Here is a 66,994-nt window from a genome sequence, read left to right as displayed (position 1 = left end):
TTACGTGCACACCCTCTTACTCTTTCAAGCGATTCACTTGAATCCTGGTGTCTTGTAAAGAGTACATCCTGGGCTTTCCAATGATATATCATGTGACTAGGAGGGTTGCTGGGAAATTCCTAGTAAGGAAATCACAACAAAAGAGAAATTGAAAGACACATTTTTCTCTTGGTTCCCAGGAGGATATACAGAAGAGAATTCTGGTGAATTCTCTTTGGACAGTTTCCCATCCAGTGAGACTATAGGCCTCTGTTACTAGTTTCTTTGGGAATAACCTGGAAAACCTAGTATTAAGACAGAACAAATGGCCTATTTTTTTTTAACTACCCTGAAATTTTTTTTCTTACTACTCCATTTATACACTGTGGAATGGATATAGAAATAATACACACCCATGTTAAAATTGCAGGGCTTTGTGATGTAAAAAAAATGAAACCAAGCTAAATTTTGTCAGCTTTCAAGTGTAAAACAAATAGAAACCATTTAGGTAAAAATCACATAACATTAAAACTCATGTTCACGCTCAGAAAATAAAATACATTGTTGTACCTTTAGGGGTACAATGGCTTGTCACTGGAGCAGTACCCTCTAAGGTACTTATTTGTACCCTTTATATACTACTTGGGAACATATATGCATCTTTTTGGCCCCAGAAAGGTACAAATAGTTACCTTGAGGTCTAATAATGAGCCGTAGGGGGTACATTAGTGTAAATTGTACCTCGGGGGACAGAAATGGACTCCTCCTGTACCCCTATTTCTAACAGTGTTCAGAAGTAATTGTCATACACCTGTCATCACTGAAGTAATTCTGGTTAACCCACAGAAAATCAGGCATCACAGTGGCATTAGCAAGAACATGTTGTCCTTCCAAAATTGATGAAACAACAAGAAGAAAAGGCTGCCAAGAGACATACGACAACATTAAAGGAGCTGCAGGAATGTCTGACAAGTACTATTCACTCCCTGCATGTGATAACTGTCTCTCATATTCTTCACATGTGAGCTGTGGTGAGAGGATGGAAGCCCTTTCCCACTAAAAAAACCAAACCAAACAAAAACCCAAGCCCTAAGCCACCCTAAACCATGTGGCAAAATGTGTTATGGTCTGATGATACTAAAATAGAACTTTTTTGGCATAATTCTCCAATACGTTTAGTGAAAAAACAAGACAGCTTATCACCTAAAGCAACACCATCCTCATTCTGAAGCATGGTGGTGGCAGCATCATGCTATGAGGCTGTTTCTCTTCAGCTGGGACTGAAGGCCTAGTCAAGATAGAGGGAAATACCATAGATAGCTCCAAATACCAGTCTATGTTGAAACAAACCTTGCATGCCTCTGTTAGACCGCTAAAGATAAAAAAAAAAAAAAAAAAAATCACCTATCAGCACCATAATTACCCAAAACATAAACACAAGTTAACAACTGAATGGCTTCAGAAGAAGAACAGGAGGTCTCTTGCAACTTGATAGATCTGGAGCATTTTTTGCAAGGAAGAGTGGAATAAAATTTGCTAAATTAAGAATCAAAGTTGGTAGACAGTGTTGTATTACAAGAAAAAGGTGCCTTAACAAAAGTATTAGTTAAGGGGTGTGCAGACTTATGCAACCAGGTTATTACAAGTTTCTTCTTTGTTTTTTTTTCCCATGAAAGGAGAAATTTCACTTGAAATTTGTTGATCGCTATATCATATTAAAGGTGGAAAAATATTGGACATGATCTATCTTGGTTTAATTTTTCACATTGTAAAAACAGGGCTGTGTTTATGTGTACCTAAAACATGTATTCCAGCTAAGCTTTTGTATAGTGAAAAGCATATTATTATGCCTGACTTTAATTTAATTTAATTTAATTTAATTTAATCACAGATTCCACAAATACCCTCACTAGCCACTTTAATAGGAACACCTGTACACTTGCCATTTCATACAGTGATCAGACAGAGATTTTCACATTGTCTGGTCTTCAACTGCTCAGTTTCAGTGAGCCTGTGCCCACTGTAGCCTCAGATTTCTGTTCCTGTATACAGTATCTTCTTCTTTCGGCTGCTCCTGTTAGGGGTTGCCACAGTGGATCCTGATCCCCATATTCGATTTGGCATAGGTTTTTACATCAGATGCCCTTCCTGACACCACCCTCCCCGGTGAGTGTATATCATTATCTATTTATTCTCCCACATATGAAAAGCAACAATTATTCATATTTTGTTAAGATATTTATCCAATATATTATACAACACGGGCGGCATGGTGGTGTAGTGGTTAGCACTGTCGCCTCACAGCAAGAAGGTCCGGGTTCGGGCCCCGTGGCCGGCGAGGGCCTTTCTGTGTGGAGTTTGCATGTTCTCCCCGTGTCCGCGTGGGTTTCTTCCGGGTGCTCCAGTTTCCCCCACAGTCCAAAGACATGCAGGTTAGGTTAACTGGTGACTCTAAATTGACCGTAGGTGTGAATGTGAGTGTGAATGGTTGTCTGTGTCTATGTGTCAGCCCTGTGATGACCTGGCGACTTGTCCAGGGTGTACCCCGCCTTTCGCCCGTAGTCAGCTGGGATAGGCTCCAGCTTGCCTGTGACCCTGTAGAAGGATAAAGCGGCTAGAGATAATGAGATGAGATGAGATTATACAACACATCTTTGCAGGAACATCTTTTTAAATTCTTTAATAGTTTGTTATTTTGAAAGTTATTTTAAAGCTTATATATTATGACTTTTCTGTTTCTACCCATATGGAAAAGATGTAGATAAATCTTATCAAATTTGTATGTCCTTTGTCTGAAACTTGTATGTAAAGCATACAACACTGAAACCAGATATAAGATCCTTAGTAAATTTGAACAAAATGAAACTTGTACGATTTGCGTATTTATCAGAACAATATATGACAGTAATGCAAAAGTGGCCACTTTCAGAAGTAAATCATATTCCTTATATGATGCACAATACATGAAACATAAACTGAAGGTGATGGAAAGTTATATTTTTTTATAAGTTTCTTCTATTTCTTTTCCATATGGGTACTAAAACCACAACTGATCAATTGGTGCAACAAAATATAAAGAACATCTCGGCAGGCCCGGCGCCATGGGGGGGCGAAAGGGGGCGTCGCCCCCTCGTGGCTACAGCCCCGCCCCCTCAACGGAGACTCAGATCACTTAATTGTTTTCTTATGAAAATATAATGTATTATAGACGTATTAATAATTTGCATTTTCAAATACGAAATATTAAGTGGTTGCGCATTGCACAAAAATACATTTCACATAAATCACTACTAAAACTGGCACGGTAGAACAAATCTGATTGGTTGTTATGATTCTTACGTTGCAATCGTAGAATTCAACTGTATTAAGGTAGGATTATTTCAAAAAGCCTGAATTTAATATTAACCCTGTTTTAGACATGTGTATCAATCCTAACTACTGGGGACTACTAGTTATTGTGGGTGTATGTGTGAAATGCTGACACAGCCGCGCACACACAGACCTGTGATAAGGACAAGGGTCGTGCGGGCGGGGGTTTTACATGTACACTTACAAGTGCACTGTCTCTGCAATATCCTGCAATATGCAGTCAGTTTACGGGAGTAGTCTTTCCCCCACCGAATTAAACGAATTCAATCACAATATTGTGAATCCATTTTCTTTCTTTGTAGGCTAAGTTTATCTCCGTTTATGTTGGTGTATGTGTTCATTTTTGGTCCGCTTTGTGCGCAAATAGCGTAAGAATATGTGTCGTTGACGTCACCCCCCATGCAGCGGGGGTGAAAATTCATCACTTCAGAGTGTTTTGTCCCCTAAACGCCTAAACTGGGATCGCGGATTAAGTGGTTAGCGTTAACTCGGTGCGAGTCAGGAAGGCTATTACTGGTGCAGCCACGGAGTCTGTTGACTTTTTTTAAATTATGATTTTGGCCGCCGAGCCAAGTACCTTAGACTTGCATTGACGTTTTGTTTTCATGCCGCGGAGCTATTTGTATGTATTTTAAATGTAAAGGACTGTAGGTTTGTGTGTGTTGTTTTATGTTTGGCATCTTTCCGGTTGTAACGCGTGTCTGTGAGAAAATCGGTGGGGAGGGTTAACAGGTGGGCACGGGAGTTGATAAAGCGCAACTGCCCTGGTAATATGCCACATGATTTTCCCGCACTAAAGCAACCTTCGGGGCCGTGGTGGTTTTGTGGTTGGCGCAGTTAATTGTTTGAAACACGTTGTCAGACCGCCATCACTACTACACACTATATGAAAAAATATTTGCCCCCTTGCGATTTCTAATTGGCCCCTTAGCAAACTGTTCCTGGCGCCGGGCCTGCATCTCGGCAGAGCTACTGCTTTATATATTGGTGTCAGGAACTACAATACCCATCAGCCCCTACATGTCACATGACCCTGTCACATTCCTCATAGAGCTCCCTCACCTGTGACTCATTGTGTCTAATTTAGCACTCTATTTAAGCTCTGTTTAGGGTGGCTTGCTCTTGTTGTGTGTCATGCATGCTAAGGTTTGTTCTTTGTCTAGTGGGCCTGGGTGTGCTTATAGTATTGTTTTTCATTGTATTTAAAAATAAAAATCTGCACTTGTGTCTGCCTTTGCCTCATTATTGTGACACCTTTACTGTAATTACCTCCACCAACTGTTGGAGAAAGTTATGTTTTTGCCTCCGTTTGTTTGTTTCTAACACAATTCAAAAAGTAGTGAAAAGATTTTTATTAAATTTTGAGGAAAGGTGGGCCATGGGTCAAGGAACAATTGATTAGATTTTGCTGCAAATCTGAATGTGGCTTGGTGGAGGTATGCACTCTATCATGTTATCACTGAGCCTGCCCTGTACACCCATCTGATACACCTTTCATCAACGGATATAAAGACAAGATATAGTTGTAGCAATTAGACTGCAATAGTTCAATATATATATATTTTTTTCGCGGTCTGGTTTCCATCAAATCCTGCACTCTGATTGGCTGGCAAGCAGGTCCATATCCTACGATACGGACCCCAGTTATGGACCTCTGATGACTCGCTCATTCACAGCAACAACAAATATAGTAGCATTTTTTGTCAACATTTATCTTTTTTTTATAAGATTCATTTATAAGATTATCAAAAGTCTTAAATTTTTGCCAGCATTTCTCAGGAGAATAGCATTAATTTTACAGCCTGGATAGCGATAACGACAGTCTTCACAGCAAAAGCAAGTTTTACTACCCTGAGGAAGAAGAAATAAAATAAAACATTTCAGGAGAAAGCTAAAAACCTCTAACTGTTGCTAACGCCGAGCAAAAACATGGCTGAATCCTTTATGACTCAATTTTGTATAAATAGGGGACTACATAGGTGGCAAAATGTAGTTTCTTTTTTCCTGCCATGGAAGTGCACTTGTATACCGAGGAGGAAGCCATTTGCATTATAGCCGTGAATGAGGATTCAAAATGGCGTCTCGGCTCAGCTCGGTTTTCCCTTTCGGGCGCTCTTGTTTTCTGTTAGAATTTGGTAAAGAAAAAAATAAATATATTATTTACCAGTTTAAGGTCGGTCCATATGGTGAAATACCATGACATTGGCCTTGAATACTGACCTCAGCCCAGAGGGCCTCGGTCACGATATTTCATGATACTGACCTCCCAGCTGGTAAATAACACACACATATATATATATATATATATATATATATATATATATATATATATATATATATATAACCTTTTAAATCAGTTGAAAGGTATTTAAGTACAGACACGAGTGACACAAAGCCACTCCACTTTGGCTAAATTAGTCCCAAAATACTTTCAGGAAACAATGCATTGTTTATGATCATATATATGATTTACACAATATAAATGATTAAAAATTTTAAATTCCCTTTTTTTTTCTCACAGCATAACACCCACAAGATTTCATATGTAATTAATGATTGCCTGAAGTTAGCTGGGATTGGCTCCAGCTTCCCCCACAACCCTGATGGATAAGAGGTATAGATAATGGCTGGATGGATGGATGTATTCCAACGAGTGCAGAGAGTGCATTGTTACCATATAACTCCAGGGTCCCTGGTTTGATCCCAAGCTGTGTGGAGTTTCTCTCCACATTCTCACTGTGTCCATAATGAGTGTCCTTCAGGTTGTCCAGTTCTCTCTCACCTCCTAAAACATGCATGTAGATGGAATCATGTGAATAATTGTGCATGGTGTTCTGTGATTTATTGGTGTTTCATGCAGGGTGTATTCCTGCTGCAAGCCCAGTGTTCCTAGGATAGGCTGCTTGAACCTCCCAGGTTTCCTGACTAATGTTGGTCTTTTTCAATGTTTGTTTGAGCTGGTCTTTGTAGCCCCGTACTCTTCTTCCAACAGTGCTGCACTCACTGTAGAGCACCTGGCATGGAAGTCAAGAGTCATTCATTCGGCACACATGTCCAGTCCATCTGAGTTGGTGCTTAATGGTGGTTGCTTCTGTACTGGTGACTTGGTCCCTTTCAAGGACAGAGATGTTGGAGACATAGTCCTCTCATTTAATGTGCATTATTGCCTGGAGCTTCTGCTGATGGAAGTGTTCCAGTTTCTTTACATCACTTCAATATAAGGTCCAAGTTTCAGACACATATAAAAGAGTGGAAACAACAACTAAATTAAATATCTATATTTTTGTATTCTAGGTATGAAACTAACTTGGTAGATGCAAAGAACTTTGGAGTAAAAAAAAGCTGTTACCACAAATGTGTCATTGGGGCTAACACGGGTCTTCATATTAGGAACATATGCTCTGACATTTGGTATGGCACAAAGCTCTCTGTGGATGAACCAGGAAACTACTCTATTGGAAAAATCATCATTGTGAATTTGGAATGTGTCACATGTACTAGACATTTCTTCTTTACAATGTTCTATTATAATAGCATACAAGATGGATGAATCACATGGTAAAGCACATGTTGCTGGCATCTTATACATTTATCTTGTGTAAAAATGGTTTTTGTTTCTAGGTCTTCTACTCAGTGTTGATTGCTGTATTCTCTCTGGATCAGGGAGCTAAAGCCCGTGGTACTGCATATACCATCTACAACACCATCAATATGGTAACACATAAGTAGTAATTGTATATTGGTTTACAACAATCCGAGACTTACTAAGTTCTTCATTTGCTATCCTAGCCTCGTCACATTGACAGTAGTTCAAAGGAAGGCTACAAACCAGACAATGTGAAAGGTGACATTGAATTCAAAAACATTCATTTCAGTTACCCTTCCAAAAAGGATGCGAAGTTAATCAATGTGATATTTAATAGCTTTCTTATTGAAAACAGGAGTACTATTTATTATTATTATTCTTTACAGATATATTCTGTCCTGTCATCAATCCTGCAGGGAATGAGTCTGAAAGTGCCCTGTGGAAAGACAATTGCTCTGGTGGGGGCCAGCGGTTGTGGGAAGAGCACCACCATTCAACTGCTGCAAAGGTTTTATGATCCAAAACAAGGAGAGGTAAGGATGCTGAAATCAGAGTGCTACCAAATAAAAAAAAAGCTCTCTTGGAACTTGAGCTTTTAGGCCTCTGTGGTTGGTTACTTGTTTGTTTGCTTACTCTGATTAGGGCATCCATGCTTGCAGGTCACCCTGGATGGTCGAGATATCCGCACTCTAAATGTGCATTGGCTCAGAGAAAACATGGGCATTGTGAGCCAGGAGCCTGTGCTCTTTGGCACCACTATTGCTGAGAACATTCACTATGGTCGTGAGGACACTGAACTGGCTGTGAGAGAGCCCAATGCTTATGAATTCATCTCCAGACTACCACAGGTAAGATTGTGGATTTCTAATTCTGTGACCACAATTACATACAACATGATATGAGAAGGAGTAAAAATCTAGTACTTACATGATATTTTGTATTACCAAATACATATTGCTTGCGAGGCCTCTGTGTTCTGTTTCAAAACGTCAAAACAGAACAGGTAGCTATAACTTTATAATACTAAAAAGGCCACAAGCTTATAAATAATTAATCAAGTTTAATTTGAAGACCACATACACTACCGTTCAAAAGTTTGGGGTCACGTTGAAATTTCCTTATTTTTGAAAGAAAAGCACCGTTCTTTTCAATGAAGATCACTTTAAACTAATCAGAAATACACTCTATACATTGCTAATGTGGTAAATGACTATTCTAGCTAAATTCTACTAAATGTCTGGTTTTTGGTGCAATATCTCCATAGGTGTATAGAGGCCCATTTCCAGCAACTATCACTCCAGTGTTCTAATGGTACACTGTGTTTGCTAATTGCCTCAGAAGACTAATGGATGATTAGAAAACCCTTGTACAATCATGTTAGCATAGCTGAAAACAGTTTAGCTCTTTAGAGAAGCTATAAAACTGACCTTCCTTTGAGCAGATTGAGTTTCTGGAGCATCACATTTGTGGGGTCGATTAAATGCTCAAAATGGCCAGAAAAATGTCTTGACTATATTTTCTATTAATTTTACAACTTATGGTGGTAAATAAAAGTGTGACTTTTCATGGAAAACACAAAATTGTCTGGGTGACCCCAAACTTTTGAACGGTAGTGTAAATAATTTAATTTTCTGAGGAAAGAAGCACCATGGTGGGAGAGTGTGGGGCTCAACTGAGCAGTGGGCAGAAGCAGAGGATTGCCATTGCTTGTGTTTTGGTCAAAAAGCCGATCCTCTTGCTTGATGAAGCTACATCAGCCCTGGACACACAGAGTGAAGCTATTGTCCAGTCTGCTTTAGATCAGTGTTTCTCAACCATGAAGTGCCATCTAGTGGCCCGCAAATTTTTTTCCAAGTTTGAAGCCAAATACTAAATAGTTCAAGATGTCATTGTGTCCCAAATCCGGTAGCTGGTTTGCAGAACACTTTTCAAGTGGAATAAATACATTTGTGGGTAAATTAAGATGAATAAGCCTTTATTTTGTCACGTTCCTCCTCTACATTTAACCTGCGTGTGCACACGCACACACATGCACACACAGAGCTATCAATAAATAAATACATTTGTCGGTAAATTATATGGATCTGTGATGCCTGCTGGAAGAGAAGATCAGGGAGGATTGGGAATCGAGCAGCTATGGTTTGTTTACACCCGATACTAAAACTTGTAGTGTCCTACCAACCATCACAAAGACACGTACAAAAAGCCCAGAAACTCCTCCTTACCCAGGCAAAAATGATGCAAGATTTATCTTGTAGTGTTCTGATGCACAGATCTTTAACCCAGCCACATATAAAAAGTTGTACCCCTCCGTGCTCTTCCAGGTTTTCATCTGTGTGTGTCCGTGTAGAACTATGTTTGCAGTACCAGGTAGTTTGAGATGTCGGGGAACTCAACAGATGGATAATTTTCTAATTCATAATGAATGAATGAATAACTTTATTTAAACATGATAAGTTGATCAGCAGAGCTAGTGGGGTTGTGCATGTACAGATACAAATAATTACAAATACAAAAGACTAAAAATATATACAATTTTAAAAAACCCTTAAAATCTGTTGATTATCTGTTAATTCTCTTCACATTAAGTTAATTAATAGTATGCATAATTACTGTCTTTGTATTTAGTTACAGCTACAATAGAATCAAAATTTCTTCTACTAATGTCAAATTTAGCTAGAAAATTTTTCTTTCAGAGGAAAAATCCTTCTTTGTTAACATGTAAGGATCTAATCCCATTGAGCGGTTTCTATATCCACTTCTTTTGAGTGTACTTCTTGGTTGTAATAACTTGCTGTACACAAACATGGCAATAAGTTCTTGTGTTAATGGACCAGACTCCAATTTTGGATCATTAATCCCTTTTGACTGAGAATGACCTGCATGCATGGTTTGGGTTCTGGCACATCCGTACAGTTTTAAATACAATACCTACAATCTAAAAATTTGTTTTTATTGCATGTATTTACGTAATTCCCATCTGTAAAAGAGAGTGATGTTGCATCCCATTAATACAAAAATAGATTACTAGATTCTAATAGAATAGATGAGCCAAAATAATTGGGGATCTTTTTTAATGGGCCCTGACTAGTTACAAGTATGAATAGGTGGGCCTTAAGGTAGAAAAGATTGAGAACCCCTGCTTTAGATAACATAAGACAAATACAGGTACTCCCAAAATACGACATAAAACTTAGATAGATGTTTATGCATATAAATTATTCATGTTAAGTCACTAAGATCCTTGATTTCCTGATTAAATGATAGAGAAATAGCTGATGCACAACTTATCACATGATGTTGCTTCTCAGACAAGATCAGGCCGAACCACCATAGTGACTGCTCACTGGCTATCTACAATCCACTCTGCTGATATCGTTGCGGGCTTCAAAGATGGTCAGATGGTGGAATAAAGCACTCACAGGGAGCTCATGAGCAAGAAAGGATTCTATTGCTCTCGTCACCCAACAGGTACTCTTGCAGCTATGCCTCAATAGTCTGATTAGACAGTTGTTGCATAAGTGTAATCAATGTAAAGGAACCTGCAAACCTTTATCTTTGAACCTTTGTATATACAATGGTGCTTGAAAGTTTGTGAACCCTTTAGAATTTTCTATATTTCTGCAAAAATATGACCTAAAACATCATCAGATTTTCACACAAGTCCTAAAAGTAGATAAAGAGAACCCAGTTAAACAAATGAGACAAAAATATTATACTTGGTTATTTATTTATTGAGGAAAATGATCCAATATTGCATATCTGTGAGTGGCAAAAGTATGTGAACCTCTAGGATTAGCAGTTAATTTGAAGGTGAAATGAGAGTCAGGTGTTTTCAATCAGTGGGATGACAATCAGGTGTGAGTGGGCACCCTGTTTTATCTAAAGAACAGGGATCTATCAAAGTCTGATCTTCACAACACGTTTGTGGAAGTGTATCATGGCACGAACAAAGGAGATTTCTGAGGACCTCAGAAAAAGCGTTGTTGATGCTCATCAGGCTGGAAAGGGTTACAAAACCATCTCTAAAGAGTTTGGACTCCACCAATCCACAGTCAGACAGACTGTGTACAAATGGAGGAAATTCAAGACCATTGTTACCCTCCCCAGGAGTGGTCGACCAACAAAGATTACTCCAAGAGCAAGGCGTGTAATAGTCAGTGAGGTCACAAAGGACCCCAGGGTAACTTCTAAGCAACAGAAGGCCTCTCTCACATTGGCTAATGTTAATGTTCATGAGTCCACCATCAGGAGAACACTGAACAACAATGGTGTGCATGGCAGGGTTGCAAGGAGAAAGCCACTGCTCTCCAAAAAGAACATTGCTGCTCGTCTGCAGTTTGCTAAAGATCACATGGACAAGCCAGAAGGCTATTGGAAAAATGTTTTGTGGAAGGATGAGACCAAAATAGAACTTTTTGGTTTAAATGAGAAGCGTTATGTTTGGAGAAAGGAAAACACTGCATTCCAGCACAAGAACCTTATCCCATCTGTGAAACATGGTGGTGGTAGTATCATGGTTTGGGCCTGTTTTGCTGCATCTGGGCCAGGACGGCTTGCCATCATTGATGGAACAATGAATTCTGAATTATACCAGCGAATTCTAAAGGAAAATGTCAGGACATCTGTCCATGAACTGAATCTCAAAAGAAGGTGGGTCATGCAGCAAGACAACAACCCTAAGCACACAAGTCATTCTACCAAAGAATGGTTAAAGTTAAAGTTTTGGCATGGCCAAGTCAAAGTTCTGACCTTAATCCAATCAAAATGTTGTGGAAGGACCAGAAGCAAGCAGTTCATGTAAGGAAACCCACCAATATCCCAGAGTTGAAGCTGTTCTGTATGGAGGAATGGGCTAAAATTCCTCCAAACCGGTGTGCAGGACTGATCAACAGTTACCGGAAACGTTTAGTTGCAGTTACTGCTGCACAAGGGGGTCACACCAGACACTGAAAGCAAATGTTCACATACTTTTGCCACTCAGAGATATGTAATATTGGATCATTTTTCTCAATAAATAAATGACCAAGTATAATATTTTTGTCTTAACTGGGTTCTCTTTATCTACTTTTAGGACTTGTGTGAAAATCTGATGATGTTTTAGGCCATATTTATGCAGAAATATAGAAAATTCTAAAGGGTTCACAAACTTTCAAGCACCACTGTATCTATGGTATATAGTCACAGCAGAGTCCAGATGACAATTATTATTATTATTATTATAAGGGAGAGACATATGAGGAATCATTTGATAATCCTAATGACCTGATGGAAGTCACAACAGAAAATGGTGGATTTGAGAGAAATTCAATAAGACGTAGTGTAACTCTTCAAAGGAGATCATCAAATAGGAATTCAAAGCAGAAAAAGAAGTCAACAAAGTCCAAGTCTAAAAAAGAGATGGTAGAATGTATACAATAGCTCTGGATATTTAGATCGTGAAGTGCTACAAAGAAATCTCATTGTTAAACCACACTGTGTCATGTACTTGGTCATTTTATTGTCATTTTATTGTCGTACAGATACAGCGATCAAAATGAACTTACTGAATAAATGACTACATAATAACTTTAAATACCATCTAACCATACAAAGGCAGTTTTGTTTATTAAATATATTCATCTCTTTATCAGGAGAAAGAAAAGGTTACAGATGTCCCTTTCACTCGGATTCTGGCTCTGAACAAACCTGAGTGGCCCTACCTGATGGTGGGTATACTGGCCAGCATTGTGGGAGGAGCTGTCTACCCTTGTGTGGCTATCATCCTTGCCAAAATCATTGGTGTGAGTAGTTGTCTTTCCTTGTGCTTGCGACTTGTCAAACAGATTTGTCCTTTGTTTGCATCTGACTAATGCATAGTGAGTAGACTGGTCCAAGGGCACGTTTTTACCTTTTTAATTGTAGCTTTGGTTGCAAGCATTTTAAAGAATTTTTCATAAACTTAGTTTACATCTAGGTATTTGCTGAGATTGACCCTGAAGTGAAGTGACAGAAGGCTCTGATATTTTCTCTTCTGTTCCTCCTCCTTGGAGCTGTGTCTTGATCTATGTTAATGACATGCAGAGAGCTGTGTCTTGTAAGCTTTTGTTGCATGTTGATGATTCAGCTTTAGTAGTTTTGGGCAGATCAGTGGAGTACATTGAAAATCGATTGAATGGGGAGTTGGAAAAGATTAATGAATAGGTGGTTCTCAATAAACTTTCATTGTGTCTTGGCAAAATTGAATCGATTTTGTTTGGCACCAAAAGAAAAATTAGTAAAAGGTTTCAACTAAACATTACATGTAATGTAGCTGAAATGGTGGCCAAAGACTCTGTCAATCACTTGGGGTGTGCCCTGGACCAAATTCTTAATGGAGAAGATACTAGCAAGAAAATTGTACAGCTTGTGAATTCTCACTTAGAGACAAGCACGCTTTCTCAGTCAAAGTGTACTTTAGCTACAGCTTTAGCGCAGTGTCACTTCGACTATACCTCTTTCTCCTGGATTTTTGGCTTGGCCAGGAAATCAAAACACAACCTTCAGATTTGTCAAAATAAGCTGATACGCTTCATTCTTGGCTTGGATCCATGAGCACACCTCTCTGTATCTGACTATAGAAAGGTTGGGTGGTTACCTGTTGAGCAAAGGGTGTGGGATTCTGGTGTAACTCAACTATTTAAAGTCCTGAATGGCCCTTCACCTTCATACTTGCAGCATGGCATAACTAGAGTGATAGATATCCATACTCATTAAACTAGGTTTAGTCGATACTCTCTGGCAATACCCAAGTCTGGCAGCCAAGGTCAAAAAACTTTTGTGTTCAATGCCATTAAGTTGTGGAACAATCTGCCAAATGGCATTCGGTCAATCCAGTCTCTCTCTAGTTTTAAAGGTCATAGGCAAGGGTCGGAGGTGGAACATAGAATATCAACTTTATTTTATAGAAGAATGACCCAAAAAGTGAATTCAGTCTTCCTGGTGTCTAATTTGCACCCTAAAATTGAATAAAACGGTTAAAATATACTGGTTTGCGCAAGTTCCAAAGGTTTGTTTACATCTCACTTACGCGCACTTTTACCGCCAAGGGACAGTCGTCGTGACATCATTCAAGGCAAACAGACTGGGAGCAGTTCTGTGTTTACTTGCGAACCGAGCACGCGTGTACGGACTTTGGTCGTGAGAGGTTGTGTAAAATGTCTGATGGCGATTTTGAAGTACTCTCCAAATTGAATATCGAGAGGTGAAACCATATATGTATGACCCTATGGCCGTTGCGAAGCAATCGGTGAATGCAAATAAACTGAAGTGGACTCAACTCAAGCAATTTGTTTGCCTTGAATGACGCCACATGCCGAGTGGTCACAAAAATCGCTGAGCAGAAATTCGCCGTGATCCACGCTAACTTATTTTAATTATTACTTATTAACAATACTTCTTGGGACCAGAAGAAAATTACAGAGGGTTTTTTAACATATAAAGTTTCAAATGTGCATAAATTGAAAACCTTTGCCTATGACCTTTAAGCACAAAGTAAACAGGCATTTATTTAACTGTTTTCAGACAGCGGAGAGTGGGCAGTTTTAAATTATTCTGGTCAGTTTAATTTAACTGGTCTGCGGTTCGCCTTATGCATGTTCTGCCATAGGGTTCTTGATGTGATCCTTCTGTGGTGCTCAACTACATGGTGCTACTCTTGGGGGCATTATAATACTATTGTATCTTGCTTTTTATATCCATATTTAGCCAGCAATTTAGTTTTGGTTTTTTTTGTGCCTTTAAAGTTTTTTATTACTCTATTCAGTGCTATTTGTATAAATTTAGTATTGATAATACGCTTAATTCCATTATTAAACAGTCAACATAGTGCCATCCTGAAATTTTTCTTCGGACCACAATGGAAATAAGTGTTTTACACTTTGTTGTGCTATCCTTGGTTTAGTTTCATGTATTTAGTTCAATTGTACCTTAGTATATTGTCCTACTTGCATGCAATTTTACGTTAATAAATCTATCTATCTATTGATCTATCAATCTATCGATCTATCATTTCTCACCTATTTCTTTCAGGTGCACCATTTCACTTTTAACCCAATTTATTATTTCAAACCTGAGGTGTATTCTAATGTTTTAACTTGCTATTCACATTTTTAATTTTATCAATTTTAAATAATGAAGTCACTATTTCCAGGGCTACATGTTTGGCTTTTAACCATGAGGCTCCGAAATCAAGCATTTAAAGCTATTTTGAGACATGTATGCCAACACACTATTGCACTGTATTAGATATTACTAGAAGACAAAATGATCTTTGTCATACTCTTATTTAGTGAAGAGGCTTGCTAACTTGATGGCATTTTTGTAGGACATTGGGTAGTTTGATGACCACAACAATGCAGTGGGAGTCCTGACCACTAAATTAGCAACAGACACATCATTAGTCAAAGGGGTAATTGATTTCCCAACATCAGCACTCATTATTAACTCTTCGTAATCTTTGGGTGGTAGAAATGGGCAACTGGACTTGCTTGAAGATTTTTGAAAACGTTTCACCTCTCATCCAAAAGGCTTCCTCAGTTCTGTCTGACTAATAGGGAGTATCAGATATGTATCCTCTCCTGGATTAGAATCAGAATCAGAATTCTGATGACCAGCTCATCTAAGGTGTCATTTGCGTTTACATGCACATAGAGAGAATCGAATTTCTGCCGTTGCTCGACTGAAATCGAAGTTCAAAATGCCATGTATACACCTTAATTTGGCTGAAATTGAACCGAACTTGATTTCTCGGAATCGAGCTACACGACCTAGATTATGTGATTTCTGCCGAGCTACTTAGTGCATGTAAACCCTATTAAGCTACGTATTCGAGCTACTTACTTCAGCACTGTCCTTTCCGGAAGTGACGAGACCACAAGCGGGAAACACAGCAGCCTCGGTCGGCATGACAACGGCATGAATCTTTTTCTTTTTGTGGCATTGTTTGCACTGTTAAAATTTAGCTCACTTACTGTATCACCAAATACATCTGTACAGCTGTTGCATAGCTGTGAATTGTGTATATAAACAAGTCACTGTATTTGTGTGTGTGTGTATAGATGTCCAACATCTGAAGAATGTCAATAAAAACAAAACAATTTTACTTTTTGTGTGTTTATTAAGACAAGTTAAATTGTAAGCAAAAAAAAAAAAATTTTGTAAGCAAAAAATGGACTTTAGAAAAATATACAATTGTGCAAAATAAGTTGTCTTACAAAACAGTGGTCTGCGCAGGACAGTTTGTAGCCATACAGTCTGTTAGAGCAAGCCTAACAGCTTGAACACGGAACTGGCCCAATGTTGCCAGATTGGGGGGTTTTAAGTGCTTTTTGGCGGATTTGAACATGTTTTGGGCTGGAATATGTCAGCAGTATCTGGCAACAGTATAGCTCTTCTTCATGACGACAACCGGAAGTGTACCAACACGATGGGGCATGTAGCGCCACGTGTGGCTCGGGTGCACAATGCACCTTGCACAATAGCCCGATTTCACTTGTGCATGTAGGATTGGATTTCTCTGGCACCCCTGCTGGGACCCTTTGCTCGATTACCGACAGTAGCTCTATTTGGATGTGCATGTAAACGTACTGAGGCATCATGTTGGTGTGGGTCACTGGAGGCTGGGTGTGAATGGTGAGTCATTAGGGTGATCAAAGGATTGCCCGTTAGGGTGATCAATGGCAATCTGACTCTCTCTGTCCTCCTGTGAGTCACCAAAAACAGCTGGGTCCTGGCAGAGGTGATCTGATCCATTTAAATTAACTTTTTTTTTTCCGTTTCCGGTTGAGAGTACGTCGTGCGCATTCTGGCTGCCGCTTCTCACCAGAGCTTTTTTATTTTATTTTTATTTATTTTTTCTTTTTCTATTTTCATTTATTTATTTATTTTTTGTGTGTGTTTGTGTAGTTTGATGTTTGTTTGAGTGTTTTTGTCCGCCGGTTGCGGTGTAGCTCCAGACCCAGTTTGGGGCGTTGGTTCCCTCCAGGCCTTGGTTCGCTGTGGGTGATGCCTGTGCTCCCAGCTATGGACTGCAGTGAGCTCGCTGCTCATTTTACATTGTGGTTGTCCAGCGCTCTGCGCTTTAACGCTTGGCGTGATGTTCCGAGCGATGTTGCTCGGTGGTGTCGCGGCGGTTGTGCAGGCGGTTTGGGACACACCAGCGCTCTGCGTGGCGGAGCTTCTCTGCTCACTGTGTGGATCCATGCACAGCAAATTCCCCAGTGTTGAATTAACACTTTCAGAGTTCATTTGTGTCCAACTGGACACATATAAACACAGTATGGTGTTAAATCAACACTCTGGGTGTTAATTCAACACTGGGGATTTTGCTGTGTGGCGTGGTGTTCGAGCGATGTTGCTGGCGGCATCACGGCGGCTGTGCTGGAGATGTGGGACTCATTTTTATGCGCCTTTTGGTGGGACTGTGGCTGCTACACCACGGGAATTACATCCTGACCCCTACTTGGTGGACTTTTTATTTTATTTATTTATTTATTTATTTATTTATTTATTTATTTTTTTCCTTGTCTATATTGTAAAGCGTCCTTGGGTTTCTTGAAAGGCGCTATATAAATCTAACTTATTATTATTATTATTATTACACCCAGCCGTCTGGGAAGAGTGTCCAAGACCGCCTTGTAGATGGTTGACAAATGATGTCTTAGACCCCCACCTCTGTTCAGTGATGGCCGTTCCAGGTTGACAAAAATGGCTTCTTTAACTCCTCGCTCATACCAACGATCCTCTCTGGCTAAAATGCGTACGTTACAATCCTGAAATGAGTGTCCTTTGTTGTTAAGATGAATGTAGACAGCCGAGTCCTGGCCTGAGGAGCTGGCTCTCCTGTGTTGGGCCAAGCGCCTGTATAGCGGTTGTTTCGTCTCCCCAATATATGAATCCGTGCAATCCTCACTGCACTGAATTGCATACACTACGTTGTCCTGTTTGTGTCTGGGTATTCTGTCCTTAGGGTGGACCAGTTTCTGCTTCAGGGTGTTATTGGGTCTGAAATGTACTGGAATGTTGTGTTTGTAGAAGATCCTCCTGAGTTTCTCCAATAGACCAGAAATGTAGGGAATGACAATGTTCTTGCATTTGTTCCTGTTATCATCCTTGTCAGTTATGTTCCTTTTTATGCTCTTTAGGAAAGCCCAGTTGGGATAATCGCAATTCTGAAGTGCTTTCTTGATATGATTCTGCTCCTTCTCTTTTCCCTCTAATGTTGTAGGAATGTTCTGAGCCCTGTGTTGCAAGGTCCTAATGACCCCCAATTTATGTTCCAGTGGGTGGTGAGAGTCGAAAAGTAGGTACTGGTCTGTGTGTGTGGGTTTCCGGTAGACCTCGATACTAAGGCTTCTGTCTTGTCTAATGTGTACATCACAATCCAAGAAAGCTAGATTATTCCCACTGACATCCTCCCGAGTGAAGTTGATGTTGCTATCCACTGCATTGATGTGTTTCGAGAAAGCTTCCACCTCCTGGATTTTGATTTTAACCCAGGTATCATCCACGTATCTAAACCAATGGCTGGGAGCAACTCCTGCAAAAGTGGTCAAAGCTATATGTTCCACTTCCTCCATATATAAATTGGCCACAATAGGGGACACTGGTGATCTCATGGCGCATCCATGCTTCTGTCTGTAGAAACTTTCATTAAACTGGAAATAAGTGGTAGTCAGGCAGAGGTCAAGCAGGGTGCAAATCTGATCTGTGGTGAGTTTCATTCTATCCAGTAAGGAGCTATCCTGAAGGAGTCGTTTTCTTACAGATTCGACTGCTTCTGTGGTGGGAATGCAGGTGAACAGAGAATTGACATCGTAGGAAACCATGGTTTCATCTGAATCTAGTTTGAGGTCTGCAACTTTAGAAGCAAAATCTTGGGAATTTTTGACATGATATGGTGTATTCCCAACCAGGGGAGCCAAGATGGTGGCTAGGTGTTTAGCAATGTTATATGTGACCGAGTTTATACTGCTGATAATAGGTCTGAGAGGAGCTCCTTCTTTGTGAATCTTGGGGAGTCCGTATATGAGAGGCACGGCTTCCCCAGGGTACAATCTGTAGTAAAGAGATCGATTGATGGCTTGGTCCTTTTCTAGTTGTTGCAAACAGCTAACAATTTTCCTTTTGTAACCACTTGTGGGGTCCCTCCTCAATGTTTCATAAGTGGTTGTATCACTGAGGAGACTGGTCATCCTGGAGTGGTAGTCCGCTGTTTAGCACCACTGTGCATCTCCCTTTTGGAAGCCTTTTGGACGAGAGGTGAAACGTTTTCAAGAATCTTCAAGCAAGTCCAGTTGCCCATTTCTACCACCCACAGTTTACTATGACCTGGATGATTGAGAATATTCACAGACATCTTCGTAATCTTCTAAAATCCTGGCCTATTATTCAGAATAAGAAGAAAACTTTATTTGTCACATGTACACTCAAGCACAGCAAAATTCCTCCTCTGCCATCTGAAGATGGCAATTATTAACCCATCTGAAGCAGTGAACACATGCATGAGCACACACATACCCAGAGCAGTGGGCAGCTATGCTACAGTGCCCGGGGAGCAGTTGGGGTTAGGTGCCTTACTCAAAAGCACTTCAGCCATGATACAAAGGGAGGGGAAAGTGCTGTTCATTCATTCACTATCCCCACATTTTTCCTGCTGGTTCCACGAATCAAACCTGTGACACTTTGGGCCCAAGGTTGCTTCTCCAACCTTCAGTTTTCACTGGAAAAAAAAAAACAAGATGGCATTGATGAAGAAGAAGCTTAACCAGGAAGCATTATAAAACCAGTGCACTAGCACCTTTGTTGCCAAACACACACTTGCAGAACAAACAGTAGATTTGGTGGATAGCCACAGAACTAGTGCATCAAAAGTTGGTGGGGTGACAAAACCCCCAAGGCTTCCACAGGATTGTAAACACAAACATCCATAAAGCCTGTGTGCCATAAGCAAGGGCACAAACAACCTGACAACATGTTTCATTGTGACAATAAACACTTATAAAAACAAAGACACTAAAAAGCAAAATACTGGACATGTGGGGGTTTATTGGTATGCAAGTGAATGCACAATTTGAGAAGTCACAGTTATGCTACAGTATATGTTTAATCACTACTCAAAAATTAGCAAAACTGATTGACATCCGGGTGGCACGGTGGAGTAGTGGTTAGTACTGTCACCTCACAGCAAGAAGGTTCTGGGTTCGAGCCCAGTGGCTGACAGGGGCCTTTCTGTGTGGAGTTTGTATGTTTTCCCCGTGTCTGTGTGGGTTTCCGCCGGATGCTCTGGTTTCCCCCACAGTCCAAAGACATGCAGGTTAGGCTAATTGGTGGCTCTAAACTGGCCGTAGGTGTGAATGTGAGTGTGAATGGTTGTGTGTCTCTATGTGTCAGCCCTGTGATGGCCTGGTGACTTGTCCAGGGTGTACCCCGCCTTTCACCCATAGTCAGCTGGGATAGGCTCCCGCTTGCCCTGCAACCCTGCACAGGATAAGTGGTTATGGATAATGGATGGATGATTGACATTCCTTTGTATAAAACTACCAAAACCTCTCAAGGAGGACATAAGCAAGGGCACAAGCAAGGAGAATCATAATTGTTTAACTGTACATGTGCTAACCTACTGATTTATAAACTTAACACAGGAAGTACAATAGCGTAGCTTTTGCTATCTAATATATTCATGGACAAATAGGCCATTCACGTATGAACACAGTTATTATTATTATTATTATTATTATTATTATTATTATTATTATTATTATTATTTATAAATGCTATACTGATTTTTGAAAAAGAAATTTGCACAAAGTTTAGCGAAGAATTGCCAGAATTTCTGGCACAGTGGCACAGTACCTCTAGAGACAATTGGGGGTGGGAAGAAATCACTGATTTAGCTTACTTGGAACATTAATACAGTATTGTGATTATAATAATTATGCCTTGTGAATGTCCCCCCTTCTTGAATAAGGATAAATGTGTAGTGCAAGTGGAAAGAGTTCTTCTTTCAGTTCTTTGTCATTTATTTTTTGGTCATCATTCAGGGTGTTTATATTGTAAATTTTTTTTTTGTTCTGTGTGTTTATTTTGACTGCATACTTTAAATTACTGAATATCCATACATAGTTATTTAAGGGTTAGCGAAACAAGAACTGTAGCTGTTTAGGGACAGGTAAATTGCTAGTTCTGTAAGGTTCTGTATAATGTGTCAGAATTCAAATATTTACATCAATAATATGTGGCATCTTCAAAAGGTTAGTAGATCACTTTAATATGTGGTACTCTTTAGCAATTTGTCTATTCAAGATAATCAAGAATGCACTCTTTTGTAATAAAGTATATGCACTTAAAATAATTTTATTATTTCATCATGTGCATGATCACGGACTATATATTGAAATAAACATGAACATTATTTCTTTATCATTAATGCATAAATTTCTAGTCAAAGAAATTGACATTCAGATTCCAGCTGCAGTTAACACCATGTACAGTGGGGCAAAAAGGTATTTAGTCAGCCACCAATTGTGCAGGTTCTCCCACTTAAAAAGATGAGAGAGGCCTGTAATTTACACACTTCAACTATGAGAGACAGAATGGGGGGAAAGAATCCAGGAAATCACATTGTAGGATTTTTAATGAATTAATTGGTAAATTCCTCAGTAAAATAAGTATTTGGTCACCTACAAACAAGCAAGATTTCTGGCTCTCACAGACCTGTAACAACTTCTTTAAGAGGCTCCTCTGTCCTCCACTCGTTACCTGTATTAATGGCACCTGTTTGAACTCGTTATCAGTATAAAAGACACCTGTCCACAACCTCAAACAGTCACACTCCAAACGCCACTATGGCCAAGACCAAAGAGCTGTCAAAGGGCACCAGAAACAAAATTGTAGACCTGCACCAGGCTGGGAAGACTGAATCTGCAATAGGTAAGCAGCTTGGTGTGAAGAAATCAACTGTGGGAGCAATTATTAGAAAATGGAAGACATACAAGACCACTGATCATCTCCCTCGATCTGGGGCTCCACGCAAGATCTCACCCCGTGGGGTCAAAATGATCACAAGAACGGTGAGCAAAAATCCCAGAACCACGGGGGGGACCTAGTGAATGACCTGCAGAGAGCTGGGACCAAAGTAACAAAGGCTACCATCAGTAACACACTACGCCGCCAGGGACTCAAATCCTGCAGTGCCAGACGTGTCCCCCTGCTTAAGCCAGTACATGTTGAGGCCCGTCTGAAGTTTGCTAGAGAGCATTTGGATGATCCAGAAGAGGATTGGGAGAATGTCATATGGTCAGATGAAACCAAAATAGAACTTTTTGGTAAAAACTCAACTTGTCGTGTTTGGAGGAGAAATAGAATAGAATAGAATAGAATGCCTTTATTGTCATTATACACATGTACAATGAGATTAAAGCATCTCCAATAACAGTGCAAACAGCGTGTAGAGAGGGAGAGAGAGAGGAAGGGGGGGAAAGGGGGTGTAAGGGGGTAAGGTGCACAGTCTGAGGTGTATGTGTTGTGTTGCACATTATGGAGTGAGGTATTGCACATAATAGTATTGCACAGAGACAGTCACATTATAAATTATTGCATGAGAGAGTCATATTATAAGATAAAATATTACACATTATGAATTATTGCAAGGTAAGGTAAGGTGCACAGACTTGAGGTATATGTGCTGTGTGTAAGGTGCACAGTCCTGAGGTGTATGTGTTGTGTGTAAGGTGCACAGTCCTGAGGTGCATGTGTTGCGTTTCACATTATGGAGTGTGGTATTGCACATTATAAAAGTATTGCATAGAGAGAGTCACCTTATAAAGTACTGCACATTTATAAATTAGTAAAATAGTAAAATAAAATAGACTATAAAGTCAGAGCATATCCGAGTTCAGGGCGGTTATGGCTTTTGGAAAGAAGCTATTTTTTAATCTATTTGTCTTTGTTCTGATGCACCTGTAGCGCCTCCCTGAGGGCAACAGGTCGAACAGATCAAAGCCAGGGTGAGAGCTGTCCTTGATAATATTCTTAGCTCTGCTAAGGCAGCGGGAGGTGTAAATGTCCATCAGGGAGGGGAGAGGGCAGCCAATGATCTTCTGTGCTGCCTTAACTACCCTCTGGAGCCTCTCCCTGTCTACAGCAGTGCAGCTGCCGTACCATACTCTAATACAGTACGTCAGTATGCTCTCGATGGATGAGCGGTAGAAGGTCAGCAGCAGGTTGGAGTTTAAGTTGTACTTCCTGAGGACTCTCAGGAAGTGTAGCCGCTGCTGAACCTTCTTAATGACTGCTGTAATGTTTGCTGACCAGGAGATGTCAGTGGAGATGAGGACACCGAGAAACCGGAAGGTGTGGACCCTCTCCACATACATGTTGTTGATGTAGAGGGGGGCTAGGTCGGTGCTGTGCTTCCTGAAGTCAACAATGAGCTCTTTGGTTTTCTGGGTGTTCAGAGCGTGGTTATTTTCTGAACACCAGGCTGCCAACTTCAGGACCTCCTCTCTGTAGGCTGCCTCATCTCCCTTTGAGATGAGTCTGACCACTGTGGTGTTGTCAGCAAACTTGACGATAAGGTTGTTGTTGTTGTGGGTCGGACTACAGTCGTGGGTGTAGAGGCAGTACAGGAGGGGGCTCAGCACACAGCCCTGTGGAGGGCCGGTGCTCAACGTGCGGATGGAGGAGAAGTGGGGGCCAAGTCTCACAGTCTGGGGCCGGTTAGTAAGAAAGTCCTTTAACCAGGCACATGTGAGAGGGGGGAGGCCAAGAGTGTCCAGTTTTCTAGTAAGGATGTCCGGGATTAAAAGCTGAACTGTAATCCACAAAGAGTATGCGGACGTAGCTCTGCTGCTGCTCCAGGTGATTTAGCGCAGAGTGGAGAGCTACGACAATGGCGTCCTCTGTGGATCTGTTTGTGCGATATGCGAACTGGTAGGGGTCGAAGTCTGGGGGGAGGTGGTCCTTGATGTGCTGAAGAACTAGTCTCTTGAAGCACTTCATGATTACTGGGGTGAGGGCCACAGGACGGTAATCATTCAGGCTGGTGACGGGAGACTTCTTCGGCACTGGGATTATTGTTGCCAATTTTAGGCAGGGCGGGATGACTGCCTGAGCCAGGGAGAGGTTAAAGATCCTGGTGAAGGTAGGGGCGAGCTGGTGGGCGCACGCTCTGAGCACCTTACCAGGTACACCATCTGGGCCGGCAGCTTTCTTGGGGTTCACTGCCAGGAGCACCCGTCTGACATCGTGCTCCTGTACAGTGAAAGGAGTGGTGTAGGAACTGTGTGGTGGTGGGGGCAGGGCAGGAGCAGATGAGTGCTGCTGAGATGTTTCAAAGTGAGCAAAGAAGCGATTTAGCTCCTCTGCTAGCGGCGCACTCCAGTCTCCTGTTGGCGCATCACAGTCTCTGAAGTTTGTGATGTCCTGAATGCCCTGCCACACCTCCCGTGTGTTATTGCTGGACAGGTGGGACTTTATGCACAGCCTGTGGTCCGCCTTGGCTTTATTTATTCCTCTTTTCAGATCAGCTCGAGCAGCTCTGTACAGAGCTCTATCACCTGACCTGAAGGCAGCATCGCGAGCCCTGAGGAGTGAGTGGACATGGCTGGTCATCCAGGGTTTCTGGTTTGGGAAGACCCGGATGTTTTTATCCACCGTCACATTCCCGATGCAGAACTTGATATAGTCCAGCACTGTTCCTGTGAATGTCTCCAGCTCCTGATGTTCAAATAAGTCCCAATCTGTCTGTTTAAAGCAGTCCTGTAGTTTGGAGAGTGCGTTGTCAGGCCAGGTTGTGATAGTCCTTGTGGTGGTCCTGGCTCTGCATCTGAGGGGGCTGTAGGCTGGGGAGAGCAGGAGGGAAAGATGGTCTGACTGGCCAAGGTGGGGGAGGGGTATGGCTCTGTACCCATGCTTGATGTTGGAGTAAACATGATCCAGAGTGTTCTCCCCTCTAGTAGAACACTTAACATGTTGGTAAAACTTCGGCAGTACAGTCTTCAAGTTGGCCTTATTAAAGTCTCCTGCAATTATGTGAACACCGTCGGGGTGGGCCCGCTGCTGTTTGTTAACGGTGTTCAGCAGGAGAGAGAGCGCTGTGTTTACACAGGCGTCGGGTGGAATATACACAGCTGTGACAATCACTACAGTTAGCTCTCTCGGTAGAAAAAAAGGCCGGCATCTTACAGACATGTACTCGAGGTCTGGGGAACAGTGTTTATCTATAATTGTTCTGTTGTTACACCAATTATCATGCACGTAAATACAGAGCCCTCCCCCTCTGCTCTTACCAGAATTCTCAGTTCTGTCCCAGTGGAGTAGAGTGCGGCCTGCTAGCTGCAAGCTAGCATCAGGTATTTCCGGATGAAGCCAGGTTTACGTGATAATTAAAACACAGCAGTCCTGAGCATAGCAATTTCCAGCGAGTTGTAATTCCAGATCATCCGTTTTATGCACCAGGGATCTGGCATTAGAGAGATACAGGCTCGGTAGAGGTGGCTTGTGTGGTTGTTTTCTTAGCCTTAGCATAGCACCGGACCTGCAGCCCCGCTTCTGCTTCCTCTCCCTCCTCCGTCTGCGCCGCCTCCTAGACCCAACAACAATCCACGGAGAGCCCGGCGGTCTCGCTATGTCATCTGGGATGTTATGCGTGAAGAGAAAGTCGCTCGAAACAGATACCTGATGTTGATCACCGATGGCTAAAAGTGTCTGGCGGGTGTACTGGATGTTTGCAGAACTGATGTTGCACAAACAAGCAAGAAAGAAATACAAAAACAAACAAAAAAAAAGAGCACTGAAAAGGAGAGCCGTAAGCCGCTGCAACCACGCGTGCCGCCATCTTGGTATAAAGAAAGAATGCTGAGTTGCATCCAAAGAACACCATACCTACTGTGAAGCATGGGGGTGGAAACATCATGCTTTGGGGCTGTTTTTCTGCAAAGGGATCAGGATGACTGATCTGTGTAAAGGAAAGAATGAATGGGGCCATGTATCGTGAGATTTTGAGTGAAAACCTCCTTCCATCAGCAAGGGCATTGAAGATGAAACGTGGCTGGGTCTTTCAGCATGACAATGATCCCAAACACACCGCCCGGGCAACGAAGGAGTGGCTTCATAAGAAGCATTTCAAGGTCCTGGAGTGGCCTAGCCAGTCTCCAGATCTCAACCCCATAGAAAATCTTTGGAGGGAGTTGAAAGTCTGTGTTGCCCAGCGACAGCCCCAAAACATCACTGCTCTAGAGGAGACCTGCATGGAGGAATGGGCCAAAATACCAGCAACAGTGTGTGAAAACCTTGTGAAGACTTACAGAAAATGTTTGACCTCTGTCATTGCCAACTAAGGGTATATAACAAAGTATTGAGATGAACTTTTGTTATTGACCAAATACTTATTTTCCACCATAATTTGCAAATAAATTCTTTAAAAATCAGACAATGTGATTTTCTGGATTATTTTTCTCATTTTGTCTCTCATAGTTGAGGTATACCTATGATGAAAATTACAGGCCTCTCTCATCTTTTTAAGTGGGAGAACTTGCACAATTGGTGACTGACTAAATACTTTTTTGCCCCACTGTATGGGTAGTAATTGTTGCTAAAATCTGTATTATTGCACATATACTGTAGGTTGAAAGGATGGGGAAACCTGTCATTGTCTAATGATATAATTTCATTCGTGCTTTGTTCATATAAAATAGTGAGAGGGTGTACAGTATGTCATGTGGCAAAATCAGTGTGATACCAACAGTACTCAATTAACTCTGCAGTTTGATCAGTTTGTGGCAGGCTTGTAGTACTTGAGTCCAGGACTCGAGTCCGACTCCTGCCCTAACCTTAAGGACTTGTGACTTGACTTGGACTTAAGCACTGATGACTCGGACTCGTGCATTAACTGCATTCGGACTCGTAAATTGGAGACGAGGCCTTGGATTTTTTCTTTATTTTTTGTAACATGCCATAATAATTTGCCATAAGATATTTATATCTAAATTAATTTGTATACTAATTTTGTGCAAAAGAATGCACATTCACCTGTTCATACATTATATTTTGGAACAAACTAACATTAATGGCGCTAAAATGCCTGGAGAGAAGCCCCTAGGATTGTCTAATTTGCTTATACAGACTTCTCTAGCAGTGGGAAAAAATGCACTGCTACAGTATGTGTTCCATATGTAGAAGAACTATTGAGGAGACGATGGGGACAACCTCGAACTTCAATTGTCATTTGGTTAGACCGGAGAAGAAAGTAACGCGCTATGTTCATTGCCCTGTTGATAGTGGGATTTGCTTGCTGAGCGATGAACTAGCTAGTGTTAACCCTCTCATGTTATTTGCCCTGTTGATAGTAGGCGGGGCTTGCTGAGCGATGAACAAGCTTTTTATCTGTAGCCTATTAACTAAAATGTTGCAGTCAAGCAGTAACGTTAGTCCAACACAGTAGCAGAGACGCTTTCACATAAAGGCAGCAACAGCCACCATCAAATGGCGCGGTCGTAGTCTTGTTCTCGGACTCGACTCGGATCAATAGTGGACTCGACTCAAAATTTTCTTTAATGACTTGGACTTAACTCAGACTTGAACACTGGGAACTTGAGACTCGACTCAGACTTGAGGTTTAGTGACTCAGCTACAACACTGGTTTGTGGTCATATCAACTTGCATTAGTCATGCGTATGATTGGCCTACTTGATATATGTTTCAGAGGAAAAACACTTTCATAACAATATCAAATTAAGAAATTGTCCTAAAATAAGATCTTAAGTATTTGCTACTTAATAAACCACAAAGCCACACAGCTGTTCCTTCATTATACATCTGTTCTCCACAGTGGCCTTGTAGATAATTTAGCAGGTTTTATTAATGTCCAGACATCCATGATGAAAACCATTTTCTTATAACTGTCTCCTCTCTTTCCTGTGGTCTAGATTATGCAGAAAGCTCTGGATGATGCTCAACAGGGCCACACGTGCATCGTCATCGCTCACCGATTGACCACTGTCCAGAGTGCCAACATCACTGTAGTCATTCAGGAAGGCAAGGTGGTTGAGAAAGGTACACACAGCCAGCTAATGGCCAAATGAGGAGCGTACTATGCCCTTGTAAATGCCCAAATCTCCCACTAACTGCCACTGTATTTTCCTAAGCATCTGTGTCATGCAAAGTTATATGGAGCTGAATATCTATGTATAGAGTATTAGTTATTGCTATTATAATAATACAGAGGTGGCCACTTAGCTGCAGCATACAGACAGCAGTGGTGTATGCAGTTTCCACATCCTGTAACAAAGCATGAGGCACAATGGTAAACAATATCCAATTTCTTTTGGTACAAGTCAGATGCACTCATAAAAAGCAGATCACCATAATCCAGTAATGGTTAAAAAAAAAAGTAGCTGATATCAAGTGTTTCCTTGCCTGGAAGGAGAAACAGGATTTATTCCTAAGAAAGAAACTTAATTTAAGTTTCAGCCTGGAGACAAGGTTTTCAACATGTGGTTTACATGACAGATTTTGGTCAATAATAATACTTACATGTTGTGGTCCTCTCAATTTCAACCCCTTGAGCTGTTAAGATCTTAGGAAGATTAGATGTTAACTGTTTGCCAGTTCTAAGAACTATGAAAAAGTTTCTCTGGTCTAAAAGTGCCTTATGACATGAACTCTGAATGGAGGTCTTGTACCTGTTTTCTAGTGATGTTTTCTGCAATGGACAGGATTCTTAGTATCCATAAACACAAGACAGTCTAAGATCATATACAGTAGGCTTCCAAATCTAAAGAGCATTATATAAAATTAGTCAATATAACAAGCAAGAGTCAGAACACAGATCAGATAGAGATACCAAAACCAGAGGAATATCTAAAGAAAGGGTAAAGCCAAGGTGAGAAGCAAGGGTCATACATGATAAGCAGTCTGGAAAACGGGCTCAGGAATCACACAATAAGCAGATATTCTTGGGTTTCAGTCACATGACTTTTCTTAGCGATTTCACTTCCGGTAAAACAGCTGGTGGTCTAGCAAACCAAAACAGCTACTGTAGTGCAAACAACTAGCGATAATTTATCAGAGTATGCTCGTAATCTAGAAGCCACTGCTGGCTTTAGATATATTCAGGAGATTGCTATGTGCAATGGAATCGACCCCTACAGTCTGGGAAAGAAGGATTTGTCATACGATCTCGAAAACTATCCTTCAGTCGAGTTCCCCGAGATCTCGAACTATCTGGTGTTGCAGACATCCTTCTACACCGCAAAACAGATGAAAGTGTGGAAGAGTATGGAGGCTTACAACTTTTTTTGTATGTGGCTGGGTAAAGGACCTCGGTATCAAGTCGCTGCTGATTGAATCCTGTCTTGTTTTTGCCCGTGTAAGTATGTTTTTTTAAGCTTTTCATTTGCGTCTTTACAACGAAGCGCTGCAAGTTGAAGTGTAAACAAACAACAGTTCGCTTGATTCTCACTTGCGTTTGCTCTTATCTCTCAGGTAAATCATTCACAAAGGTCATCAGAAACCCCTTTAAAGACCTGGATCTTAGTTAAAAAAGACGGAGAAGTGATCACGGCGCATTGTAACTGTATGGCTGGGTAAGAATTTTGTCGCGACCTTCATGCATATGGACTTTGTGAGGAGTAAACAAAGAAACAGCTGGGGACTTTAGTCACGAAGGTGACTTTAAAAAAGTACTGTAAAATAACGACGCATAGCAAGAAAAGTACTTGGAAAACACTAAGGACATAGCTGAGAGGGAAATACAAACCTTTCACCAAGTGATCACTGCAAACTCGAGCATGTTTCGACTCGCCTCCCTTCGATTTCAGTGAGAGGTTCAAAAGCCACCTTTCTCGACATCTTTTTGTGAAACCCTGTGTTCATTCACCCTTTTTTATTAGTTCACGGGGAACCCTGAAGAAACTTTTATCAGTTTCACGGTTTGATCGATTTGAACAACCTAAAACAACGCAAGCGTAAAGCATTTTTCATGCGAGCAATGAACCTTCTCTGTACAGATGCTTTGTCAACTGAGCTTTGGTAGACCATCAGCTAAAGTTGTGAATAACTAAATGAGGCGGATGTGACGTCACATGAAACCCAAGAATTGGCAAACTTTCACAGTTATTATAAGTGTCTGTGTGCTTTATATAGTTGAAGGATAGAAAGTGTATGCAACAGCCAAGTAGAGCTCTAGAATTAAAGGGAGGGTGCCCTCTGGTGATGTGGTGGTGAATTGTCCCTGACAACAGAAAAAAAAAACATGAATTTCCCATGTATTTCACATGTGATCACGTTACCACATGTGGTAACATGTGGAATACATGGCATCAGATTTTGTAACGTGTTACCATGTAAAGCACATGTGGAAAACATGTTACTACATGTGTAAAACATTCCCACATGTGATTCACATAAAATTAGGCCAAAACCACGTTTCCCATGTGCAAATAACGTTTCCCATGTGCAAAACACATTTTCCACATATTTCACATGTGAGAAATCACATGTGAAGTTCATGTGGTTTTCTGTAAGGGAGATATTATGGGACTATTGAACCAAGTTTAATGCATGGACAATAATAATAATAATAATAATAATAATAATGAGTATGGCTATGCCATGGAAGACAAGTGGTACCAACATACACCTGAGAAAGTGCTGAATGAAGAGGGGAAGCCCAAGATCTTTTGGGACTTTGAGTTCCAAACTGACCATGTAATCAAAGCTTGAAAACCTGACTTGGTGGTCTTTAAGAAGGAGCAGAAGGAATGCCTGATAATTGATGTAGCAATAACAGGTGACCATAACATTTCACCAAACAGGCAGATAAGATTACCAAGTACACACTACTGAAAGTCGAAGTCTCAAAACTATGGGACCTGCCAGAATCAAAGATCAAGGTTGTTCCAGTTCTAGTTCTTATTGGAACCTTGGGTTCAATTCCAAGGACGTTAAAAACATAATTAGACAATTTGGATGTGAAGTATGACATTATGACCATACAAAAGTCAGTTCTGCTAGGAACTGCCCACATGTTGAGAAAGGTGCTGTCTGTCTGAGGTCCTTGTTCTGACTTGACAGATAGCTGAAAACTCCAGGACACTAATGTCACCATAATTTCATACTGTGCGACAATGTTATAATAATAATACAACCCCGATTCCAAAAAAGTTGGGACAAAGTACAAATTGTAAATAAAAATGGAATGCAATAATTTACAAATCTCAAAAACTGATATTGTATTCACAGTAGAACATAGACAACATATCAAATGTCGAAAGTGAGACATTTTGAAATTTCATGCCAAATATTGGCTCATTTGAAATTTCATGACAGCAACACATCTCAAAAAAGTTGGGACAGGGGCAATAAGAGGCTGGAAAAGTTAAAGGTACAAAAAAGGAACAGCTGGAGGACCAAATTGCAACTCATTAGGTCAATTGGCAATAGGTCATTAACATGACTGGGTATAAAAAGAGCATCTTGGAGTGGCAGCGGCTCTCAGAAGTAAAGATGGGAAGAGGATCACCAATCCCCCTAATTCTGCACTGACAAATAGTGGAGCAATATCAGAAAGGAGTTCGACAGTGTAAAATTGCAAAGAGTTTGAACATATAATCATCTGCAGTGCATAATATCATCAAAAGATTCAGAGAATCTGGAAGAATCTCTGTGTGTAAGGGTCAAGGCCGGAAAACCATACTGGGTGCCCGTGATCTTCGGGCCCTTAGATGGCACTGCATCACATACAGGCATGCTTCTGTATTGGAAATCACAAAATGGGCTCAGGAATATTTCCAGAGAACATTATCTGTGAACACAATTCACCGTGCCATCCGCCGTTGCCAGCTAAAACTCTATAGTTCAAAGAAGAAGCCGTATCTAAACATGATCCAGAAGCGCAGACGTCTTCTCTGGGCCAAGGCTCATTTAAAATGGACTGTGGCAAAGTGGAAAACTGTTCTGTGGTCAGACGAATCAAAATTTGAAGTTCTTTATGGAAATCAGGGACGCCGTGTCATTCGGACTAAAGAGGAGAAGGACGACCCAAGTTGTTATCAGTGCTCAGTTCAGAAGCCTGCATCTCTGATGGTATGGGGTTGCATTAGTGCGTGTGGCATGGGCAGCTTACACATCTGGAAAGACACCATCAATGCTGAAAGGTATATCCAGGTTCTAGAGCAACATATGCTCCCATCCAGATGACAACTCTTTCAGGGAAGACCTTGACATGACAATGTAAAACCACATACTGCATCAATTACAGCATCATGGCTGCGTAGAAGAAGGGTCCGGGTACTGAACTGGCCAGCCTGCAGTCCAGATCTTTCACCCAAAGAAAACATTTGGTGCATCATAAAACGGAAGATACGACAAAAAAGACCTAAGACAGTTGAGCAACTAGAATCCTACATTAGACAAGAATGGGTTAACATTCCTATCCCTAAACTTGAGCAACTTGTCTCCTCAGTCCCCAGACGTTTACAGACTGTTGTAAAGAGAAAAGGGGATGTCTCACAGTGGGAAACATGGCCTTGTCCCAACTTTTTTGAGATGTGTTGTTGTCATGAAATTTAAAATCACCTAATTTTTCTCTTTAAATGATACATTTTCTCAGTTTAAACATTTGATATGTCATCTATGTTCTATTCTGAATAAAATATGGAATTTTGAAACTTCCACATCATTGCATTCTGTTTTTATTTACAATTTGTACTTTGTCCCAACTTTTTTGGAATCGGGGTTATAATAATAATAATAATAATAATAATAATAATACAATTCTTCTACAAATACCTTTTGGTTTGACCTTTGGTTGGGTCCCATATAACATTTGTCTGGCTTCTCGAAACAAATTTCCAGCACCCTTAGACACAGATTTGTTTCTATGCATCTTTGATGACTAAAGGCCAGTGCTACTAAGAACCAATCTTATTTTTATTCAACGATTTAGACATTTGATGGGCTTATATTGTGCAACATGGAAAAAAGAACTGTTCTCACTGTATGTAATAGGTTTGTTCCTAAATTGGTCAAATAACGGTAAGCAATAATAATGATTTTAAGAATTTAAGAATTATAATTGTTTTAGCAATTATCATAAAGACCTATCAATATTCTATTTATGTTGCACAAAAGATCTTAACTATTTAGGTTTGTTTTATGAAGCACCTACTTATGGAATCGCCTTTCCCTTTGTTCAAGCCTTCCCCTCCATGACCAATGCCGCAATTGCTACACCAGATATCCAAATGTCTATCATTGATGTAAAAACAACAACAGTTGAGTTGACACTTTCAGCCTTACATAGACCTTCAGTTATTGCTCTCAGCTCAAGCTCCTTTTGGATGATCCAGAGAAAGCCAGTAGAAGGAGGATAAGTAGGAGTCATCATTGAAAAGCTAAATAGGACATTACTCCTGTTTAATTTTCTTGGTAGTCCAACAGGGTATCCTCAAAATTGGTACCAGATTTTGTCTAAGTTAAAAAAGAACCCAGGAGAATGCTAAACCTACTTGGAAAAAAACCCCAGGAAATTACCAGAGGACAAACCAGGAAGTGATCTCATCTCATTATCTCTAGCCGCTTTATCCTTCTACAGGGTCGCAGGCAAGCTGGAGCCTATCCCAGCTGACTACGGGCGAAAGGCGGGGTACACCCTGGACAAGTCGCCAGGTCATCACAGGGCTGACACATAGACACAGACAACCATTCACACTCACATTCACACCTACGGTCAATTTAGAGTCACCAGTTAGCCTAACCTGCATGTCTTTGGACTGTGGGGGAAACCGGAGCACCCGGAAGAAACCCACGCGGACACGGGGAGAACATGCAAACTCCACACAGAAAGGCCCTCGCCGGCCACGGGGCTCGAACCCGGACCTTCTTGCTGTGAGGCGACAGCGCTAACCACTACACCACCGTGCCACCCCCCAGGACGTGATATAAGTTTTTATTTTGGTCTCACAGTTGATCTAACAATAGAGTGGCTTTTCGCTGGAACACAGTAAAAGATATCATTTCCAGGAGCAGCTCTAGACCAGGCGGCACGGTGGTGTAGTGGTTAGCGCTGTCGCCTCACAGCAAGAAGGTCCTGGGTTCGAGCCCCGGGGCCGGCGAGGGCCTTTCTGTGCGGAGTTTGCATGTTCTCCCCGTGTCCGCGTGGGTTTCCTCCGGGTGCTCCGGTTTCCCCCACAGTCCAAAGACATGCAGGTTAGGTTAACTGGTGACTCTAAATTGACCGTAGGTGTGAATGTGAGTGTGAATGGTTGTCTGTGTCTATGTGTCAGCCCTGTGATGACCTGGCGACTTGTCCAGGGTGTACCCCGCCTTTCGCCCATAGTCAGCTGGGATAGGCTCCAGCTTGCCTGCGACCCTGTAGAAGGATAAAGCGGCTAGAGATAATGAGATGAGATGAGCTCTAGACCATAGCTGTTGAGGCAGGATAAAATTAATAATGACAAAGCCTCGAATAAATCAAATCAAGAGGCTATCATACTCAGCTTTTGATATAGGCTCTATATTTTTAGAGTATCCATATCATTGGCAGTTGAAAGCCAACAACATACAGTCATCGAGCATACAATCTAGATGCTTGTTTTGTGTGTTTTTAGATGTACCTTCAACTGTGTTTGATACAGCATGTATTCTTAGAGCTGTATTGCCTTTCAGATTTTTCAAGTGTAGGTCATAAAAATAATTTTCCCTGACACCCAATTATTTTTCTTTAGTGGACCAAAAGCTACTGAATTTGAATCACAGACTTCAAATTGTATTCGTTTTTCTTTTAAAGAGAACAATTAATGAGTTTAGAACCACGTGGCCCTAAATTCTTTGCTATTTTTTCCTGCTTCACCATGACCCAATTCAAGATACTACGTCATGCATCACGTGGTGGGCTTTCCCCGTTTGTGCAAGGCATTGTGGGATACAAAATTGAAACAGGAGAGAAAAATAGAGGATGTGAGTGTGCAAATGAAACGTGAAAGACCGACTACAGTAACGAAAAGCGAGAAGAAAAGATGTTATGTTGCCAAGGAAAGGAAACACAGGACCAAACTAATAAATATCAGCGGTCAGGGAGCACCTCGGTGTGATCAGCTGTTCGTTTAGTGACAGAATGATGTAACTGTCAGTGCACGGTCAAAGGTAAACCTGCACATGCGCACATGGACTTCCTCTGTCTGCTGACTGCGTGAAGCAAGCAATTTCATGCACATTATTTGTTAGGGAATCCCCTCAAATTAAATAACTTCCCAGCTACAGAATGGCCTGTTTTTTTTTTTTTTAAAGATATTACAGAAATAAACATTTATCACAATGACCAAATTTCAGAGGGAACTAAATTTCACAGATTTTATGAAATTGAAAGGCCGTCTACTTTTAATGTTCTGAAATGACCTTAAATTAGCCCCAAACAATTCAGGTGGTTTTGGCAATCATAGTATTTGACTGTACCATCAAGCAGGCAGTTAATGATATTTGCAGTAAAAGCAGTATACGGTACATCCAGGATAGTGAAAAATACCATGTGGTCAGTCAGGAAGAGATCGAGGAAGCTGGTAAGAAAGCTAATCTCCAAAAATTTATTCTAAGCCTGCTAAAGATACACACTGTTGTTGTCAGACCATTTTTAAACATAGTTACTGGTCTCCCAGTGGCCAGATTTGGTCTCCTAGTCAATGCCAAACCAGCTTCACTGGGAGACCAAATTTTAAACCAAGTTATGTCTTATCATTTGGTTCAATCAGTTGCAATTAATTAACCAAGTACCATGTAAGTATACATTTAACAAGGAAAATGAAGATCTATGTTATAAGATATACACACAAGATCACGTTAGTTAAGAAAAACAAAACTAAAATTTGGTTACTGAGATGGCTGATGTCAGAATCCGATGTCATTACTATGTAACTTGGAGTGTCTTTGACATAACATTTGTGCTTGGTAATTGCTCTTGATAGCTGTGTAGTCACTGTAGTGTGTTTGTCTGTATGGTGATTGGTGAACCATTTTGCGTCACAGAATATGGTGCAGCCGCATGGACTCTGGGGGCCTGTGATTGTATTGCCCAGACCAGTTGGTCTCCTAGTGGAAAATCCTTAAAAAATGCTCTGGTTGTTGTCTTCATTGTTACCTGTGAATATGTAATTTTTTTTTAATACAGGTGTACAGGTGTTCCTAATAAAGTGTGCAGTAAGTTTATATCAATATATTATTAATTTTAAGACTGGTCCTCTTAAATCATAGACATCTACATACTAATATTAATACAGTGTGTGTGTGTGTGTGTGTGTGTGTGTGTGTGTGTGTATATATATATATATATATATATATATATATATATATATATATATATATATATATATATATATATAAACCACTAGCTGGCTCTGACTGCACTAAAAAAAAGTTGATTCACTTTGCTTTTCCTGATATGTGTGTACAGTGTACGTACACACAAAGTAAAATAAGTCTACTTTTATCCAAGTCTTTAAGGTTCATGTTACATATAGCATTTTTTAATTTGTAATACCTCTCTCTATATATTGATGTAGTGGTTAGCACTGTCGCCTTACAGCAAGAAGGTTCTGGGTTCGAGCCCAGCAGCTGATGGGGACCTTTCTGTGTGGAGTTTGCATGTTCTCCCCGTGTCCGCATGGGTTTCCTCCGGGTGCTCCGGTTTCCCCCACAGTCCAAAGACATGCAGGTTAGGCTAACTGGTGGCTCTAAATTGACCGTAGGTGTGAATGTGAGTGTGAATGGTTGTCTGTGTCTATGTGTCAGCCCTGCAATGATCTGGCGACTTGTCCAGGGTGTACCCCGCCTCTCGCCCATAGTCAGCTGGGAGAAGCTCCAGCTTGCCTGCGATCCTGCAGAACAGGATAAGCGCTTACGGATAACGGATGGATGTCTCTCTATATAGTATTTATTTAAAGATTCTTTACAGCAGGCTGATAATCTACTCTCTTTGCTGTGGCCTAGATTGCGCAGAAAGCTCTGAATGCCCCTCTGCATGGCTGCACGTGTATCATCTTTGGTCACCACTTGACCATGATCCAGAATGCTGACATAATTGCAGTCTTTCAGGATGGCAAGGTGATTGAGAAGGACAGCCACAACCAACTAATGGCCAAACAAGTAGTGTACCATGCTTGCAAATATCTGTCACTGTATGTAGCAGCATGTAGCAGAATGCAATTATGTTAGGTTCTGTCAAATAAATATAACATGTTCTTCTAGACTGTATTTTCTAACGTGTTCTTTCCCAGTACTTTTGGCTCTAAGATTTGCTCTTTAGCATTGTTCTCATTAAAGGTTGATCGATTATCTGATGAGATAAGATCTTGTTATATTATATGAGTAGTTGCACAGGGAATCAGCTCTTGAGTGCAGAGACTCCAAAGGACCCTGAATTGTGAATATGGAATAGACGTATTTCTAGTTTTGTTTCTGCCATTTGTGGAAGAAATAATCCCAAGTGATAGAAAGCACCACTGGGATGAACAGCATCTCAGAGCTAATGCTCTTTGTGGGGAATGAAAGCACTCACATTTTTCTACATAGCTTCACAACTAAAACCACCTGAAAATCTTTTCTGCTTTTCCATTTGTCATGTCAGGACTTTGGCTAAGGTAGACTGATATATTAAATATTTTGTAAAGCGTTTGAAGGTTTAATAATTTTCTTAACCTTCTCTTATACCATGTTACCTCCATGTAACAGACCCGTTTTAACCCACTGCACTAAAACTAAACATCAAACATTATGATTCAGCATATTAAAAGAGGAACAGTGTCCTAAGAACTCTCCTATGGCCATTTCAAATTGCTTTTGCTTCATGCTTTGGTTTTGTCAACTGTATTGCCCTCAAAATACCTTTTACTGCTCTTCTCTAACCAGGAAAAATTGGATTCACAACTAGAAATGTATTGAAGTTGAATTGTTAATCATTTCATGTAATTTATTTCGTAATCATATTATGACAATTGTGAAAATACAATTGCAAAACGTCGATCATAGCTATAAGACAGGTAGATAGGTAGAGAGGTTGTTTGAAGCTCACCGAATGGGTTGATGAGTATACATATGATTAAGATTACATGCTATGGGATACTGAGTGAATATCTTTTAGATGAATGGTGTTCATCCCTCCAGTACTCTTCCAGAGACTTGTAGAACCTACGCCAAGCCAAATGTTCTGGGATTTAGTGTTGGCCCTCCACTATACTTTGTTGTTTTTCCTTTAATTTGTCACCTATCTGTACATCATATTGTATACTATAAAGGCTAAAAATTCAAGCCAGTAGATTGATACAGGTGTTTGTTGAGATCAATGGCAAATGCAACTTTTAAATGTAGAAACTCTGTACATAACAAGGCTACCATAAACCATTCAGATTTACTCAAAATTTACATTCAAAACTAAATCAACAAAAGTCTTTAAAAAAAATAGTAGGAGAACTTGGGGAGACTTGGGACAGTTTGTATTCCCATAAATTAATTTCAACCAATCAGGTTTTAGATGGCATCAGAAGTTAAATGTTGCTCCTTAGAGTAACTGACTTCCTTTGGAGCCACGAAGCTGGACACTGCAGTAAGGTCTATGCAGTTCAATATTTCTGTCAACCAAAACATATTTTAAAACATATTTTCTACTTCGCCTCCACCTCCATTCTATTAAACTTAAATTCTGGGGGAAACATTTAAGGATTTTTTTTTTTTCAAAATGGTCAGATGGGGAGAGTTGGGACAGTTCATCATGTTACAGGTCTTTTCTTGTGGTTTACAAAAATACAATTGTTTAAAATATTTTGTTCAAAATGTGGGCATGTACCTGCATGAGGATTAAACTTATTTCATTCCTTCTTGAGAATGGAACTGTTTTGTCTCACCAGGTTTTGGGTAAACTGATATTTTTCTATCGCTGTACAGCATGTTACAGGTTTTGATAATAAATAAAAATTAAACACGGAGGCCTAGGGATTTTATTAATGTCCCATGTCTTCCCTCAAAAAATAATGACAGAAAAGGTGAAGTCTGAAGGCCAGTATATGTGACAAGCTGAGAAACTAATGTTGTGGTAAGAGGGTAGAGTAAATCCTCTCTAATGCAATATGAATGTGACGCGACCTGCAAAGAATTTCACACAATCTGCAAAAGCTGAAAACTTGTCCCAAGTCTCACCACTGTCCCTGAATAACAATTTCACTCATTGTTCCTATTTTCACTGATGTTGTGCACTGTATGGAATAGACTGGCATTACATACTCAAAAATACATGGGCTAAAAATAACCAATTTGGGGTCCATTTGTAAACCCAGTGCTGAGTGCAATACGGTTAAACCAGTATGGGTTGTAACCCAGTGAGGTTGGATAAGCAAAATGCTGACCCAGCAGAATGGGTGGGTTTCTAAACCCAACTTATTGGTAAAAATGACTACATTGTTGGGTTGTAAGAAGAAGAAGAAGAAGAAAAACAACAACAACAACAACAACTTTATTCATCATGCTAACAGCACCCAGGGAGCAGTTAGGGGATAGGTGCCTCGTTCAAGGGCACCTCAGCCTAAGGCTGCCCCATGTTAACCTAACCTGCATGTTTTTGAACTGAGGGGGAAACTGGAGCACACCCACGCAGACAACATGCAAACTCCACACAGAAAGGCCCCCGTCAGCCACTGGGCTCAAACCCAGAACCTTCTTGCTGAGGCGACAGGGCTAACCACTACACCACTGTGCCGCCCTGTAGACCAGGAATATCCAATATCTGATAAATGTAATATTACAAAGGTAGCATGAAGTAATTTTCCTGAGCTAGAAGTAACTATAGTAACAGTACAGCAGCCCCAAATTAGGTAACTTAATGCTAACTGTAAATATAATGATGTAGAAATGTATTATAGCAGTTGTTTTATGTAATCTACTCTAATCTGTTTCATGTTATCTATTTTCCTTACACTGTTAGAAATAGGGATACAGTAGGACTCCATTTCTGTCCCCCAAGGTACAATCTACACTAATGTACCCCCTATGGCTCATTATTAGATCTCAAGGTGACTACGTGTCCCTTTTTAGGGCCCAAAAGGTACATATATATTCCCAAGCAGTATATAAAGGGTACAAATAAGTACTTTCGAGGGTACTGCCCCAGTGACAAGCCATTGTACCCCTAAAGGTACAACAATGTACTTTATTTTCTGAGAGGGTACAAAAGAGAGGGAGAGAAATGCCTTATTTATCACAATAATCCAACTTCAGCTCAGCTATTAATTAGCAAGTTAGCACACTTTTTGTTCGCAGACTTCTGGCGATCAAATTAAACTCATCTCATCTCATCTCATTATCTCTAGCCGCTTTATCCTTCTACAGGGTCGCAGGCAAGCTGGCGCCTATCCCAGCTGACTACGGGCGAAAGGCGGGGTACACCCTGGACAAGTCACCAGGTCATCACAGGGCTGACACATAGACACAAACAACCATTCACACTCACATTCACACCTACGGTCAATTTAGAGCCACCAATTAACCTAACCTGCATGTCTTTAGACTGTGGGGGAAACCGGAGCACCCGGAGGAAACCCACGTGGACACGGGGAGAACATGCAAACTCTACACAGAATGGCCCTCGTCGGCCACTGGGCTCGAACCCGGACCTTCTTGCTGTGAGGCGACAGCGCCAACCACTACACCACCTTCCTTCTTTGTACGGAAATATAATTTCAAAAGGTTCAAGAAAATCATAAATTTAGTTAAATGTGGACAAAAAACGTACATTCCTCAGACCTTTTCTGGTTGACGCAGTGTGTATCCCAAACCTAGCATTCAAACCACCTTGCCCTTTCTTTATCAACCCGATTTACCCGCCTGCGTGTTTTTTTTCTTCTGTTTCTTCACTTTTAGTCAATGTGACTTTCTTTCTAGTAGTGTAGCCTCTGACATATTGCACAGTGTGAGTGCAATAGCTGTGTGTGACCGCTGCGGGGCGCTGCTGCTTCACTGTACCGCATTTCCAACATATTTCCTTCACACCTTCACACACTCATCAACTGAACCATTACACGTAAATCTTAACTTCGAACAAACAAACATAAGGAAACAGGATAAACCGGTGAAAGACTCATAAACAGTCCACTATAGCAGAAAAAAATTCTGGGCAAGTTTTGGTTGTCTTATTATTTCCTGCATGTTTTGAAAACTCAAAGGTGTTTTTTTTTTTAAATATACGAATAAACTACTGTGACTTTTACACGCAGCTCCAAGTGACGATTTATTTTCAACACTTACAGTATATCCACGAACAAACGCGAATATTCAGATTATTCGTTACAAACTAATCATTATAGCCTGTCATACCGAATATTTTCGCAAGATGAAAATACGCAGTAATTTCTTTTTAGTGTTTTGCTTTTATTATTGTCGTTGTTCACGTTTATGAAGAAAATGTTTAGTTTCAAAGTGATGATGATCAGGTGAAATGAGTCGATCAGGTGGAATGAATCGACACGTCGTCAAACGATTCAATCTTTTTTTTTTTTTTACAGACTCTGAATTGATTAAACGGGACAGAATATCCTTCTGTAATTAATGCTCAACCAAAAAACTATAATTAACAACGCAAATATAAAGTAAAAAAATTATATTTAAAAAATAAAAAATATAAGGCAACGCCATATCAATTTGCAAAAATAAAAGAAAATGTCAGTTTTTACCCTGAAAGAAAAAAAAATCTCCAGTTTTTAATTTATGATTTAAGATTAATAACCCAATAAATAACCTGTAACGGATTGCTCCAAAGTTAGTGAGGAAATAGAGCAGTCCAGAGAAAAGAGGGAAGATTAGAAATATTTGTTTTTAACAGAAATATTCCTGGTTCATGGATTACAGAATATATATATATATATATATATATATATATATATATATATATATATATATATATATATATATTTGAAGCTACTCCATATTTTATATGGGACATCTTTCCTTTGAATGTGACAAGACTGTGGTGTTTTAGAAAAGGAAAGGTTAAATATCCTCTTATCTCCTGGTGTTTTTATCTAACTGAAACAACTTTTTTTTTCTTTACGCAGGGAGTCAAAGAAACTGAGATAACGTGCAAATTAATAGTAAACTTAACTCATGTTGCCTTTATTGAGGGGCTTTGAGAGAGAGAGAGAGAGAGAGAGAGAGAGAGAGAGAGAGAGATTTATGTGAGGTGGGGTGTTATAGAAATGAGCGTTTCTCTCACATGTGCATGCTGACATACTGTAAATGATAAAATCCGATTTAACACCGAATTAAGCTAATTTCGTTTTTTTTTTCCAGTTTTACAGTTTAAAGATGCGACTCTGTTAGATCGCAGAATAAAGGATCAGCTATTAAAGAAAAGAAAAGAAAAGAAAAGAAAAGAAAAGAAAAGAAAAGAAAAGAAAAGAAAAGAAAAGTCCAATTTCTGGATAAATATGACGTCTTGACAAAAATGCACTCTCATACAATTTAATATATTTACTAGAGTCAATATGCAACTAAAAATAGCTACTATACAAAATTGAATCTTGGACAATACGTTACCAAAACTTTTACACATGTATGTAATAATCCTCTAAACTATTCTATACAGTTTCAGTATGTACACTGGATTTTCAGCAATAGCAAATAAGTAGCCTAAATTTCATACAAATATTGTCAGCTTTTTCAAGATTCTTCCTGAATAAAGACCAATGTGCGACATTATATGCTATGCTTTTTTTCCCCCAATATTAAAGAAATTAATTTGAACAAAAGACTCGGCAACATTACAACGTATTTTTAATTTTTGTTGCCACACAAGTGAATATTCAGGAGTGTTTATGAATAAAGTGCCACTGTTTTATTTTGAGGAAACAGAACAGAAGTGAACATTGCTGGCCCTTTCAGTGAATTCACTTTTCAAAACTTGGATTTAACGAATTCAACTGGATCCGATACGAATCCGTTAAAACGGGCCTCTGGAGCAAATTCGTCTTATGCCCAGATTCTCCTCAAAAGTTTTCTCTTCTTTCCTGCAACTGCGTCACAGGGTTTGTCCGGGACAAAGCTGACTTTTTTTTTCTTTTTTTTCTTTTCTTTTTTTTTGCGTTATCATCAAGTTTATGTCTTGATAACGTCGAGGTGAATCTGGCTCCTCGATGATTTCTTAGTAAACGTCAGGACCTTGTGTGTGAAGGTCACGAACCCTGCCGCTTCCGATCCAGTGTCATTTTAAGCACTTTAATCGAGGGAGTTGGCGCGGCTGGTCAGACTCGGCGGAAGTGCTTCGGCGGGCCGGAGCAGTTCGGGGGAGTTGCATGAAGGGCTGCCAGGCCCACTGTGCTCGCTGTCGGTGTCACTGCCCCTTTTTCCGCCGCTGCCGCCCGAACCAGAGCCCGCGGAGCCGCCTGCGCTGTGGGTCTTCACGTGTTTGCTCAGGTGGTCACTGCGCATGAAGCGCTTGTTGCACACGGGGCACGCAAAGCGCTTCTCTCCTGTGTGCGTGCGCAGGTGCCGCTGGAGCTCATCGGAGCGCGTAAAGCGCTTGCCGCAGAAGAGCCAGTTGCATACGAAAGGCCGCTCGCCCGTGTGCCACCGCAGATGCGCTTTCAGGTGCGACGTCTTGCCGTACACCTTGCCGCAACCGGGGATGTGGCAGCTGTGAAGGCCTTTACGGCGCAAACTCGCACCTGCAGGTCCGAGGCGTTCTGCCTCCTGGCAGTTAGGGCAGTCGCACGTGGCGCGGCCCGAGTAGCGGCGCGCAGATGACCTGGGTGAGCCAGCCAGTGAAGCAGACGGGGCCGCGCTCAGCATGGCACCTCCTGCGCCGCCCAGAGGAGATGGGCTCGAGTCCGGGTAGGAAGAGAGTACAGGCTTAAAGCCGTCCATGATGTGCTGTCCGCTGGTCAGCAGGTGCGGTGACGCACTGGTGCTGAAAGCAGAGTGACTCAAACCGGAGTAGTCCGAGTTGTAGCCTCCGAGCGGCGAATGCAAAGACGATTGGAGTCCTCCTGAGTGCAGCGGCGTCTGGAGCGCAGCGGCGCCGTTGGCGTTCTGAACGTCAATCCATCCTGCGCCAACGTCCCACCAGGCGGAAGCGCTCGTGGCACCGACATCGCCCGTCGGCAGCCCTGTGTGCGACGACTTGAACCACGATTCGTACGGGTGCGCAACGCTCATGCGCGGATAGATGCCTTGTAAGCCGTCCACACTGGCGTGCACTTTGGAGATGAACACGGGCTGGTGTCCGGCTTCCTGCGAGGCGCTCGACGCCGGCGGTTGGAACACGGGGTAGTCGTTGCCGAGATGCGAGTTGGAGGAGGTACCTGGTGTCAGTGAGAAAGCGCTGGACGCCGTTGTGCCACTCGCACCGAACGAGTCCGCCAGAGCGCCGCCGTTTCTGGTCACGCCAAAGCTGGAGGATAAACCCGAGCCCAGACTGCAGCTGCTCGCCGCGGCGCGCTTCCACGGGTGAAATCCCTTACCGAAGCTCGACGTATTATCCGAGATCGCGGATGGAGAAGGGCATCCGATCTTGTTGCACGTCGCAGCCAGCATAGCTAAAGGTGTCGAACCTAATCGCGGCTCCTCCTGGAATAAAAACAAGTTAAAAGGTGAGTTTATCTCAAAACGGTCAGGGTTTATTTTTAACAGCAAGTGCAAATCTGTTTGTATGGGGTGCTTTTTTTTTCTTTCTTTCTCGCAAACCAGTTGCAACAGGCAAATGTTAAACTATACTGGGTAACTGGGTTAGAACACATACCTGTAGGATGGATGGTTTAAAAAAAAAAGGTTAAAACAAGCACTAAGTTTAGGCGCCGGCCAAATATATATATATGGATATAGATCATAAATATTCCAGCATGGACGTACTCTGAACATGAGAAGAATAAAAACCGGGTCACAGCTGAGAAACGAACCTCCGCTTGAATTCGTCAAAACATTATCAAGTGACTGTCTTTCCCTCGCTGCCCGAAGTAATTTTAGTCCCTCGGCAGAACAATGGTACGACTAATTAAACCAGCAAGAAACTCCTTAGACTCACCCCTAGAAGTGAAGTTGCCATCACAAAAGTGCCCTCCTCAGAGGATCTTTTTTATATTTATGAATTAGAGCGGTGTTTTTTTAGAGGTGTGCAATACAATGATGTGGTCCGCCCATTCCAGCACAATTGTAGGCTCTGCTCCGGCTTTGAAGTGCCGCTGTGACCTGGGCGTCCAATCAGAGCAGCCGTGCTTTCACGCGGCCACTTTCAAGCGTGAGGTCATCAATAGCGCGCTCCAGACACGTTCCTCCGCCCCCTTCAGCCGCGAGCGGAAGCGCGCAACTTTAATGAGAGGCAGCCGAATTGTTTTGAAAAGTTGAACTTTATTTTGTGGTGAACAATGCGTTCAGCTGGAGCGATTACTCATCATCATCATCATCATTATTATTATTATTATTATTATTATTATTATTATTATTATTATTATTATTATCGTTTTTGCTGCTGTGCTGCATGATTGAAGATAATATTTGATTACTTTTATTGATCAGGTGTTTTTTTCTTCTCTTTATGATTATTATCATTCTTGTATTATCATTTAATACACCTAAAACATAAAATAGACGATTTTTCTTCTTCAGACATACAGATTTCATTTTGCACTGCTAATCAAAGAATATAATATTTAATCCAAGTAATAAAAGTGTGCTAATATTTCTGATAATAAACCAAAAAAAAAAAATGGACTCGATTGCTGGTCATCTTACTCCAAGTCAAATTCATATAGCCAAGGTAAAATAAGGCTAGCTTTCATTTTGAATCTAACGTTTTATATATATATATATATATATATATATATATATATATATATATATAATTTGTTTTTATAGAAAATCTCGTCTGTCATAAACGCAGTAAATAATAAATCGTGTTTAACTGAATGCAGTAACTCTTCGGGAATTGTTTTACACATTTATATTAAAATGAACATGATATAGCCTGGGCTAAAGATGCAGCTCTGGACTTCACTGCGGGATGTAAATCTGGCTGAAAGCGCCCAGGATGTAAACTATTTCTTGGTTTCTATCTGAGATGACATGCCGAGCCTATAATACATTATGTCGCCGATGAGGTTGCTGAACACCGGGATCCTCTCAGGATAATGAGGCAGGATAGGAAAGACTATTTACATGCAGTGTAGCATGCACGGCATAAATTTCATTTGAATTTCAAATTTAATAAAGCAGGAGGTTTTAATCATGAGAAGTTTTATTTGTTTGATATTAACATTCTTATTGACCGGCTCCGTTGACCAGCCTGGTCATTATAGGACAGCAGAAAAAAGTTAATTAAAACGACCGAGGAGGATTCATCACATCATGGGCTTGAGCCTTGTCGCCTCTTTTATTGCGCTCGGTGATAGATGGCCGATCACATTCATTTCTGTGTTTCTTCGATTTGCACAACAGTTTGGTTGATTCCCTCTCTAACGATAACGCTAATAGCCAAAGCCCAAAAACAGAGGGAGAGCTGGATGATTTAAGAGATAATCACACAAAAAAATAATCATGTAACACACCAACAGACAGCATATATATATATATATATATATATATATATATATATATATATATATATATATATATATATATATATATATATATATATATATATAAAACACTTAATACCAACCGCTATCTAATGTCACTCACCTTCAAAAATAAATGCACCAAACTTTACTTCTCCCTGTAGCTGGGGGTGTTTTCTTTTGTGCCTTTGTACCTTTAAAAAAATTTTAAAGTCCACAACTTGACATTACAGACCACTGATGTAACTTTTGGCTCACACTAACGGCTAATTAACGGTACACCACATGCACGTCCAGATAAAATCTACATGGACCTTTAATTGGTTGCACCCCAGAGACAAGGAGAGGTACAGTCTGGTACCTTTATTTCTCAGAATTAAAATAGCATCCGAGTAAAATGCACAGCGTTACAGGTTATGTGCGTGTTCTTATCGAGTCCCTTAATGTAAACATCATAAATATCTCACTTCCTCCACCCCACCCCACCACCACACCCCACCTGTCCCCCCCCCCAAAAAAAAAAAAAAAAATTGTTATAATCTATAAATTAAGCTTTCAGGTTAAAAGCGAGTCCAGTGTGAGGCTGAATTTGCGGAAGGAATAATAATAATAATAATAATAATAATAATAATAATAATACAGACAGTGTACAGTTCAGCCCAGAACTCATCAGATCGCCTGCATCAGGAGAACATTACAGATGAATAGAGTGTTGGAGTGCAACAGGGTGTGTGCAGGACAGGACAGGACAGGACAGGACAGGACAGGACAGGACAGGACAGTCGTACCGTGTTTCCGCCTGCAGGCTGCGTCACCTGGTCCGAGTGCGAAAGCGCGAGCTCAGATAGCCTCATAAACATTAAGTGTAGAAAAGCGAGTTTAATTACAGCTAACGGAGTCAGAAGCGCTCGGTCACTGCTGGACTAATCACAACATGTGCTGGAGTCCTCTGGAGACTTCATACACCCCGCGAGAGGCGCAGAGTGACCCGAACACAGCTCTGCTCTGAAGGTACTATGTTTCTTCCCTCCTGCTGCTGTTTTTGTTATCAGACTATAGACACCTCATAAAACTCTGGTCTAAAAAACTTTCAATCAGTTTCAAGGGTTGGACTTAAATTAAGCCTATCAGATATGTATGACAGAAAATGTGGGGAAAAAAAAAGACGCAAGCTCCCATCACATGTTGTAAGTAGACTATGAGGAGTGGGACGGAGGGTGCTCAGGTTCCTGTTGGACTGATTGAACAGATGTCCCCGTCTCGCTCTTTCTTCTGTCGTGTATGGGCTATGCATTACCGTCACGAAATGGAGCTAAAGACAGACACGGCCCATTCGGTGGCCGCAATCATCGCGTTAGTTCTGGCCCAGTGCGCGCGAACAAAACCCGCTTCATAACGCGCGCTCCCGCATCATTCCGCGCGCACACACAAGAGGAAGGAAAACAAGTGGCCGAGATCCTGTGAGCACTTTTTCCTCCCCTCCCTCTCTCTCTCCCTCTCTCTCTCTCTCTCTCTCTCTGCGCTTTAATCTGATCCTCTCTCTCTCTCTCTCTCTCTCTCTCTGTGAGTAAAGCAACGGTTCACCTGTTCAGGCCATGCTGTGGTCTGATTATGGTCTGATTCGACAAGCAGGTTATCAAGTCAAATAATGACAGAATGGTCGTCCACGTCCTTCTCTTCTTCATAGTGTATTAGTTTAATATTTGTTCAGCAACTAATAGAGTCTGATTTCTTAGGAGATGCCCTAAGGAATCCTTTTCCAAGTTTGAGTTCCTGACATCAGAAGAAAGCGTTTTAAACAAGGCTAAACCTGTGTGATGTGTGAATTGTTTGTTTGTCTGAAACGATCATAATCTGATTAAAAAAAAAAAAAAAGTTTATAAAGGGATCATCTTTTGTATCCGGACATAACAACATAGTCAGTGGCGTGCACAGACATTTTGGGGGGGCAAGTGCTCTGGGGGGAAAAAAGAGCACTTTTTTTGCGCATGTGGAACACTTTATTATAAAAGTCTGAGATTTAACCCTCCTCTTGTGTTCGGGTCGCCACTGACCCGTTTTAGTTTTTAAAGGTGTAAAACAACCACTTAATGTTAATTTATTACATCAAGGCTTTTTGACTTTGCCAGGAATCTCTAGTTGAACAAAATAGAAAAATAAATTTTTGTTTTCCTAAATCTGAAAATGGTCTAGCGAAAAATATAATACTTATGTGCAGTTGTTTCTGTATGCGACGGGCTACTTCACGACAAAATAATTACAGCTTGGGCTTAGAGGGCAAACAATACATTTTCACTCGATTCATGTGTTACCTGGCTGGTGGGGCAGGGGAAGAGCTGACTGACTGCACGATGTGTTGTCTGCGCTACGACAAGGCCGTGGCTTCCAGGACGCTATGCTGCTGCAACCTCACATTGAATGCACTGCACGCTTGTTCACGTGACAGAGCAAGAGAGACAGAGGTCCGGTGTGTGTGCGGAGGGGGCACACGTCGGGACATTATTTTCACACACGCTTTTAATGCCGCGGCTTTTCTAAAAGATCATGTCGACATTGGCCTCAGTAAACTGTAAAAAAAAAAAAAAATTCAAAAGGGCACTTTTTTGGACAGAGGGCAGAGGGGCAGGTGCTTGAGCACCACCTCGTGTCTATCTGTGCACGCCACTGAACACAGTCATACCATAAACATAAAAGCTCTTCCCAGAACAGAAAACCTGTTCTTATATTTAGCGTACCAGTATTGTGATAATGTGCAGTTTTATATTTATATTTCATATTCATCCCATGGGTGTGCTCAGAGATATTCTGTATAACTCAGTATAATACCCAGCTTTGTGACTTTGTTAACCGTCATATGGTTATACCAGTTTTCATTGCAACACAGCACGGTTGTGGCCCCAGCTCTGTCTGTTCAGTAGGAGGTCACAGAGAGAGCGAGCAGATGTCTGTGTGTATGGAGCTGCCAAGTGAGGCCAGGGCAGTGGAGCCTCAGACACAAGAGCCCAAATGGTGTGACAAAGGAGGAGCAGGAAGCATGGCTGTGCCTGGTTGAGCCTCAGAGAGGGCCAGTCCACTGCCAGACACACAGCCCACAGACCCGGAACTGAAACCCACTGGAGGAGAGCCACAGGCCAGGTGATCACTTATAGCTGGGTCACAAACACACAATGGTAAATATGGATGTATAGACATGCACTAATGATCACAGATATACACACAAGTACCATACACAGTGATTCTTTGTTGGTATTTATATTTAGCATACCAGTATTGTGATAATGTGCAGTTTTATATTTATATTTAATATTCATCCCATGGATGTGCTCAGAGATATTCTGTATAACTCAGTATAATACCCAGCTTTGTGACTTTGTTAACCGTCTTATGGTTATACCAGTTTTCATTGCAACACAGCACGGTTGTGCTGTGTTAATGCACTAATGATCACAGATATACACACAAGTACCATATGTGCACATTTACGAGTTATGATATTTAACTTACTCCTTTAGAAGTACTGATTTATGTGATCTAGCCACAAGCATTGTTGCAAAGCATAACCAGTACAAAACTATGTTGCTGTTCAACACATATACTTTTGGTTAAAATGGTATTATTCTCAGTACTATAGTTGTGCCTTAACTATAATAATAATAATAATAATAATAATAATAATAATAATAATAATAATAATAATAAATCAAACCCTTGATATAGTATTGAACCAATTTGTGAATTATAGTCTTTTAGCATCAATGCTGAAAGTCATAATCTCATTTTCCCAGTACATAGCCTACTGTAAATACCCTACCTCCCTTTAAAGGTTTTGCTATGAATCCTGCAACCACAGGATTCGTAAGACTGCATGCATTGCTTATTAATTTTCAGTTTCAGTTCATTTTTTTTCTGGATGTTGAAAATAGCTACCTGCTATTCATGCTAGAAATTTTGGCAACATTTAAAACAACAACAACTGATGCTGCTCTTACCGTAAGTGAACCAAGAAGCAATGTTTTTTATACAAATGTGTGTGTGTGGTTTTTTTTATTTTACACACACACACACACACACACACACACACACACACACACACACACACACATATATATATATATATATATATATATATATATATATATATATATATATATATATATATATATATATATATACGGTTTAACACTTAATTCACAAAACATACATCATATGTGCAAGATGATTTACAGGACGGTCTCAACCTGTTTGCCATCATGTTCAATACACAAAAACCAGCGAGCAACAGTGCCATTTAATCTGTCACCCATAGCATGCGTCTATCTGCAGGAGAAAAAATGTCCATTAGTGTTAACATAATTTTGACTAACCCTATACTGTACACACACACACACACACACACACACAGAATATTTGTTATTTAAAATACACAACTTATCATTTTGGTATTAACAAATCATTGTCAATTTAATTTTTTCCCACTACTTTTCACACCCTCTTCTGCAATAAAAATAAATATCTGGAAAATAAAATAATGATATCATAAAGCCTAAATTAAATTAAGTAAAACCTTTTGTTGGATGGTTTTGATGCCATCCCCATAACATGTAACAGAATAAAAGTATGTTGTATAATGCTTTAATACAGCCACATGGATGAAAGAAAAATGAAAAGAAGAACCTGAAGCTGTCCAAACTCAAACAACTGGATGTCACATAACTTCACTGACTTTACAATCACAGAATGTGGTCTTATAATTGTGGAATGAGACTGAGGATCTGAGTGTTGTACAATATTTTATGATTACAGAGTACAGTGCGTGCACTAACAAGTCTAACAAGGTGATATTTGTCATGTAAGAATACGCTCCACTTCCAGGTAACCTGTGAACAATATATCATTCATCCTGATTCAATCAGTAGTATGTGGACACTGGATGGGGGAGGAGGCTAATCACCGTACCTAAGCACCTGGAAGAGGGTGCATCATGGTCTTCAGAGTGTGGTGATGAACATTAACATAAGCCCTGTAATTAAGCAGCAAATGAGATGCTAGTCTAAGATAGCATGAGAGACAATACCCTCATGTGAACAGGACATACGGAAGTAGGCTACTGAGGTTTTATGTACACCAGCAGGTTTCTGGATTAGATGGTATCTGTAGAATAATGTTTTGCTAAATCCTCTTATTGTTAGGTTGACAAGGAGGTTTCAGTGGCTCACGGGATTCATGCTGGGAACTTGGTTGGTTGCCAGTTCCAAAATGAGGTAATGTTCAAGGGTTGTTCAGAAGCAATGGAGACACAGGGAAAACGACTGAGCAATTTTTCCAGAGTTAAAAGTATTTTCCTCAAAAATATTTCATTTTGCTCTATTTTGAGTTTAGAGAGTAAAATTACGGAGTATTTGATAGAGTTGGTTGTGGCTCTGAACTGAGTAAAATAGTACAAGAGTTAATTTCAAGACACACTAGAGTCAGATACCACCACAAAGAGTAAAATATTAACACTGAATTGAGGAGAATTGACTCTGGAGAAACAGCTTCGTCAAAAGAGTAACTTTTACCCTTTTTAGAGAGGGGCCAACTGTTATCTGGCGTAGAGGAAAAATCTCTTCAATTTGAGTAAATTGTACTGAGGCAAATTTCCTGTACAGGTTAAATGCATGAATGTTTTGTGACATAACCCTGAATTAATATATCGGTGCATACATACATATTTACATGTTTCGAAAAGCAGGCCATCAAGGGTCCTTCAAAGGGCTCTACACTCTAAAAAATAAAGGTGCTTCAGTGGTTCTTCAAATCTCTGGATGGTTCCATGGAGAGTCAAAACTCTGTGATGAACCATTACATTATGCGAAAGGTTCTTCACATTGGAAATGGTTCTTCAGAGCCTGGCATTCTCTTCCCATTTGCTGGCCAATGCACATAGGCTATGTTTACACAAATCTGTCTTCACTGCTCAAACAAATGGTTTAAATGGTTCTTTAAAGAACTGTTGCATGAACGGTTCTTTGAAGCCCTGAAAAAGGTTCTTCTATGGCATCGCCCTGAAGAACCGGTACTGGCCCCATTATTTTTTAGAGTGTATGTATGATTAAGGGTTTCTGGCCACTTCCAAGGGTTGTATCAGAAACGTTCTGTAGTAGGGTACATTTATAATTCGATACTTCTTGGGAAATTGTCTAGTATTGTCTGTATGTTACTTGTCCATTCACCAAGACAAATTCATTGTATTTCTAACATTTTTAAATAAAACTAACCAAAGCACTTGACTTGAATCTGTGTGATTTTATGCGTCATGCTGCTGCCACGTGACTGGCTGATTGGACGACTGCATCACTGAAACAGGTGTATAGGTGCTCCTGTTAAAGTGTGCAAAAAGTTAAAGTGTCCTGTGCAAAAGTCTTAGGCACCGTTTATCTGGTTTTGCCCGGATATTTCAAACTATGACCTATATATCATGGAATCTATATTGCGTACTCTCAGATCATGGCATTGCCAAAAAATCTCCAGATAGGCTCTAGATTCTTGCAGGAATTTAAAAAGATATCTCCTGAATCTTGGGGTTTTGGTGCAGTGCTTTGTTATAGATTTTTATTTAATGACTTCTACGTTATTGAGTCAGTACAAAACATTTTAGATTCCCAGAAATTAGTTTTCCACAAAATTAAATGTTACAGAAAAATATATGTATGTCAGTAAAGAAATTACAGAAGAGACCACTTTTCAGGCAAAAAAAAAAACAACCAAAAAAACCCCCCCACAAACTTACCAGCTAAGTTCCTTAAAAAACTGCACAAGTAGTGCCTGGGAGAACTATTTTTTAAAGTAGATCTATTTAATTTTATTATTTTTGAAGTCAGCTGTGCTCTATAACATGTCTTTGCATGTGTCTAAGACTTTTGCACAGGACTGTATATATTGATAGTAACTGATAGCACTTTTGATGACAGAAGTTTTCTTGTATCTTGTGTCTTTTTATAACTTAGACATGTCTCTTGTGTTTGGGGAACATTTTCCTGTCGTACCATATAACGCTATGAATTTAGACTGTACAGTATGGTTTGTTCTTCCTTATTCATGCATGAAAGGCATCTGTCAAACAGGATGCATTGTAAGGAGTCGCACATTTGTGCGAGAGGGTGTGGCTGGCTTATTTGCTGCTGAGCGAGGTTGACAGAAGTGGGCAAGCAAGCTTTAAAAAGGGCCTGGCACAGGTGTAGCAGTGGCACTCGCTGAAGGAAGGCAATGAAGCGCAAACAATCATCTAAATGTCTGTGAGATGAAATGGCTAGTTAACAATCTTTTGACTGCCTTAACCTCTTTGTCAAGGATCGATCGACCAGCTGCCACCTATTGTCAGCCTGGGTGGAGACCCCTTTTTGTGGGAGGGAGGTGTGTGTGTGTGTGTGTGTGTGTGTGTGTGTGTGTGTGTGTGTGTGTGTGTGTGTGTGTGTGTGTGTGTGTGTGTGTGAGAGAGAGAGAGAGAGAGAGAGAGAGAGAGAGAGTGTCCTCTCTGAAAAGATGTTCTTCTCTCAGTCTTTGAGTTTTTAAGAAGTACAGTACTGTGCAAAACTCTTAGGCACATGTAAAGAAATGCTGGAGACCAACCCCCCCCCCCCCCCCCCCCCCCAAACAGCAGTAAGCCATAATAAATTAAACAAAGTCAATATTTGCTGTGAGATGATCCTTCGCTTAAAAAAATAGTCGTCTCGGGTAAAATGAGTGCAGTTTTATAAGGAAATGTGCTGTAGGTTTTATTGACCATCTTACAGAACCAGCCACAGTTCTTCTGGACACTTTGACTATCATACTCGCTTCTTCATTTTGCACCAAAACCCAGTAGCCTTCATTATGCTTTCTTTTTATCTGAAAAGCGCACTCTTATATGCTGAATATGCTGTTCAGATACAAACATTTTTTTTTCTGTAACATTTAACTTTGTGCTGGAAAACGTACATTTGGACTCTAAAATGTTCTTGTTCTGACTCGATAATGTAGAAGTCATAAAATAGAAATCTATTACAAAGTTTATATGAAAGAAAAATAGGGGGCCTAAGACTTTTGCACATTACTGCACGTGTCTATAAAACACAGTCTACAAACAGTGTACAGCTTTGAAAAAGGAAACTTGGAAACATTTCTTCAAAGAAGATATCTTTTTAGGATTAAAGGAGAACTGAAGGCAATTTTTTATTATCAAAATTCTATTTATCTCATTTTATTAAATATCGGAATGCATTTTTGATAGCTATTTTGTCACTGCTATAGCAAGTTATGAGTGTTTGAAATATGCTCTGGAATATATCAGTCCATATGTCAAAGCAATGGCCGTAAACGAGATTCGTTGAGACCTGTGCAAGACATCGTAGGATGGAAATAAAACGTACAGCGGAAATCATAGTGACCAACATCTGCCAATGTTATCAAAAGATGCGTGCGCCCTCTTTCGAATGCTGATGTAATCAAGCCGGAAGTTTTGTTTGTTTTGATAGCAATCAGGAAAGTTTGAAAAAAGTAGGCAGTAATCGTCATTTAAACTCGTTTTTGTGCAACATTTCGTTTGGAACAGTTTGCAAAATGGCGGCACTGACACCTGGCTGACACTTCACGTTTCAAAGTCTCGCACAAGCCTCGTGAAGATCGCACGGATAAGCGACGCCTGCCGTGGACCAAACGAACTAAATTCAACATGGCTAAAACTGAATAAGCCGATAAGTCTAATATTTAATTGCAATTAGCTGCCAATACGAGTCACGATATAAGGTTACTAAAACCGAAAATGTAATTGAATAACATGTTAATTAAGAAATTAAGCAAGTTTAAAAATGACTTCAGTTCTCCTTTAAGTGAAGCTTGAAAAAAAATGGAGTAAATTTGAAAATCACATCATTTTAGCCAGCCAGATCAATTCTAACCTTACTTATTTATAGCTTAATTGTGTAGAAAAACACAACTTACAAGCTCTCTAAAATATATTTAATTTCACAACATGTCCCTTAAATATACACTTTATCAACACAATATTACATGATAATAAATAAAATAATAGAGGATGATATAGAACCTCGACTGACAGTGAAAAGTTTTTATTTTTGCTGAAATACTATTGTAAAATATTCATCAAGGAATAGATTTAAGTGAATTGAGGAATGTTTCTTATTGCACGTTTAGTGAAATTGAGAAATGGTTTTATATTAATGGAACAATGTAGCTGTAGCTGTAGAAAAGGCTCTAATTAGACAGCTGTAGCACACTGTATTTATGTTTTATAAAAAAAAATGCACTGTTTAGGAGTTTTTCATCTACAGGCACAGTAAAGTTGACCTTCCAAGTGTACAATCCATTAATAATTTCCTATTAGGATCTGAGAATTAGCAGTTAATAACTTCCACAGAAATGTACCTTCCGTCATTTAAATGCTGTTCTGTACTTTTGTTTGTTTGGTTTGTGACAATAACAATAAAAAGGTTTAAACCTGAATTAAACATCAAATCCAGGTGTTCAAAAACTTTTGACTGATCTGCAGAAATGCTTAATTGTGATCTGGATAATGTTAGATACATTTGTGTCAGGTTTTTAAAAAGCATTCGCCACCCTGTCCTCTGTGTCACCTTGTGTGAGTCTTTGGACTTTGTCCGTGGTGAGGGACGTCCTCAATGAGTGACAGTAAGTGAGGAGAGAGGCAGGGATCGGAACTGCCTTCTCCAACCTCACTAATTATCTCATACTGGCCTTTCTTTCCATCAGCAGGCATAATGGAGACCTCGGTATCATGAATGTGGAGGGAGAAAAAATTTCTCCTTTTCATTCTACTTGTAAAGTAGACACTTCACTCCTGTGGAGGACGGCCCCATATGGACGGTTGAAGGTCACACTTGGAAGACGCTCTGGACACTTAAGGCCAATTTATGCTGACAACGTAGTCCTCGCAGATGGCGTCGCAGATGGCGTCTGCGTAGCCCCCCTCTTCGCAGACGCTCTGCGCGCACCTCCCAAAAATTGTGACCCCCACAGAAACCTCACAGACAGCATCGCAGACAAGAGGGCTCTGATTGGTCCACTCTACATCCGCTGTACACACACTTCCGCTTCCCTACTTTCCCGGTTTGGTTTGTTTTCACTACCGCCATTTTTAAAAACACGAGCGAAGATGGAGCAGCACGAAGAGCGGTTGATCGAGGAAGTGAGGAAGTACGTACATCTATACGACTCCAGTTCTAGTCATTATAAGTAACCGGAGGATAAACACTCCACTAACCACACCCACCAACTACTCCTAGCGATTTCGCGACTTCGCGCCCCCTTGCGTTGTCGCGGTGAATAACATTGCGCACGCCTATTACTCCCCGCTCAACGATAAATTACAACTGTCTGCGAAAAGCTATCTGCGAAAGCCTTGTCACAAGAGCATGCAGAGGCCCTTACAGTAATGCTTTTATGGCTGAGGACTACAGTTGACTTGCTAACTTTAGGACTGCAGTTGTCATGAACAGTTTTGCACTCAAGTTTCCATCAATGAAGAGTTATAACATCAATGAAACTGACTTCATGTTAAAACTGTTAAAGTTATAGTCATGTTGTCTGTTGTTGTCCAGGTGAGGATGGGTTCCCTTTTGGGTCTGGTTCCTCTCAAGGTTTCTTCCTCGTGTCGTCTGGGGGAGTTTTCCCTTGCCACCATCGCCATGGGCTTGCTCATTGGGGATAGATTAGGGATAAAATTGGCTCATATCTTGGGTCATTCAGATTCTGTAAAGCTGCTTTGGGACAATATTGTTAAAAGCGCTATACAAACAAACTTGACTTGACTTGACTACACACCATATTACTAACACAACAGCTTTTAAATTGTGCAATAAAGTTATCTATCTATCTATCTATCTATCTATCTATCTATCTATCTATCTATCTATCTATCTATCTATCTATCTATCTATCTATCTATCTATCTATCTATCTATGTGAATGTTGTGAACTTGCATCAAGCTTGTTTTTGGCTAATTTGTTTGCACATCATTGATGAAAAGGTACTTTAGATGAATGTCTGTATGTTTCAGATTTGTGTATATTCACTATTTTTTAACTATACATTTAGCACTACAGGAAAAATCCTTCTGAAATGATACAGGTTGTAATCTCCTGCTTTCCTCTCACAGGTTTCTTTCAAGAAGCGGTTCAGATAATAGATGCCCTTGCATCAACAGTTCACTTTAATTACTGCTAAACAGCCATTTCCCTCTGGAGGGACTGTCTGGACCAATTAAGTTGCTATATTGTACAATAAAGATGCTCCGTTGTCCTTCACTACCCTGACAGTTGTTTTTGCTTTTAATCAGTCAGCTTGTGTCCCTTATTTGAGTTATGCTTAATCTGCATGGATGGGATGTAGATATCACACAGAAAATCATTATGACTGGGTTGAGGTCATCGTCCAGACTTGTTAATGAGAGCTGTATTTCTTTTGCATGTGGCGAGAAAGTGTGGACAGTGGCATCATGAGAACATTCAAGTAGTTTTCCCTGATTTACTTTTTATGATTGTAAACAGAAACACCTTTCTTTTTGACTGTATGCTTTAGGTGATGTAATGATGCTCATTAGGCATCATTCTGAAATGTATAAAAAAAAATTTTTTTTTGCAAGATTTCATAGCTCTCTTTTTGACAGCACTGCAGAAGTCAGAAGAGTCCTAATCCAAGCTCTACTTCAGTGGAAATGTAGTGGGTGGTTGTACATAGTCTTATAGCATTGCATCATTTCAGTCCAATTCAAGCAATGTGATTGGGAGGATATGGATAAAAAATAGGATATGTAAATAAAACTTAATATGAGAAAGAAATACAAATTCTCAGCAAAGTACACCAGAATCTCAAATGTATATATTTGTATGTGTGCAGGAACCAGTCTTTTTTTCTCCAGAAAAACAGATCATTTCCACAATATGCTGTCATTCTGGTTGGTCGGAAAGTGTTGATTAATTTTCTGTAACAGCAGCTCTGGTAATAGTTCTGGCTGTAATTCAAATGATAATGATAATGATAAGGCTAATAATAAAGTTTTCGTTAATGTGCTGTTCAACAAAGAAAACATGATCATTGATCTTGTGAATCTTTCTGTAATTTTGTCACAGTCTGGTCCAATCCATCCATGCCTTAGATTGTGGGACTTCCGTGCCGGGCCCAGGCCGGATCCAGGACAGGAATTCAGTCCTGCCTTGCTGAAGGCTATTTCCTGAAGCGGCACTCCCACACCTGCTACCACTCCTCTCCCATCAGCCAGAGCTTTTTAAGAACTGTTTGGAGCTACTCCAATTGCCAGACTGTAGACTTTCCTCGCCTCGCTACAGCTCATTGGTATTGTGTCTTCTTGATTCCCCCTGCCTGAATTTTTCCTTGTTTTTTTGTCTAGTTTTTCTGTCCAGTTTTTTGTCCCTGTTTTTGCCTGCCTGTTCTTTTGGATTGTGTCTTTTGCTACCTCTGCCTGGATTTCCCTTGTCCCTGTGCTCATCAGTTTTTGTGAATATTTTTCTGCCCTGTTTTTTGTCCCTGATCGTGTCTACCTGCTCCTCTGTGTTTTTGACCTCCTGGCCTGTTTTTTGACTACTGATTTTTGCCTGAGCCCTACTGTACCTTTGCCTTTCTGCCATCTACTTCATTAAAGTTTTCTCTTTACACTGCCTAATTTTTGAGTCTGCTCTTGGGTCCTCACTTCACCTCAGCTCGCCACTTGTGACAGCACAGTCTGGCCAACATGGACCCAGCAGATTTCACCCAGCTAAGAGCAGCGGTGCAGAAACAGGGAGCTCTTCTTCGGACCCACCAACAGGACATCCAACAGGTGAATCAAAACCTTTTTGCCATCTCTGACACTCTCAATCTTCTTGCCACTCAGCTACAACAGCTTCAAGTAACGTCTGCTCCTACACAACCCCTTCCACCTACCCCTCCTCCAGTTCCTGCTCCAGCCCTCTTCAGAGAGCCGAGACTTCCCACCCCACAGCCATATGATGGAGAACCGGGTACCTTCAGATAACTTTTATCTCAGTGCTCGCTAACCCTTGAGCTTCAACCACTGGCCTTCCCTACAGAGCGTTCCCGAGTGGCCTACACTATCACTCTCCTCACTGGCAAAGCTAGGGAGTGGGGAATAGCTATGTGGGATGCCAATGCACCATGCTGCACCAGCTTCAAGGATTTCATAGAGGAGATGAAGTGAACCTTTGATCGCTCTCTGTCTGGCAGAGAGGCAGCAAGAGAAATCATGGGGCTGCAGCAGGGTGCCCGGTCTGCTTTTGACTATGTGATTGAGTTTCACACTTTGGTGGCATCTTGTGGCTGGAATGAGAATGCCTTGTTTGATGTATTTTTGAATGGGCTGTCAGACTCCATCAAGGATGAGCTGGTCTCACTAGAACTGCCACCTGTTCTCCCTGGTCTCATGGACCTCGCCAGTCATATTGACTCCTGGATCAGACAGTGTGTGAAAAAGAGAACTCGGACTAGCCTTGCTCCTCCTCAGCCTCCCATTCCTTCCGCTGAGCCAATGCAGGTAGACCGAGTCCGCATCTCACCTGAGGAATGACAGTGCCATCGGGATATGAGGGCATGTTTTTATTGCGGACAGCTGGGGCATTTCTGCCAATCTTGCCCTTTAAAAGGAAGAGCCCACCAGTGAGTTTAGGGGCCCTGGTGGGCAATGTCCAGAATCAGCCCCCTACTGATCGACTGCTACTCCCAGTGGTCATTATCCATGGCAGTCAGCCCCACAACCTTCAGGCACTTATTGATTCAGGGGCTGACAGAAACCTGATCTGCTCAACCACTGCCAAGCGCCTGGGGATTCCACTACTGGCTCTGAACCTGTCCCTCACTGTCCTGACCCTTAATGGTACTGGTCTGACCACCATCACCTATAGAACAGCCCCAGTCACCTTAAGAATTTTTGGCAACCACTCTGAATCCATCCAGTTTTTTGTCATGAGTAATCCCCATGTGCCTATAGTTCTTGGTCTGCCCCAGCTAACTCTACATAACCCTCATGTCAATTGGACTAACAACACCATTTGAGGATGGAGTCAATTCTGTTTATCGTCATGCCTGAGATCTGCCCTCCCTCACGCCGAGCTGCTCCAGCCCACCATTGGTGAATATCCTGGCCTCTCTAATGTGCCTCCCAAGTATAATGACTTAAAACCTGTGTTCAGCAAGTCTCAAACTGTTTCCCTTCCTCCCCATAGGCCTTATGACTGTGGAATTTACCTTCTCCCTGGGACTGCACCACCTAAGGGGTGACTTTACTCTCTCTCTCTCTCTCTCTCTCTCCCCTTCTGAAAGGCAAGTCATGGATAAATACATCACCGAGTCCTTAGCAGCTGGAATTATTCATTCCTCCTCTTCTCCTGCAGGGGCAGGATTCTCTTTTTGTGGAGAAGGACAAATCCTTGCGCCCTTGCATTGATTACTGTGGGCTAAATGACATCACCATCAAGAACCGTTACCCCCACCTCTCATGTCTATGGCATTTGAGTTACTCCAGGGAGCCCAGATTTTCACCAAGCTAGACCTGCGTAATGCTTACCACCTTGTGAGGATCAGGGAAAGGGATGAATGGAAGATGGTTTTTAACACCCCCACGGGCCACTACGAATATCTCGTGGTTCCGTTCGGCACGACTAACACTTCTGCAGTTTTCCAGGCCCTTGTTAATGATGTCCTGAGGGACTACCTTAACATTTTTGTTTATCTGGATGATATATTGATTTTTTTTCACCGCTCCTTTGAACACTGCATCCACATCAGGCAGGTCCTTCAGCGACTCCTGGAAAATAAACTCTTTGTTAAGGCTGAGAAATGTGAGTTCCATAGAAGTTCTGTCTCCTTTCTGGGTTTCATTATCTCCCCGGCACAGATTCAGATGGACCCCCTGAAACTCAAGGCAGTTGCTGACTGGCCCACCCCATCCTCTCGGCAAGAACTCCAGCGGTTTCTTGGGTTTGCGAATTTCTACAGGCGATTCATCAAGAACTTTAGTATGGTGGCTGGGCCCCTCATGGCTCTAACTTCCACCAAGGTCCCTTTCAGCTGGGAGGAAGGGGCCGAGAAGGCATTCTCCAAGTTCAAACGAAGGTTCACGTCAGCACCTATACTCACCATTCCAGATCCATCCCGGCAGTTTGTGGTTGAGGTCGATGCTTTGGAGTCAGGGGTGGGGGCCATATTGTCCCAAAGATCAGCTAGTGACAACAAGCTTCATCCTTGCTCCTTCTTCTCTCATTGGCTTTCCCCCTCTGAGAGAATCTATGACGTTGGCAATAGGGAACTGTTGGCCATTAAACTGGCCTTGGAAAAATGGAGACATTGGAGGGGTCAGACCTTCCCTTCATCGTATGGACAGATCACAAGAACCTCGAATACCTCAGGACTGCCAAGCACCTCAATTCTCGTCAGGCCCAATGGTCTTTCTCTTCTTTTCTCGCTTCAAGTTCACACTTTCCTTCCGCCCAGGCTCTAAGAATGGTAAGCCTGATGTCTTGTCCAGAATGTTTTCTCCCCTCCAGGAGGAATCGACCTCCCCTGAGACCATCCTTCCTCCATGGTGCCTGGTGGGGGCCGCTCTGTTAGAGGTGGAAACCCTGGTCCAGAAGGTCCATGAGCAGGGCCCAGTAATACACCTCCTAACCATCTTTTTGTTCCTGTTTCTGTGTGGGCACAGGTGTTGCAGTGGGGTTGCGGTTCCAGAATGGCGTGGCACCCAGGAGCAGCCCGGACTCTGGCACTCATCTGACAACATTTTTGGTAGCCATCCATCAAGGAGGATGTCCAGAGGTTTGTGCCAGCTTGTGATATCTGTGCCAGGAACAAGACTGGCAACAGACCCCCTGCCAGCCTGCTGAGACCACTTCCTGTTCCCCACTGGCCCTGGTTACACATGGCCCTGGTCACACATAGCCCTGGATTTCATCACAGGACTCCCTAATTCAGGTGGCAATACTTGTATCCTCACTGTTGTCGACCGTTTTTCTAAAGCTGTTCATTTTATCCCTCCACCCAAGCTTCCCACCGCCAAGGAGACCACCGAATTGCTGATACTCCATGTTTTCCGTCTACACAGACTCCCCTCAGACATCATATCAGACCATGGACCCCAGTTCTCTGCCCAATTCTGGAAGGCTTTCTGTAAACTCATTGGTGCTTCTCGCAGTCTGTCTTCAGGTTTTCACCCTCAGACCAATGGACAGACGGAATGGGCCAACCAGGAACTGGAAGTGGCTCTCCGGTGCATGGTGTCCAAGGATGCTGCCTCTTGGAGCAAGACCCTTACTTGGATAGAGTATGCTCACAACTCCTTACCCACCTCTGCTACAGGTCTTTCCCCCTTCCAGTGCCCGCTGGGCTACCAGCCACCACTCTTCCCCATCCAAGAAGAAGAAGTCACCGTGCCCTCTGCCCAGATGGTTGTGCGCCGCTGCAGGCGAATGTAGGCATTAACCAGGAAAAAGCTCCTACGTTCTGTTAAGATGTTTAAAGAGCAAGCCGACAAACACCACTCGGCAGCTCCCATCTATCGGGTGGGGCAGCGGGTAATGCTCTCCACTCACCACTTGCCCCTCAAGACGGTCTCCCGCAAATTGGCTTCCAGGTTCATAGGACCTTTCCCCATCTCCAAGGTAATTAATCCCTGCTCTGTAAGACTGTCTCTACCCGTAACCATGTGCCGTATTCACCCAACTTTCCATGTCTCCCAAGTCAAACCCCTTGTCAAGGACAGGAATTCAGTCCTGCCTTGCTGAAGGCCATTTCCTGACGCGGCACTCCCACACCTGCTACCACTCCTCTCCCATCAGCCAGGGCTTTTTAAGAACTGTTTGGAGCTACTCCATTTGCCAGACTGTCTCTTGTAGACTTTCCTCGCCTCGCTACAGCTCATTGGTATTGTGTCTTCTTGATTTCCCCCTGCCTGAATTTTTCCTTGTCTTTTTTTTTGTCTAGTTTTTCTGTCCAGTTTTTTGTCCCTGTTTTTGCCTGCCTGTTCTGGATTGTGTCTTTTGCTACCTCTGCCTGGATTTCCCTTGTCCCTGTGCTCATCAGTTTTTGTGAAGATTTTTCTGCCGTGTTTTTTTTGTCCCTGATCGTGTCTACCTGCTCCTGTGTTTTTGAACTCCTGGCCTGTTTTTTGACTACTGATTTTTGCCTGAGCCCTACTGTACCTTTTGCCTTTCTGCCATCTAATTCATTAAAGAAGTTTTCTCTTTACACTGCCTGTTTTCTGAGTCTGCTCTTGGGTCCTCACTTCACCTCAGCTTGCAACTCGTGACAAATTTAACATTTAAAGAGTTTTTGGTAGCTATGAATGGTTTAACAGGATGTATCCTTCATTTATAAATTAAAGATTGTAATCTTTCATTAGTCACAGTGGTATAAGAGGAATAAACACTTCAGGATGTGCTGTGATAGGAAAATAATCAGCTTCATGTCAGGTCACATCAGACCGCCTATAAAGTGTGCATACTGTTGTGTTTTTATTCCTTACATAATAATAGAACTATGAACCAACTGCAGCCCCTGTAAACACTGTGATTTAAAGGGGAACTGAAGTCATTTTTAAACTTGCTTTATTTCTTAACGTGTTATTCAATTACATTTTTGGTTTTATTAACCTCATATCGTGACTAGTATTGGCATATTATATTACACTTATTGGCCTTTTCGGTTTTTAGCCATGTTGAATGTAGTTAGTATGGTCCACGGCAGGCGTCGCTTATCCGCGCGATCTTCACGAGACTTGTGCAAGACTTCAAACGTGAAGTGTCAGCACCTCCATTTTGAAAACTGTTTACACAGTGGCCAGATCACCATATCATTCCAATTTCGAGATTTGCCAGCTTCATCAGTGATGGAGATTATTCCATACGACTTCGAACCAATGTGGAGTAGAGAAGAGTTGGAAAGATGACAGGATAAGGACTAGTCCATCACGCTGGTACAGTATTTATGTCATTCCTGTCGCACAATTAAAACTTGCCAGATCAGGCGGCTGGTGGGTTTTCAAAATAATAAATACATGCATGTATTTTTGTGATAAATACATATTATACTGAGCGCATTTCCCACATAATCCTCACTAAGGTTTCGGACAGCACTACAAAATCGCGTCCACACTATATAGTGAGTAGGGAGCGATTTTGGACACAGGGAAAACTTCCGGCTTGATTACGTCAGCATTCGAAGGAGGGTGCGTGCGTCTTTTGACAATGTTGGCAGATGTTGGTCACTTTGATTTCCGTTGTACGTTTTACTTCCGTCCTACGATGTCTTGCACAGGTCTCAGCGAATATCGTTTATGGCCATTGTTTTGACATATGGACTGATATATTACATAGCCAGTGGTCGAAATACTTTTTTCCAGTGTTCTGCAATATTGCAGAAGGTCAATTTTGTTCTGCAATTTGGAAATATTTTCTGCAAATACACAAGCCTCCATACTACACCCTTCTCAACCTAATAATGCCTATATTTACATCATATCTAGCTTTACAACTCATAGCATTACTGTAATTCTTTATTCTCTCACTCTATTTTTAATTTCAGTCTTCACAGATCCTTCTCTGCAGCAAAGTTATCATTCCATGATACTTCCACAGGTCTTTCATCCCCCTCGCCCTGACACTACGGGCTACTACAACTTGAAGTATACCAACTAATTCATAAATGTACTAGTTATCACATCCACACATTATCCTTCCACACAACATACTAATAAAGGTATCACCACAATAAAAAATAGAACACAACTGTTCTTCAAGAAACAAAACATTCATTTTCATGTTACATGTCATGTTACATTTTGTCAAGATTAAGTTTCTAGCTTGAACAATAGATTGCTACCCAAAATGTACTTCATTCACAGTGTTTGCATCTGCAATCTGTAGTTTTAAATTGAAAGTAAGGTTTCAATTCTACACTCTGTTACATCTTATGATGATGCAAAGAATTGATGCCATTATGGAATAAAACCCAACTGGCAAATGGAAAGACGTTTGGGTTCATTGTGTTTGCCTGGCTTCTAAAGTGCAAGGTCATGAACTGAACTGAGAACGACTACAGGGGCTTCACTGCTCTAAACTAACAACAGAGAACTGGGTACAAACTAATCATGGCAGAACTGAGAGCTACAGAACTACTGAGAGCTACAGAACTACTGAGAGCTACAGAACTGAACCTATGAGCTTTGTCTTACAGGGCAACTGTTTTAATTTGTGCTAGTCTGCACCACAGGCAAGACAGCACTAGTAAAAAAAATAGAACATGTACACAAAACATGTATTAGTGTTGCTTGGTATGAAAAAACAAAATATTCAAAAGTATCTATGAATAAAGGTAAAATACTGTTGCTGTCTTCAAAAGGGATATAATATCAGTATAATTTTGCATGATTCAACAATACAATATATACAAACCTATACAATTTACCAATATATATGTATGCAAGATAAAAACTAGTCAGCAGCAACCGTCTTCATTTTTGTCCCCCTCGCAGACGTGCGATCTGTCGTTGTTGTTGTTGGAGTCACGCTGGCTGCCAATTTTGCCGAGACACAGCAAAATCGTCCTTGTTTTCTTGGCGTTTTTGTTGGACTCTTGCCCCGAAGAAACAATCCTCTTCTTGGGAGCCATGTTTGTTGTGCCGCATTGAATTCTGGGAGATGCATGGCGGAAACTGCCGAACACTGCCGAGGTAGTTGTCGGGTCCTCCCGGCGGGTATTAAAAGTCATGAAATCTTACATCGGAAAATGGCAACTGCCCTTATTTGGTTGTCGTTGCCTTTCGTCAGTATTACGTAAATATTGCTCAACTTTGACCTGGAAAACACCGTCAGGTTCGCGCGGCGCAGGTTTCAGTTTATTTACAGCACCACTAGTTTGCTAAATTGAGAACCATTGTATCCCAAGCCTGGTTTTTTCATTCTGCAAAATTGCAGGTTGTTTAATTTTTCTTCTGCAATCTTGAAAATCATTCTGCAAAATGCAGACTGCAGACGGGTATTTCGAACACTGATAGCATATTTCAAACACTCATAACTTGCTATAGCAGTGACAAAATAGCTGTCAGAAATGCATTCCTATATTTAATAAAATGAGATAAATAGAATTTTGATAATAAAAAATTTGCCTTCAATTCTCCTTTAATGTACTTTTATAGAAGAGATTCATTTAACAATGACTGACTCAGTGACTCAGTATAGGCTGTATGTCTACAGCATGGCAGCAAGCATGATACCTTGTTCTGGTCGTCTCAGACACTTAAGGAAAATGCCTTTGGTTTTGACTGTATGAATGACAGCATCATATTTGCCTCTAAGTGGAGCTAACAAGCATGTAATCAGATTATCCTTTGTACATTAGTGAATTGCTGTTCCTGCCAATTTGCACATCCATCGACTTGTTTCGGCATTTCAGATCACAGTA

At 41.1% G+C, this 66,994-nt stretch overlaps 2 protein-coding genes across 3 annotated transcripts; one reads left to right on the top strand and one right to left on the bottom strand.

The window, feature by feature from the left end:
• Positions 1-6,398: 6,398 nt before the first annotated feature.
• On the top strand, positions 6,399-28,077 carry abcb5 (ATP-binding cassette, sub-family B (MDR/TAP), member 5). The gene is given in 18 exon segments (XM_060920813.1): positions 6,399-6,544; positions 6,643-6,682; positions 6,684-6,750; positions 6,753-6,820; positions 6,970-7,062; positions 7,138-7,257; positions 7,351-7,467; positions 7,594-7,782; positions 8,571-8,737; positions 10,251-10,385; positions 10,387-10,405; positions 12,116-12,337; positions 12,568-12,717; positions 12,891-12,982; positions 15,092-15,117; positions 15,120-15,169; positions 15,279-15,362; positions 27,880-28,077. Coding segments are annotated over 18 exon segments (1,983 nt in total).
• A 14,514-nt stretch (positions 28,078-42,591) lies between these two features.
• Positions 42,592-45,091, bottom strand: sp8b (sp8 transcription factor b). 2 transcript variants are annotated; one of them, XM_060920541.1, is made up of 2 exons: positions 45,006-45,091; positions 42,592-44,551 (listed from the first exon to the last, which is right to left on the bottom strand). In XM_060920541.1, the coding sequence occupies exons 1-2, from the start codon at positions 45,024-45,026 to the stop codon at positions 43,202-43,204; spliced, it is 1,371 nt and encodes a 456-aa protein (XP_060776524.1). In that variant the 5' UTR covers positions 45,027-45,091; the 3' UTR covers positions 42,592-43,201. The 2 variants fall into 2 exon arrangements, with proteins under 2 accessions (XP_060776524.1, XP_060776525.1); XM_060920542.1 differs by lacking the exon at positions 45,006-45,091 and adding an exon at positions 44,724-44,786.
• Positions 45,092-66,994: the final 21,903 nt, after the last annotated feature.

The sequence above is a fragment of the Neoarius graeffei genome, chromosome 5 (assembly GCF_027579695.1).
Source record: "Neoarius graeffei isolate fNeoGra1 chromosome 5, fNeoGra1.pri, whole genome shotgun sequence".
Taxonomy (NCBI): Eukaryota; Metazoa; Chordata; class Actinopteri; order Siluriformes; family Ariidae; genus Neoarius; species Neoarius graeffei.
Note: the sequence above shows the minus strand (reverse complement) of the source record. Positions and strands in the feature narration are given on the sequence as shown.

Excerpts from the sequence above, each read along its gene's own strand:
- sp8b (XM_060920541.1), bottom strand. The coding sequence starts at position 45,026 with ATGGCAACTTCACTTCTAGGG. Across the intron at positions 44,552-45,005 it reads TGGCAACTTCACTTCTAGGG|GAGGAGCCGCGATTAGGTTC; the intron begins GTGAGTCTAAGG and ends TTTTTATTCCAG.